Source organism: Tetrao urogallus (assembly GCF_951394365.1).
Source record: "Tetrao urogallus genome assembly, chromosome: 2".
NCBI classification, from domain to species: domain Eukaryota; kingdom Metazoa; phylum Chordata; class Aves; order Galliformes; family Phasianidae; genus Tetrao; species Tetrao urogallus.
This window is the reverse complement of record NC_136814.1, coordinates 78,246,309-78,308,498: the sequence shown is the minus strand read 5'-3', so window position 1 is coordinate 78,308,498 and position 62,190 is coordinate 78,246,309. Positions and strand designations below refer to the sequence as shown.

At 42.1% G+C, this 62,190-nt stretch overlaps 1 protein-coding gene across 1 annotated transcript; it reads right to left on the bottom strand.

Moving 5' to 3' along the window:
- Positions 1-1,566: 1,566 nt before the first annotated feature.
- Positions 1,567-25,028, bottom strand: HMGN3 (high mobility group nucleosomal binding domain 3; the record flags this gene model as incomplete). Its single annotated transcript, XM_079532428.1, has 6 exons — positions 1,567-1,698; positions 1,816-1,929; positions 4,379-4,426; positions 5,047-5,076; positions 10,575-10,625; positions 25,014-25,028. The coding sequence occupies 6 exons, from the start codon at positions 25,026-25,028 to the stop codon at positions 1,567-1,569; spliced, it is 390 nt and encodes a 129-aa protein (XP_079388554.1).
- Positions 25,029-62,190: the final 37,162 nt, after the last annotated feature.

Genomic DNA, 62,190 nt, shown 5'->3' with positions numbered 1-62,190 from the left:
GACATAATGGCCACCACTTGAGCAATACAAATCAATATCACTGGAGAACAGGGAACATCTTTTCTCTCACCCCGCCCATCCCAGAAGTAACAATAGAAATACCAGGGCCCCTAGAGAAAAGAGAAGGAGAAAAATTATAAAAGGCGCTTAGAATGAGCTGCAGAGTTGAAAGATAGATACAAAAAAAAAAAAAAAAAACCCCACAAAAAAACATCTACTCTACAGCTACTCCACTGTATCACACCACAACCACCTCAAAAATAACGTTCATTGTTCCATTTCTACCAGGTACCAAGTGTACAGCGCTGTTTAACAGCGATTTCAATGTATTATCAACTGTCCTCAGCTGAAGCAGAACAGCAACTTTGTATGAAGATTTGAGGCTGCAGGTAGAAAGAAGGGTTTCCACAGAATATGATGCAAGTCTTCTCTGGTTAGCAGAAAGGGCATGGAGCACAAACAAAGCTCCCTTTAACAGCTTCTGTACGTCTGCAGCAAGGCATTCACTCCGTGTTGATGCTTCATTATAGCCACAAAATCCTGATGGAGTACGTCAGCACTACTCACCCTATGACAGCTTCTGAAGAACGTATAACTGCAAGTCATTTAAGCTGTGGGCCACTGAGAATCCCAACCTGCTATTCCTGCATGGGTATTTTTTATTTCCAATCAGACATGAGCGGAAAAAAAAGAGAAATCAAACAGATTGCATGCAAAACTATCATTGCTCTACCATTGAGTCTTCCTTCTAATGGCTGAAAATATGAGTAAGGCATTCCTCAGATTTAGAGAAAACATTAGGAAGCTGTAGTTTTGCAGGCAAAGAGACCTTTTATTTTAATCCATTAAAAGAACCCAAAATAGTCAGCAGGTGGCCACATCTATCCATGTTTCATTAAAATCACATAAACCCTAAGTACAAAAGCACCACTGATTATTGCTCTAGAAAAACTGCATGAAAAATTCAAATACGCACAGTAAAAACATCACCATATGCACAAGACTTAATTTCTTAAAGCAAGTGTATGGAATGCCGATCCAATTTTACACATACCTTGCAATATTAAGTTGATATTTATATTACTTGGCAACAACGGGAATTTCTAAAAGCACTGTTATGAGAAGGGAAATGTTCATATACAGTTTAATATGTCAACTATCATAGTCCTAAAAAAATTAGCATTTACAAAATACTTGATAAAAATATCTTTTAAAAGTTGTCCAAGAGGTACATAAAATCAACCCCAAATTTTCATGATATTTCATTCATTCTTGTCACCTACAGATTCAGTTTTCTGAGCCTGCAGAGAAGAGAGAAAGGAATTAATTACTACGGTAAATCGCCATTATGTCTATAAACACCCACGCTATCTTTACTCCTTCCATTTCTTACTTGTAACAGCTCGGTTTCAAACCTACTTCAACATTACATTTACACAAACAAAACAGGTACATTCACACACTCTTCTTAATTCGTTGGACCCAGCTTTTCAAAAGCAATGTGAGCCTTACCTGCCAGCTTCCATGGTTCATACTGAAAAGCACCACACTACTATCTGTTCCTATTCACTGCACACAAGTAGAATGCTCTACCGTACCCTTAACTTTCACTGTTTCAATCTGCCCTTTTACTGACAGTGTGCAGGGTGGGGCACCTCTGGATGTTGAAACACTAACAGTTGAGCGAGAGATGCGAATCTGCAGTAACATTATGGGCAATAAAAAGAAACATTATGAACACGCTATCAATGTCTGAAAGGCTGAATAATTAAAAAAGCACTGATTCAATCAGCAGGAGGTATGTGTGGAAAGTACCTCTTCAGCTTTATTTTCACCATTTTCAGATGGTGTAGTACCTTCCTTTGCAGCTTCTTGCTTTTCATCCTTCTTCCCTTTAGCACCTTTGTTGGCCTTTGTTCCAGGTTCCTTCTGACAGAAGATTACAAATATGGGCACAGACACTGCATGAGTAGACAGCTCACCTACATCATTCTTACCAACTAAGAAACAAGTTTTAGCAACCTGCATGTGCTGGACTGAAACAAAACCAGATGAAAGCTACCTGGAATATTTATACCACCAAAGTTATACAGATTCCTGAATTTTTTTTTGGAAAAAAATGTGCTGATGCATGCTTCCTTACTGCTTCTGATAACTCACAGGGTCACAAAAAACCCTCATACTACTTTGGTTTGAGCTATATATACAGAGCTATGTATACTGATATATACTCTGTATGTATAGCTATAAGCAAATCCAAGGATGGTATACGGAACTATACCACTGTTATTCAGTCAAGCACAAACACCATGCTGTACGCGTAACAACATTATGCTTTTGATTCACATGAAATAATAAATTGGATTTAAAAAAAAAACAAGCATTTTCGTTGGTTGTCCTTTTGTTAGTCTGATAACATCTGTGATATTCATTTCATGTCCATGTGAGAACCAACCGACACATTAGGAAGGCAAGCACTGATAAAATTCTATCTGCCAGAACACAAAGCAGAGAATTTACTGAAAGGAACTATCTACGGTTTCACAGAATCACAGCACAGAATCATTAAGGTTGGAAAAGACCTTAATGATCATTTACTCCAACCATCAACCCATCCCCACCGTGCCACTGAACCACGTCCCCCACTGCCTCTTCTATGTAACACTTCAACACCTCCAGGGATGGTGACTGCTATTTTCATTTGGAGATATGCTTTTAGTAAACCATTCTACCATAGAACTCTTTCTTTTTATTTTTTAATTCCTTGCTCTAGGTATGCATTTACATTTGCGATCTGAGAACATAAAGATACACATTAAGGATTTTAAGCGCAATGAGATAAAAATTTAAATGCTAGTTTGTTTAATACTTCACATTGGGATTTGAAGTAGTTGGATAAAAGCTGTGGAAGTTTTCCATGGCACCATTTTCTTCAGATTACCCATGCAAAATGGCAGCAGTAGCTGGGAGCAGGGATATTTTTTGAATCAAACACTGACTATCTTTGAGGACAAAGATCCCTGTAGAAGAGTGGGGCAGGCAAGAAGGGATGTTCTTAATCCTAGTTACTGAGCAGCCTGAACCACTATGTTCTCTCTTGAGCTTCAATGACACACAGCAGCTGTAATGCTTGTCTGAGATGCTTACCGGTGCTGTGAGCATAGTTCTAAATCTTCAGCTATGAAGGAACGAGCTGAGGACTTAGTAAATTCATAATATTCAACCTTTGAGCAATAAAAGGAATCCTGAATCTTTATTATGTTTGGTTGCTTATTAGCAGGCTCAGAGTACAAATCTGCTGCTTTTTTTGTTAAGGAGACTAAGATTAATAGATTCCTTAAAACGGGATCCAGTTTCAACTTAGAAAAATTCAGACTACCGTATTAAAACCTTACCCAGAATTATGTCAGAAAGGACTCCATTCACCTGAAATATATCTCAGATTTCTCTAATGCAGCCTCATCAGACTCCGTACCACCATGCTCAGCGCACACACAACATGCACTGGAAGATACAGAACCTATGCATTCCCTTCTTTATTAATACTCTATTAATAAAGAGAGAAGAGGGAAGCTCAAGAGACTTTCAGGTGATAAATTATAATGCGCTCAGAGTTGTGGAGTTTTACTTCTACACATTCACTTCGTATTCTGATACTTCCCCAGTTGAGATACCAATGCAGGGACTTGAAAAATGTGAGTATGAGGAGAGCCAGATTGAGTTTCCAGCAGTATGCTTCTTTATGATAAAGCAATTGTTCTTACTTAGCATTCCTCTCGGGCGCAAATAGATCTACAGTTTCTGAAGCACATGATTTACATGCAGAATCTTGAAAAGGTATTCCAGACGCTAATAAGATTTTAATTTGACTGTAACTGGCCTAGAAAACCCAAGCCATTCAATTTAAATGTATTTAATTTCACCTTTAATTATAATTGTGCATTCTCAGCAATAGTCAGGCTTCAAGAAGAGATAACAGCGTCTCACTATGAAATGAAGTACTGCCCCTCTTGACAGCAAAACAGAACAGTACAGAGTAATCTCAAATCCTATTGTAGAAACCAAACCTGTAAATTTCAGGAAAGGTATAGGAAAGGTGAAGATTTTTCTTAAACTAAGAATTCACTACAAACTAACATAGTCTGCATATCAAACAGGCAAGACGTTTTGTTGAGGCCAGTAATGAGGCCAGGAAGGGGTGGAACCAAAAGAAAAGAATGATCTAATTTGTTTTTTTCTTTTTTGAGGGGAGAACTGGGAGGAGGACGGGCGAGTTGATGCCTCTTGCAAATGCTCTGTGAATTGTTTGCATGCAAAGAGGGAGTGTGCTTGCTTATTATTGGCTACAATGATGGTAGTTAAAAAGAAGAGTATTTACCTTAGTGGTTTTCCTTGGCTTGGGTTCAGGTTTTGGTGGAGCAGGTTTCTAAAAAACATTTTTAGTTGCACAATGCGTCAGATATATCACAAGGAGGCAACCACCCAACCTCCGCTCAGCAGCTTCCCCACACCTCACCTTTCCCCCTTATGTCCCACTCCTTACCATGCACCAAAAAAAGATGAAAAAAATTAATGTACCTCATCATTGTACACACATCTATTTTCATTAGCTCACTCATCGAGGAGGCAATTTGAGGGTCATTCTAAGTCAAACTTGAATGTGGAGATTACAAATAACTATTTTTAAGAAGCCCATCAGATACATTGCAACAGAGAAAAGGAACTAAACCCAAACACCAGTGGCAGCATCAAACTAAACCCTGAAAGGACTGTCCTTCCCCTTTCACAGAGAAGTTCCACTTCTACAGCTAACATCAGCCTGCAAAATTGTACTAAGTCAACATCACATGCAACAGATAGCATTGCACTGAGCCAGGGAAGAATAACCTCCTGAAATTAAGAAAATAAATTATATTGAGCTCTAGAGTTCTTAAATACCCCTCAGCAAGAATAAAAATGGAATCAAGCAAAATATAACAAACCTGTTTTGTCTGAGAAAACACGTGCCTAGAAAAGCATACACCAAGGGCTGTTACACATACTTACAGCTGACAATCTTGCTGATCGTCTCGTGGGCTACAGAAAGGAAAAAAAGGAGAAGGCATCTTTATAGACTTACACAGCAAATGGTGTTCAAAGCAACACCGTTATCAGTTGTTTCTTGATGACAGTGTAAAATAAGTCCCTACCAAAATAGGTATCTATTGCTAACTGCAACTCAGGGTTTCCTCATCTTGGAGGGACATTTTTAAGGGTTGAGTGATGCGGAAACTGTAATTTGTGAAAAAAAAATTCATTACTGATGTCAAAGTCTACTCTCAATATGGTAAAACACTACTTTCTCCCTGTTTTACGAGTACTTCCGAGTCCACTGCTGCTCTAGGAAATGTTCAAAAAATACAGCAAGCTTGACTACCTGCACACTGAACCTTTCTCAAAAAATACTTCTATTTCTTAAATATTTAGAATGATGGTCCTTTAATCTGTTTATTTGTAATAGCCAGTAAGAAGCGCTATCTGATAAACAGCGCGATAAAGATAACATCCTTCCCTAAAGGAAGTGAGAAAATTCCAAAACATGAAACTGAGGGGCCCCTCATTTCCACAGCTGCCCCCCACACTCAATTCAAGAGTCAGGCATACCAGGGCAGCTCCACAGACATGATTTCCTTTACTGAAATATAATTTCAAAAAGGAAAGAAGTCAGTCAAATACATTACTTTTCTTCTACCTTTCATCATCACCTTCCTTGCTAAACTTTACTTCCTTCTGAACTTTCTCATAAGTTTATTGAATATTAGATAGGTCTTAGAAATGCTTGTAAGCTAAGTAGTCTGCTAACAGTATTTTTTGTATTCACTAAAACAGATGAAGAACCCACAATCCAATTACATGGCATGATTAGCAAACACCATTAAGGTCTGGCCTATGTCATAAACTGGAATCTCATTTGTAATGAAAATAGAGACAATTCCCTTGTAACAAATACCCAGCATAACACAGCTGAAAAAAGTAAATCAAAAACACTTTTTTAATCACATGCTAAGCATTTAAGTTGAGCTGAAAACAGAACAAAAAAAAAAAAAAAAAAAGCCACAGTACCACATAACTCAGAAAAGAAAAAAAGCTGTTGTTAATATCCAAAGAATGCAGTAACTTGTATTCATTGAAGCCATTTAATTATCCTTCATGGAAAGTAGTAGTGAAAAGTTCAGATCTGAGTTCAAGAAAATAGAATTCTTATCAAAGAACACCTAGAAATATTTTCAGCCATCAAATATGTAGGCAACATTAACAAAAAAAATGCAATCCTCTCTTTTCCTGGCAATTTAGAATATTGACTGCTGGTTAAGCAAACTAACACTATTCTAAGAACAAGTTAAAGCATTTCAATTGGTCTGGTAATCAAAGAACTCCCAGCTCGAGGTACCTTCTTCTACAGATAAGTTTTCATAATCAACTATTTCTATCCCTCAATGTTTAGGCATTGAATTGTGATGTTAGCATTTAATCTTTCAAGGGTAATATATTGCTTCAGATGAATTATAACACTTTGCATAACCCCAACTGTTTCAGTTTCATGATTGGCTTTATATGTGATTTGTATCATCATAAAGAACTCAGCACAAACCCCCCCCCCAGTTCCTTAAAAATGCCTGACCAGTAAGTCATTTTAATTCCTATTCAGTTGGTACATATGTTATTCTTTCTGACTACAAGGAAGTAACTGCAGTCAGGTCAGCAAAGGCAACATTGCAATGTGCTTCTGGAATTTCCCCCTTCAAACAGTCCTACCAGGACAGAAACAACCAGCACGCTCTATATGACACCAGCAAACATCCATGGAAATTGTCTATGAAATGGAGCAGACACAAAACAACACTTTGCACTTTCCTGTTGCTTCAGCTTCTGGCAATCCACCTTGCAGACTTTCCAACCTGGATATTTTATACACATTATGTATTTAACAGCCCCCAAGGGACTTTTTTTTTTCCTCATACATTTGTCTAATAACCTAGTGAACTCATTTACACTCTCAATTTCCATAACATTCTGTGGTAATGTGTTCCATAAGGCAAGTATATGCTGTGTGGAAAAGAAAAACCTCCTCCCCTCATTGCCTTTCTCTTAAGCTTGCTGCCACTCAGCTTCACTATATTCCTCTTGCTCCTGGGTTATTCCCTGCCTTTCTCCGCGTGACTGATGACTTTATCACATGGCATATGCTAAGTCAAGAATCTGGAGTCTGCTGGATTCCATTGGAAGGCTTTTTCTACACCCCCCTCTACGTGCCACTATCCTTCATATGATTTTCCTTCTATCCTTTTTAAAGAAGAGCCAAGAGAACTTCATTTGGTAGTTCCCCTTTGGATGCCCACTGTGATACGTTTCCTACTCTGTCCTCTATTACTGTCCCCACATTCCATTTACCTTTTGACTAGAAAAATGGGCATTTTCTAATAACTATTAAGAGTGACTCTACAATCTCTCCAATAGCTGATTTGGTGACACTCACTAAATAGCTTTCCCTGTTTTAATTTGCATTTCTCCACATTGAATTTGACTCATATTTTATCCCATGTTATCAGTGAGATAACATAATTCTCAGACTTCCTCACTTCTGACTACCCTGATAATTTTTCATAAGCTTCAGCAAACTTTGTCATTTCTCCATCACCTGTTCTCCTAGAATCACATAATGAATATACTCAGCAACACAAGCCCAAATACAAACGTCCTCAATACCCCACCAATAATTCTCCTCCATTACGAAAATTATCTACTACTTCCCTATCTCTTCTACCTTCATCCGCTATCAGTTGTTTAGGGCTTCCATCTAATCCACGCAAGCTCATTTCCTTTAAGAACCTGTTTGGGGAGCCTTATCCAAACGTGCTCTTTGCATGCAAGTAAGATGGCACATTGACTAACAGAGCATTCATACACCTGTTGTCTTTTACATACAACTCAGCTACATGAAGTAGCACTTCTCTCTGCAAAACCTGTGTTGACTCTCCCATTATACATTCACCCACATGTACTCATTCTACTTTTTTATTTACCAGTTTCCCAATTCAGATTTACAGTCTTTGTTTTCCAGAATCCCTTATCTAAAGTACTGGGAGCATTTCATCACTTCCAGTTACCCCGGTATTGGGGCCAATGCAAGCACTAAATTATGTCTTGCACGTAACAGTTTGGCAACACCATAGCTGGGCTGCTGGTGAATACAGCTGGCCTGCCTACATCTCCCTCTCCTTAACAACATCCTCCAAATATTATGTGGGAAGCGGCTCCACTGCAAGAACCTCTGTAAGAACCTTCCACAGTCAGAACTTCATTACCGTATTTCAGCTTCTGACTGGCCTGCTGGAGAGTTAGTTCATGATTTTCCATCTCTACAAAAACACCTTTAAAAAAAAAAAAAAAACAAAACACATTCCCTTTATTTTGCCATTCAGTCATTTCAATGAGTGGGACAGTTTTTGAAAAATGGCATACGTTTCTCTGAGCCTTTAGTATGGTATATCATGTAGCTCCTCTGCCACCTGGAACCATTCAACATTTTAGCTGCTTTTAACAGGTTACCAATTTTAATAAAATTCCTTTTCTTGATGAATTTGTAGAGTTTACTTGGATTTACATTCCTGCCAGGTTAAAGAACAATTACTGGTTAGTTTTCTGACAACTAATTCCTACAACCCCACAGAAGGCATTGGAAAGAGCTGATCACCCTTTCATCAGCCCTTAGTTTTGTTCCTCCAGGCAGCAAGCACTTACAGTTTTAACTTTTTCTTTGTTACGGGTTGTTGTTGTTGCTTTGTTTTGTTTGTTTGTTTTTGCAATACCACCCTATGCCTGTTACCAAATATCTGAGGGGTAAACAAAACCTCCTGTTACAGTCAGACAGACTAGCACAGTGGAAAGGCAATACAGGAGTGGAATGGCAAAAGAACAAACAGGAAAGGAAAGCTCACCCATCTCCAAAGATCTAGGCTCACAAAGGAAAACTCCACAAGGGAGGGATCTCTAAGCAGAGATCCTTCCACCGTGGCACTCAGCCCTTAAATGAGGCCTAAGAGAGGTGCAGCCAGGCTTCACCCCTTCTAGTCTCACAGCTGAATTGCTTTCACCTGTGCTCCCAGGGCTGACCAAGTCCTTTCTCCAGGTGCTCCATCAGTAGATCAAGCTGTGACTCAACAGTTACCATACGCCTCCATTAACACCAATTCTGTCTTCAAAGCCTCTCTGGTCTTCCTGAACAACCCACTGCCACTTTTATTACTGTGGTCAGATACCTAGCACAATTTTTATACTACATACTTCCCATTTATGCATGGCTCAGCAGTCTATAAGGAATTTAGCTGTAGTTACTGATACTATTGATCTAGAAAAATATTAAGGACAAGTACAGCACGTAGCAATGTCAATCTATAACCAAGTTTCATCCTACATGTTTAACTTTTCTGTCTCTTGAAGAAATTATATTTAAAACTGTACAGAGAAAAACACTAATTTGGTGCAAAAGGGATTATATTTTTATCATGATTTGGTTGGCCTTCCCATGTTTTGCAAAAAAAAAAAAAACAAAAAACAAAAAACCACCACACAAAGCAAAAACCAACTAACTGGTTCCATAAGAAATTCTGAAGGAAGATACTGGGATACCAAAAATCAGCTCCTCCCAGGCCTCCTTTTGTCTCAACTATTTTTTTTCCTCAGGAGCTCATTTAAAGTGCTGCCATCTTTTGAAATATTTTGACATCTTCTGGCACCATCTTTTCCTGCTAACTGACCGACTACCAATTTTGCAAACCACACAAAGTAAACTTTCATCAGTCTTTCTTTCCTGTATTAGTATGCCCAAATATTTACAAGAACTGATTCATTTGAATATTCACCCATTCTTCTCAAGGTCTTGATTTAACTTGGTCTGCTACAAAAGATGACAACCCAGGAAAACAAATCCTCATTCCCCTCTGCCTCTCTTTTTACATTCCCATGGCAGACAAGCTCCAGCACAGCTTACTGTAGTGGTCAATATACCACCTGCTGTCTCCTTTCCTTTCCTGACAGAAGTTACTGTGCCCTTAAGAGAAATTCAGACAAAGAAAGCACATAAATGCATCAGCTGCTCCTGTTCAGGGCACGGTATCTTAACTCAAGACACCCTTTTATCAGTCACTCAAGTCTGGAAGTAGTGTGGCTGAGGTGTGTGCATTAACCCCACTTGCCAGATTGCTGGAGAGAGTGACACACAGTTCCATGCAGTGACATCCTATGCTGCTGCCTTACCAAAGCTTGCCTAGAAAAGATCTAAATTTATTTTGTGCATCACTAAGCTGAAAGAATCCTCAGCACACCAAAACCAATTCACACTATATAAGCTACAAATGCGGCTGACTTCTAGTTTTAAGCAAACTGCCTTTACTCCCACTGAAATCACCTTGCTAGAGTGGCAGAGCAACATGCAGTCTTCTGATATGCAAGGCTGCAGATCTCCAGTTAAATAAACACATGCCTTAATGAATTAAAACAAACAAACAAACAAACAGAAAAGGAAATATACTTGCCTCTTGTTTAGTTACTTTTGCTGCATCCTTGCCTTCAGCACCCTCTGGAGACTGAAAGAAAATATTAAGTCAGTGCTTTTACTACAGAATTAAAAACATCCAAGCAACAGCAAACAAAGATTATGGTGAAGATTCTTCTTTCCATACATTGCAGCAACTTAAGGAGGGCTGGTGCAAGCAGCATCGTACCAATGTCATTTCTAGAATATGAGGATAGAATACCTTCATTCAGGAATACGAGGACTGAGCAGCAGGATTGTAGGCATCAGATCATGCATCGTACCATCATCCCTCAATAATCCCTCCAGCCAATTAACTACAACATCTGCAGGCTGCAATGGGAGTCCCACCTCATCAGTGCCTGAAAGCACAGCAAGTGTGGACTAGAAACCTGAGGTTTGCTCTACTAGGGCTTTAGAAGTCCCCAAGAAACTTGACATGTTCCTTTCCAAATACCAACTTTAGTAGTAATGAGATGAGGTGAACCAGAAAACCCCAGCATTACTGGAATGAGTGATTTATTTATCTCCTTTACTCTTTTTGTGCCTCGGGCGCGCTCAGCTGGAAGCTGTAACAGTATCTTCCCCTCATCTCATCTCTCCCATCAAAACGGTAAAAATCAGTAAACCACCAAGACCTCAGCAGGAAAGCCAGGGACAAGCTTTTTTCACAGGAGCAAAGCCTCAGCCTGATCGATCTAATGTTTGTCTGCCAAAGGTACCAGAGAAACATTGCTAAAAATCCAGCTTATGTTATTTTATTTACAACTCAAGCTACATTATTTTACATTTTGCAAACAACATGGTTTCCACCTAGATGCAAGCAATTCATGGGAATACAGCAAACAGCAGCAGCTGGAGAACTACAATGAAGGCATGTGGTTAAAGGCATTTAACAGGCAGCAGAGAAGGCACTGTGGTGGCTGTTCTGTGTTCCAATCAGTAAAGAAGCAGTTCAGTTATCTTCTCCATCCTCCTTTGAAACCAAACCTGCCCCAAGCTGCCCTCAGGTTTTGACATGGAATTCCTCAGCCACACACACGGGATTTGCAGCAGCTGACCACGGCCTTCTGTCACTGGGTGCTAACATCCTTACAGAACGATATTTTCAGCTCCCCACCAGAAAACAGAACGTGGCTTTGTTGCTGAGCACTCCTGACAGAAACGAAGCGTGCCACAAAAACAGCTGGTTTAAAAAAAGCCTAGGAGCAACCATCTAAGTAGCTGGAACACAGCGGGAAGTTAAGCTGCGTGAGCAGGGCAGCACAACTCAGAATAGCAACAGCCCGGCATCCAAAATGGAGCCTGGCTGGCTGCTCCCTGCGCCATGCAGCCTCGCCAGCCTCCTGCAGGGCTGCTCCGGGGCTGCATTCCTCAAAGCGTCTCCGTTCAGTCATGAAAGAGCTGCTGCCGCCTGACAGTGTGGGGCTGGGAGTACAAAAGACAAAACCGAGCAGCTCCACGATCAGCGAGCCTCGTTCCTACAACTTCCCTCTTCAGCACACAATATGGTGCAGGCTTTGAGCACAGCCTTTCTCTAGCTCATGGATTCAGAACACCTGCTTCTCCCATATGAATTTTGTCAAGTCTAACAAACTTACTCTGCATCCTTTCCATTAGAGGGAATTCAAATAGCATCGTTCCTGTGCTAAGCACTTATTTGTATAGAAACTCTCACAAGTTTTATAATCCCCTCACAGTGGCCAAGAGGCTCACAGTTTATAGGGGTAGGGACAGCAAGACAGCACAATTCATTTATCTTGGAAGCCAGGCTAAAATCTCACTGTAAATTGAACCAACTCCCACTCCACCACCAGGCTGGCTTACACTGTTTCACTTTAGGAACCTCAGAGCTTTGAAACAAGGATAAATCTTCACATACAGCCTGCCACATGCCAGCAGCCTTGCAGTGATGGCCAGGAACAAATCCTGACCCTGAACACTGTATAGTTAGCACACTGTAGTTTACTCAATTGTTTCAGTGCTAATGAAAGCCATAGATTCACAGAATCATCTGAGTTGGAAGGAATTTTAAAGGTCACCTAGTCCAACTCCTCTACAATGAACAGGGACCCCCTCAGCTCCATCAGGATCTCAGAACCCCATCCAGCCTGACCTTGAATGTTTCCAGGGATGGGGCATCTACCACCTCTCATTGCAACCTGTGCCAGTGCCTCACACCCTTACTGTAGAAAACTTCTTTCTTCTATCCACTGTAAATCTGCCCTCTTTTAGTTTGAAACCATGCCTATGCTTCTGACAGACAGAGCAGTCTGTCTTTAGATGTCAGTATTACTGCTTGACAACAGATTTTAAAACCGTTCACAAAGCTAACCACAGAACAAATTTGAAGTTTTATTAAAATACTGTTAATGGAACCACAACCACCGTATACTACTATGATACATTACCTAACCTAGCCCAATTAGGTTAGTTAATTACTTCTTCCTGAGCAAGAAAATCCGAGAGTAGTTCATAGAATGGAATCATAGAATCACAGAATGGCTTAGATTGGAAGGGACCTCAAAGCCCAACCAGTTCCAACCCCCTGCTGTGGGCAGGGCTGCCCCCCCCATCAGCTTGGCTGCCCAGGGCATCACCCTGCCCTTGAGCACCTCCAGCGATGGGGCACCCACAGCTCTCTGGACAGCTGTGCCTCACCACTCCCTAAGTGAAAAATTTCTCCCTGATATCTAACCTAGATTTTAGCTTAAAACCATTCCCCTTGTCCTAGCACTATCTACCCATGCAGAAAGTTGATTGCCTTCCTGCTTACAAGCTCCCTTTAGGTATAGGAAGGCCATTACCAGGTGTCCCCCGAGCCTTCAGTTATGAAGGCCTAACATTTATCTCCCCAGCGGGATGTGCCCTGTGACCATCTCCAAGGTGTGGCAGGCAGACAGGAGCTGTACCACACTCTCATTTCATCCCACAGCTGGTCTCTTCCCACTGCAATCACTACAAGCCAGGCGTCGTAGGCCATGTGTGCTCCATGCCTTGGTTCCCCAGCAGGCCACAGAGCTGCAAGGGAGACCATGTCGCAAGGAGGGCAACTGATCCCGTTGAAAAACAGCCTGCTGCTGTTAAACAAGTGTATAAATCTTATAAATCCATTTGCAGATTATAGATCTATAGCCTTCCCTGGCTCCAGCAGAACCATCTGACTGCACAGCTGCACAAACAATTGAGCCAGCACAGCAGGCAGGAATGAAGCGGCATGGGGCAATTGCGGCCAGGGACTCTTCATGTAGACAGAGCACCAAAAACTTGTCAGGCTACGATATATTAGTTAAAGGAGGAAAAGGAATTTGTTTTCCCTTCTGTGAGTTCTATTAAGAGGCTCCAGCAAATCTTGGCTGACGTGGATTTCCATGCAGGTTTCTGCAGCACTTTCTCCTCTTCCCAGGGATCAGAGATTTGCACACGCACGTATCTGGGCCAGGCATGGCTCCCAGAGAACATGGCATGCCAGAGGCAGCAGCAGCCTGCACACCTATTTGGAACTCTCAGGACTTTTATGTAGAAACCATCAAAACCTTCAAGTCTTCATCCTCAGCTCTTCCACGGAAACACTTCCTCGTCCTCTGCTTTGGTGACAAATTACTGGAGGAACTCTGGGCTCAAAGCAGTCAGACTTACTATGGAACCCACCTTCTTGGCAGGTTGTCCCACATGAGGTAACGCCACGGCTCACAATGTCCCACGTGACACCTGCTCACATTAAGCACACCCTGGTTCCGTGCCTTGCACTGTAAGCCAGCTGGGGCAGGACTGTGCACACTGCAAGTCTGGTGCTGCAAAATGAAGGACCAGTGCTGGCACTGCACCACAGGGAAGGGCACAACATGCCTGTGCTATACTGGAAGCAGCCTCTATAGGCCTGCCATGCCTGATGCTGCATGGCTGCCTACAAGAGACGAGACAGACAGACAGAAAAAGAAACTACAGATAAGGATACAGATAATAGTGCTGGTTGTTATTGTTTTTTCTTTTTCTTTTTTTTTTTTTTTTTCCAGGCACAGTTACACAGAAGGCACAGCAAAGGAGCTGACTGGAGAACTATAAATATGCTTCTGACATTTAATCCAACAGCAAGTTTTAAGTTCAGATGACCACACATTGTGTCATGCCTCCATTTGCACTACACACTGGCAATACGATTGCAAATTGAGCTGCAGCTAAGCTTCAACAGATCTGTCAGATCTGCATAACTTCTATACCACACAGCTAACATGAAGGGCTGCAGGCCAGATTTCCCCTGCCTATTAGCAATCAGTTGTTTCAATCAGTTGTTACAGGGCTTTTTTTTTTCCCCTCCTTTTCTTTTTCTGGGACAATCTAGAAAACGATATTGAGAGGACTCAATATTAATAGATTAACACAGCATTAAAAAAAGGGAATATTGATTTTGAGATTGTTTCCACACACAGTTCTTGTATTTATTTCAACAGCTGTGAGGTGAACCCAAGATCTGGTGTCTCCACGCAGCAGGACAATGCTGTGGTAACTGCAGTCCCAGCACCATTACAGAACTGTTGAGAACAGGAAACTAGATAACCTTTTTGAGAAAACACTTTGTAGAACAAGCAAGCAAGTTTCCTTCTCATTTTGTTCTGAAGGCCAGATTACCTGGTAGAGATGTACGACAAAGGAAAAAAAACAAACAAGCAAACAAACAAAAAAAGTGTCAATTGCTATATCAAAGCCCTGCAATATAAGCGTGATTTAACGTAACCAAAGGATTAAAATTAATCAAACCTATTTGAGAGATACAAAGGCGCAGGTCTGAACCTGCAGTGACCAGCTTCAGGATAAATATTCTGCAGACAGTGGATTGCACTATCATAAGGGAGCATACTAAAAGCATGAAGAGCACAAGTACATGAGAAGTAACAGTTGGTGCAGCAGGTTGCTTGTAAAATGAAATAGATCACTCATTCTCTGAAGGATCGTATTACTAGCCGACACTTAACACTTTGGCTCTGGTGGGACAGGAATTAGTTCTCTCATATCCTTGCAAAAAGTAGATACCAATTTCATAACAACCACCACATTAAGAAGTTAGGACGGCAGCAAGCCCTAACTGTCCTAGCAGATGAGCATTCTCCACAGCAGTTCCTCCCCTCCTCGCGATCTGTTCTGCTTAGCCACACCGCAATACGCCGCCCGCGATGGGACTGCCTGGAGATACTTTCCTGGCTCACCATCCCAGCTGCGATTTCCATGACGTAATGCTTTGGTTGTTCCTCCAACAACTCTTTTCATCCACCAAAACAAGATAAAAGCTTGCAGCAAAATGACAGCAGCAGGAAAAGGCAACATACCGAGTCCTAAGTCTTTGTCAGGTTTTACAGTACTGTTATTCTAACATTTCCCTTCCCTTCCTTCCCTGTGAATAGAGCTCCGCATTAGACTAAATTCAATTCAATGAACCCTTTACCCATACATGCAAGATCTTCTAATTATTTCCATCTTCGCAGCAGTTCTAAATTTTATGCCATTTCACAAATGTAATTAAAATGCAGTTTATTTCTTGGTTTAGATTAAGGAATGCTCTGCGTGTTGACTAATTCAACGCCAACCAACTCCCACACCACCCTTCTAACCATTGTTTCCTCATTCAGCTCCTGCAGCATCTTATCACTGACCTTTGTTTATAGCTGGTTCTTTGATTTGTTTTCAGCTGATAGAACTGTGCTTGCTGCCAAGGCAATAAGAATGAACTCCGCAAGTGGAATTATCTCACCCTATTAAATGCCCGAAGACATCAAGTAGTACACTCCTAACACTTTTGTTTTTCCCTACAAAAAGCCTGGCCATGGTTTATCCAGAAACCCCCCCCCAAAAAAAACCCAAAAAAAACCAACCAAACAAACAAACAACAAAAAAAAGCCACAACACACACAAAAACCCAAACACAACTATGACACTAATGTTATAATCAAGTAATTCTGACCAATCGTGTACGAAGCGTAGAATACATTTGGCTAGCAGCTGCACTTTTAAAATAATTATCAAAACTAGTATCTGATTTGTACTCTTTCAAAAATCTGAGGGTTTTTTCTGTATATTCTTTTAGTATTTTTTTAAGTTCTGCTATGCAGATTCCATTAAGGAGGTGGGGGTACACGTATGCATTTTTTATATAAGCGCACATATAAATACACATAAATATATGTACATATAAATTATACATACATGTGTCATCTGTGCAAATTTTGTATGTGCATATATATACACACATAAGTTTTATTTTGTGCAGAGAGAGGCTGGAAGCTGCAGGTTCCTAAGGTTTGTCAAGTATTTAGAAGTATTTTAAAATATGTATGACAGAGTAACTCCCTCCTGCTCCAGATACAGAACTACCGAGTCCTGTTTTGCTACCTGTACTACATCAAACACAGACTCTTGATGCAAAAAAAGAAAAAACCCCAAAACAACAAACAAATACAGTCTACATAATGTTTTATTCTTTTCTCTCAAGGAGCATTACAGCATAACCTGTACCTATTAAGAGCAGAATATTTCATTTTCTAACCCTTTGGGGGAGAACATCGAGGTCATGAAGTTCTGAAAACACAGAGTGCATTAAAAAGTTTAAATATAAAAAAAAAGGCCATTAATGTCCTCTGCTGTCAATATGCAGCTGGGGGGAAGGAGTAAAAACAAAACAAAACAAAACAAAACAAAAACCAGTTCCTGATCAAAATCTCTTTTGTTGATTAGAAATTTGAGCCAAATAGAGTAAATGTTCATCACTTTCTCACACATTCTCTGAAAGTATAGGAATATAGCCTGGTTATAATCAAAATCAGTAGGACTGGGGAAAAAAAAAACAACAATCAAACTCACATTATTACATTCCTTAATTTTTAAACAAGTAAAATCTGTGAGCTTTATGCTCCTCCACAGCAGACAGACGAGACAGACAGAAAGTCAGGCCTGGAATAGCTCTAGATACCCAAAACCACCCAGAATAATTACTTAACCTTCATTGCAGGTAGCGGTTTTGCTATTCCCACAGAAAATGGGAATAACAAAAGACTGACCAAAATAATTCAAGCCACCCTGAAATTTGATGCAACATTTTAAAGGTCTTACAACTGAGTCAGCTTTTGCTTTTTACCCCATTTACTTGCCAAAGTTGCGTGATTTGGGAAGGGACGAACGACTTAAGAAAACATAAGTAATTCCTTCTGCAATTTGCCATTTGGAGCCAGTTTTCTGAATATTACATTTTCTGCCTACACCAGAGTGAAGAAGTAACAGCAGTTTCTAGGGGTTGCAGCTCAGATTTTAACAGCAGTGCTGTAATTTACAACAGTTCCTTCCTCAGCCACTGAAGTAATTAGCCATATTTTGAAAAATGCAGATCAGCCACAGGAGCAGCAAAGAGAGCACATCTGAAGTCATTCCATTTCCCTCCAACTCCACTGCTGAGAATTCTAATAGCTAGTAAGTAAATTCACAGAATCATAGAATGGCCTGGGTTGAAAAGGACCACAATGATCATTGAGTTTCAACTCTCCTGCTGTGTGCAGGGTCACCAACCAGCAGACCAGGCTGCCCAGAGCCACATCCAGCCTGGCCTTGAATGCCTCCAGGGATGGGGCATCCACAGCCTCCTTGGGCAACCTGTTCCAGTGCATCACCACCCTCTGTGTGAAAAGCTTCCTCCTAATATCTAACCTAAACCCCCCCTGTCTCAGTTTAAAACCATCCCCCTTGTCCTATCACTAGCCACCCTCATAAACAGCCGATATTCTTGTCTCGATATTTGCTTAGCAACATTACTGGCTCCATAAAGTAAAAAGGCAGATTCAAAGAATATGATGGATGAAATTCAACCACTAATATTATTTCTGTGGTCTCTCAAAGCTGCTGCCAGTTCTGCAAGCAAGATGAAGCTGATAGACTCAAGCCCACATGCGCAGTTTTTAAAACCTTAAAGACGAGGCTTTGAAGTCCATCTAAATGAAACTGATCAAAACTGCAAAGCAAAGCACCGAGTACTTCTAAAAAATAAAATATTCCATCTGCTTAAAGACAGAGATTAATCAAACGATTTTCAGTGCAACTGATTCCTGAAAATAGCCACACCTCCAACAAAGAGAAGTACTGTGAGTGACAGGAAGGTGTACCATGCCTCCCCTCCCAGAGGATGTAACTTTGATGAAGACAGTAATGTAGAAAAGAGCCCTCATTCTTGCAGCTGCAACTAACTGGTGCCATGGACCATCCAGCCCTGAGATGAGAGCAGCAGGTCCCAGATAAAAGGCAGGCACTGAAGGTGTGATTGGTACAATGCCTTCAATCCACCAAGCTCTTCTGTCCCATTAAGAGCTCCAGTGGGGTTAGTTGCAACACGTTGCACTACTGCAACAGAAAAATAGCTCCACAGACAACCTAAAAGCAGTTATGAACGAAGATAAAACTTCCAGAGGAGGGAGACAGCTGGAATAAGAAAGGAAGGATGTGGCAGAGGCAGGGACGTTCTCCCAGTACAAAGAAAGCACTGGGAGCTCTCCTCAACTCCACTCGAGAGGAGCAAACAGCACACAAATAAATGTCACAGACACTCCATTTCCAGCCATGGAAATGCCCTCTGCTACCACTAAGTCAGCATTAGGACAAGGAAGAAGGCTAAGTGGGAAGAGCTGACACATCTAAGCAGTCCCATGAAACTGATGCTGCTGGGAAGGAACATACACCATCTTTTAGAGCAGACAGACCCTAACACTCCTGGGGAACTGCCTTTCATATTTGCAGCTTTCCCTGTTACCAAGTACACGCACTCCTTGCTATAAGAAGACAGGAGAAGTACCTCCAAGTTACAGGAGCAATTAATTGAAAATTGGTCACCAAGGGGAAAAAATAACCAAATGAGCTTGACACATCGTTTTCCACAACAGTGCAATCTGACCACTGAGCTGTTCTGACGAGTACCAACTAATGAATTAAGGAATCCTCACTGCCCTCCGAGTTAGGAACTGTGAAGACAGCCCAAGCCAGGCCGGTGTGATGAATACTGGCTGGCAGAATTTGTACTGACTGCTACTAGGGAGAGCTCTGCCTGTCCCAGCCAACCCTGCCTTCCATGAAGCCAGTTCCACTCTTGGTGCCAGAACGGCATATTGCTCCGGCCAAAAAACACACCTCAAATGCATACAATGTCTCACAGGTCTAACTTGGAATTGCTTCTTTGGTCTGTATATGCCCACCTGAGATCTATCTGTTGAACTACGGTCCGATCCATAAAGTCCCACACTGTCCATTTCACTGACAATAAAACTGATTTAAGAAGATCTTACTTCTGAGTGTGGTCAGTAGCTTGCTCCCAGCACTACTCCTTTCTAACAGGTTGTCACTACTTGATATAAAGCAGTACAGAAAGCTGAAGCTTTTCAAGATAGAACAAAAGCAGTATTGAACTACACATATATGCTGATATATGTAGCATATATCAGCTACATTCCAGTTACACACATGGGACTTTTGGTTTTTGGTTATTTTTTTTTAGAAAATCGAGCAATGCTGATATTTCCAGAACATGAAACATCCCCACTGTCAATCTGAACAAACGTCAAACTTATTTTTTATTTTCATTAAGCATTTTCCTAAAATCCCTGCATACAAAAAGATTACTTGCATCTGGTTAGTTTTGAACTGGAAGGTGATGAGTTCAAAGTAGACTGTGTTGCTGGTAGCACCTCACCAGGGATCATGCTCCAATGCACCGAGCAGCATCATGACTTTTAATCGGTAATTCAGTGAAAATCTAAAACCATTGAGGATGCTCATTCATTAACTCCAGTTGCATTTCAACAAAATTTGTATACATTGTCACCAATTGTTACTAAGTGAGTCAGATTTTTACAGAATTGCATAAAGCAATCAAACATTTTACATCTATAAAGCCTCGGTCGATGAGTTTATAAACATCATAACTCTAAAACCCAATCATAGTTAAAATTACATTAATATATCTCTTTATAAGCTATTTTAAATAAATCACTGATAAATATACGTTGCAGGTATTTATTAGCCCTGCAATATCATTTATTGCAATGTGGCACAGCAGCTTTACTCAAGCATATTTTATTTTTTTTCCAGTGCTACTCAACGCTGCTACACTGTATTCCATCTAAGTGTACCATAGGCAGACATAAACATTTCTTTTTTGCCTAATTATTTATGTGAAAGTTTAGACCCTTTGAGACAGTCAAACCTGGAGCAGGCCAATCAGCAATTTGCTCCAAATACATCAAGTTTTAAATTTTCAGTGGCTACAAATTCAGTACAAGTGCTACAACTCCTAACACTGAAAAGCTATAAAAGATCTTTTTTTCCCTTGTATTAGAAGAATCCTGCAATCCTTTAAAATACTCCGGCACCTCCATTCTGCATCTTGGTGGCGTGTAGGTGCACCTCTGACTGCACAGCAAGCACTTGGCCTGTCCCTGCACAGGAGGCCACAGGTGGGAGCTCACCCCAGGGCTCTGCTGGTGTGCAGGATTTTTTCAATTTGGGTTGCCCAAAGCCAGGGGATCAGAAAAAGGTCTCGTTCTGATGCTGTCTCACCTGTCTTCTGGCAGTTACTGGTCTAGGATTGATCTAACATGGAAATGGAAAAGAAATCACCTTTTCAGAGCTCTGACTTCTCTTAGCCCCCAGGTAGAAGAAGGAGAAAGGAAAACGCAGTCAGTCTGGAGAGAAAGGAAAATGCGGAGGTAAAGTCTGGAGTGAGAACAGGGGCAGAAGGGGAGCGGGCAGCAGCCAAGACATGAGCATCTGCTGCTGATTCCCCTTGTCCCTGCAGTCTGTAATCACTTCCAGAGCATGACACAAGCCACACATTTCCCTGTCTCTGTGTCCTGTTGGTGAATTCTAGGATGAACCAAGGGCCTCAGTTACAGACCAGGAGCTTTCCAAGTCCAGTGATGATGACAGCAAGGTGCAAATCCTTTTGTCACCACTGGAGGTTCTTCCCCACTTAGCAGCTTCAAAATGAAGACAACTTTAGCTGAAAACACATCATGTTGCATTGCAGAATGCTGGGCTTCATCAGCTGATTGATGTTCAGTCACAGACAAGTTGCTCCAACAAAATCTCAGAGAACCAGACATCAAGTGCAAGTTCCTCAGTTTTTGTGCAGGCCACAAAGCAAAAAAACAAGTTTTGAGAACAACTGCATCACCCAGAGCACGTAAGCAGTGTTTGTTAAGGAGGAAGTTGCCATTTCACTTTAGACATCTTAAACTGAGCATCTAATATGAAGGGACCATTGGTCACTTACTTTTGTGCTCCATTTCCCCATCAGCAGAAGAGGGACTACATTCCTCTTCGAAGATTTGCAACACTTCAGAAACACAAATTCTAACACCAAGAAGAATTTCACAAGGAGAACTGAGTTAAGGTCCAGAGGAAAATACACACTTTATGATTCTTACAGGTCCCTTCCAACTCGGAACATTCTATATAGGTTAGTATACGAGAACCTGCACCAAAACACAAGGATTAGAAAATACACTGAAGAGACACCTGGTTGATGAACAAACTGGTAAGGTAAGAGTCCTGCAAAAAGGGAATATAATGGGAACACGCAAATAAATGCATTATCACTGGACAAGCATGAAGTACGGCACCTTCCAACGTCTACTACAGGAACAGCATTCCAAGCACAGCATTCAGAAGTTCTAGTTTCCTTGCACAGAGACCAGCTGGGTACATGTACTGACTTTGGAGAAAACAGGTTTGCATAACAGATCTGGAACCTGCTCCAGATGTTGTCTGTTTTCATAGCATCAACTGCACTTCAGAAGCTAACATCCTTGGCTACAAGGGAGCAGATAGGTTACAAAAGTGTGAATTAGATCCCAGTACTTCTTTTTATTTGCTCTGAAGCCACAACAAACTTCAAAGATGTTATAAAAAACAAATAATGTTGGATCAAATCCTCACATCATTCAACTCTAAGAGCTTTCAGAGCAACATACGAGGCACAGGTCATGGTGCTTGCAAGCGGATTAACAAACTGGATCCTTTTGCCGTGCAGCCCCAAACCAACAGGCCCAAACCAAGAGACACATAACCACTTGGCCTACTGACATCCCATATAAACAGTGCACTTAGACGTGCAAGCACCATTCGTCTCTCTGCTAAACACATTAAAGCTTCACAAGAGTGAAGGACAGTTCCTCACTCTGGTGCATGGCAGCCCTGCCCATAGCAAAAGGTTGGAACCAGGTGGCCTTTAAGGTCCCTCCAACCCAACCATTCTGCGATTCTACGGTTCATTCTTCCCAGCTAACGCAGAGCCATCTTTACTGATACAGTTACAGTTTCAAGGTTAAGAAGGTTTCCAATATGACCCAAGAACTGATTCCAGTTGCACAGGCAACAAAATAAACCACATCCACCCATGTCAGGGTGTTCACACTACTGATACCACGACAAGAACTGTGGTTTATCCCACACTGACGTGCCATCCTTCTTGTGAAATACAACATCCCAACACACCATTACAACACACATAGAGTGCAGAAATGTGTCAGGAAGGGTCCAGAATTCAACCTTCTTCTGTCCAAGAGCAGCATTTACACCACTTGAATACAGGAAGGTTTTCCTTTCATCCATGAACTCATGGACCTGTGAAACACCCATTGCAATGCCACAGCCTCTCAGCAGGGACAATTTGCTGTCACCAGTCATCATGCTCACAGCGAGCATCACCCAGAGATGCAGCTGCTGACTGAAGTTTGCAAAGAGATAAAATATTTGGAGATGGACAGAAAAGCAAAAAGGAAGGAGTAGCCATTTAAGTCACTAAGGCATCCACAAAAACAGGAGCAGGCAGATGCATGCCCTTCTGCAGCATTATTCATTTACCGCCATAACAGATTTTCTCGTGTTTATTTTTGAGTTTTCTTCCTTAACAAAACCATTGGGATTAGCAGTCTCTTTGTGAGTTAAAAACTGTGCTTTACTAGAACTTGCTGCTAGTGGCAGCAATGGCTCTGTCCCCACATGGATACATGGCGATGCCATACCCAGCCATCACCATGCCATCTGCCCATTGCCCTGCTACTCTGAATGGAAGTGACCACTGCGGGACACTGATGGCAATTCCATTTCTCTCAAAAAGCAATAAAGTTCCACTTCCTGGAACCACTGCTTCACCCAACTCCATATTTTATATATAGCTTCACATTTACTGAACACGCTTCATCTCCATCACTCCAACCACACACATAAAATTTTTTAATAGCCTTCTAAGAATGACATATTCTCCTGGACTTGTTACTCACAGACAAAGTTTCTCTGAACAAACATTTCGCCGTGGACAATAAAACCCTACAGGAGCAGCTCACTCTGAGAAGGGCCGGCCTGCAGCCCTACCAGTGAGCTCACACACAGGCGAAGGAAACAGCGTGGGAAGGCAGCAAGGTTCTCAGAGTTGCACTGCGTCACCCTATAGGCACAGGCTCATCTTCAACTTTTTCCTACAACGAGCAGCAGTACAGAAAGCGCAGAAGGACGCAAGGCCTATGCAAAGGTGCAGTGGCAGAAAGGCAGAAGGAAAGCCCCACGTACTCCAGCTTCAGGGTGGGGTGGGGCACAGGGATCAGCCCCCCTGGCACGGCTGGGACCGGGCTGCTAACTTGGGGCTGAATAAGTCATGTGCCTGCCTCACACGTTAGCATCATCCACAACACAAGGAGAACTGAAAGGCTCTGCAGGCATCATCAACCTGTAGCTTTATTTAGAGGTGTGCTGACGGGCCGCAGGGCTATCCGTGGACCCCCATCCGCGACAAAGCTCTCGGGCTGACCCACTCGACAGGCAGGGCCGCAGTTATCTATTAACGACGCGCACGGCCGAGCCCCCGCCACGGGGAGGAGCCCTCGAGGAGAACCCCAGCGCGGCCGTCCCCCCGGGCGCCCTCCTCGCAGCCCGTGAGCCCCGGCGGGGCCCCCAGAGCGGGGGGGGGGGGGGGGGAGGCGGGCTGGCGCCGGGCCGCTCCCCCGGGAAGCGCCTCCTGCCGCCCGCCCCCGGGGCGTGGAGCCGCGACCGCGGGCGACCGGGGGACCCCGGGCGGGCGGGAACGGCCCCGCGGTGGGCGCGTACGTGGGGAGGTGCGAAGGGAGCGGCCCGTTCCGAGCGCGGCTCGCCCCCCGCCTCCCGGAGTTGGCAGCGGGAAACTCCTCCCGCAGCGCCGCGCCGCCTCCCCCGCCCCGGCCGGGAGTTGCGACCGCCGCCTCGTTCCCCCCCCCTCTGCATCCCCCCCCCTCCGCCGGGGGCGACGCCGCCCCGGGAGAGCCGAGCCGAGCCGAGCCGAGCGGGGACGGCGGCCGCGGGGGGAGGCGGGGGGCCCGCAACAGGCAGCGCCGTGCCGCGGTCGGGGCGGCCGGGGACGAGGCGAGGCGGGACCCGGCGTTACCTTTCTCTTCGGCATAATGTCCCCGCGGCGCGCTGCCAAAGTCACGCGGCGAAAGCGGCGAGCGCGGATCCGCCCGACAGCGCTGGCGGCGGCGGCGTCGCTGGTGGTGCCCGCGGCTCTGCCCGCGCCCGCTGCCCGCCGCGCCGCCCCCGGCGCCCCGGCAGCCCCCACCGCCAGCGCCCGCCTCGCCGAGGGGGCGGGCGGAGCGGGGCAGCCCCGGCCGCTGATTGGCCGCCAGGCCGCGTCGCGCCCCCCTCTCCGGCGGGAGCGGGCTAATCAGGGGCGGCCCGCGCGGGTCAGAGGCCGGGCGCGGGGCGAGGCGGGCCGCGCGGGGACCGTTGGGGCCGGCGTCGGGGCCCTGAGGGGAGCGGAGGAGGGCCGGCGGTTCCGCGCCCCGGGAGCCGGGCCGCGGCCTGGAGCCGGTGAGCCGCGGGGATAAGCGCCGCGGGCCGGCGGCGGCCGTGGGGAAGCCTGCCCGCTCGGAGGCGGCGTTCGCTCGGTAGCTGAATTATCGCAGCCCGTTTAAATTTCCCTTCACTTTCTCCTGCCCCCGGTTCCGTTTCATCTCCTCGACTGAAACCCTCCGCAGCTTTTTGACATCATAACTGTTCTCCCTTTTCTAACTGTTTATTTCTGTCTTTCTATCGCGTAAAGCCCTTCATCCTCCAGCCCTCCCAAAGCGAAGAGCAACCCTGAAAAAAACTGCTTCCTTACGTGCCCTGTTAAATCAGCAGCAGACACAGCTGTGCCGGTGGGAGAAACACCACAGCGGCAGGCTGCACAGTCAATCTTCAGCCAAGTTCAAGCACCAACAAATCTCTTTTAGAAATAAAATATATAACTGTAATGAGAAAAACCACGGTGTCTTGCCCCCTGCAGATGGCCCGGGTTCTGCCATTCCTTCAGCCCAGCACTGGCACTAGGGCACCCCTGGGACTGTGGCAGCTGCAGGCCTTATCTTGCTCTGTACCTGGGAGGGCTTGAGGCTCCCATCACTTGTAATGTTATTCTGACAGCAAACCAGAGGATCCCAAAAGACGAGAGTCTCCTGCTGGTGCTGTCGCAGGAGCTTTGTATCGATAATTTGCCGGGGCAGAAATCTGGCTGTATTGCTCCTTGTTAAGCGTGTACACTCCACACCGGTCACACCCACTAGCTTGCATGCTACCTGCATATATTTAACTAATTTATACTATGATAGGCTACACCAAAGTGATATGGTTCCGTATGGAAACACTGAAGCCCAGTGCCTAAATATTAATTGACACAGGGAGGAAATGAGTCAGGATGACAGCAGAGCTTAACCTTTCCTTATTTCTTTATTCACCTGCTCTCCAGCGTTTGTTCCACAATGTCTTTAATTATCTGTGGATAACAGTAGCAACCCCTGCAGCTTCACTATAAGCCATCTATTCCAAAAGAGAAGCCAGAGCTACACCTCCATTAGTACAGATGAAAACTGTTGAGAGGAGAACTGCTGAATTGGTGAATACAATTGCAGTATTTCCTCTTCTGAGACATTAAAAAAATTGGATTAAGCCCACTTCCAATTCACACCAAAACAACTTCGGGTGGAATAAATTACGAGTTCTGTTTAGCACTATGACTACCTTTCTTCTTGTTGAATTCTTGGTTGATCTTTTCCCTCTGCTTCTAGATGCAGAATAATTCAAGCTGGGAGGGATTTTAGGAGGTGACATCAGCTTCAGACAGAGGTTGAGGCTTCATCAAGTTTTCAAGGAGATTACACAGCCTTGCAACCTACACCAAGACTTCAGTTCTTTCCCTGCATAAGTTCAATTTTAAAACTGTCCCATCTCCTCTTCACTGTCACTTACTTAAGATCCTATAAACTTTCAGCTAGAAGACAACTGTCCTGAGAGCTGTAGGCGACTGTGAGAAGGAGGAAAGTCCCGTACACTTGAAGAGGTGTTCTAGCTTTGCAGAAAGAGGAGAAGCAATCCTACTGACATCTTACTTATAATTAGTTAACCTAGCAAGCAACATGAAAGATAGAACTTCAGCTGTAAGAAAACGAGAGAAATAACTTGTCAGCTCCTGCAGTTCTTTGCAGATGTTATTCTTGCACCACTGAACCAAGCTGAAGTTCAATGTAAACATTGTACCGGAGGAAGAAATTGCTCAGGAAAGTCGCTGCTTTGTACAGTAGTCTGGTCTCTTTCTTTACTCCCTCAGCATTCTCTGGGTCAGTATAGAATTGTTCCTAATTGTTCTCAGCAAGTCCTATCGTGCTCCTTGCACAGTGGCAGGTCATAGGATGAATTCAAAGATGTAAGAATAGCAGCAAGTTGTTGTTTCTGCTACCCATATACTCAGCCCTCTGTGTTACACTCTGTAACAGAATTTATTTTCAGAGTGGCTGGCCAGCCACTGCAGCCTTCAGTAAAACATCATCAGTATTCATTCGTAGTTTTTGGTTTTTTTTTTTTCCTTTCTGCAGCTGTCCTTTTTCTAACACACCTGACCCAATAGTGTTAAATGGCACCTCTTGATTGAAAATCCCTCCCACAAACAAGAAAAAAACACTGATGTGTATGTGTTCAATGGAATCCCAAACCCTTACAGAAGCAAAAATGCTCTCTTCCAATATGCAATGAAAACTTCTGTATTACAGGTGTAGGCCATGCTAAATATGTGTGTATATATATACTCACCATTTTTATGGTTGTTCTAGAAATTAGTTTATAATTTCATAACTGTTACTATTTATAAATAAATAGGGAATGCACCTGTAGCACAGTACCACTTTTCTCTAACAATATTTAGGAAGTACACAGACCAAAGTAATGCAGCCTTCCACACCTTTCGCATACAAGATCTGACATTTGTGATACAGAACAACCCAGATACCCTTGAAACTATCAACTGTTGTTATTGTGATCAGTTCCTTGTAAGTGAGCTTGTAGCTGTAGGCCAATAATTCAAACTCATGGAGATAAAAAGGGGAAGGAATGCAGATACAGAAAGTAAGCAGTCAACATCCTTTTAGTTAGTTCGACTTTTTCAAACATAGACATCCCAAAGTCTGGTAAACTTGTCTTTCATCCTAACCATTCATAATTTCCAATTCTGAAATAATTGAGATTTCTAGACAGCACCAGATCTTAATAATGTGTGACAGTTAGCTTGAAGAAACTTCTTCAAGGCACTTCAAATGATATGAAAGAATTTTCATAAACTACTTCAGAATGTTGAAGTTAGAACAGCATTATGGTTTGTCACTGAATAAGAGAAGCATTCAAGCACTCAGATTCACCACACTACTATCATGAAGGCTTCCATGCTATTTAGCTTTTGGAACATGTCACTGTTTCCAACAAAGCTCCTTCTACCAACGTTTCAGGGACACTTCTACTATCTTGAGGAACTACAACCACATTTTAAACCTTGCCTGTGTTACAAAAAGGCAACTTCCATTCAGACATGCTTTGTGTGAGTACTGCAAGGAATAGCAGAAAATGGAGACGCTTAGTAGAACAGAAAGCAATTCCAATCACTGCTATTCACTCTCCTGTGATTGCACTGCCAAGCCTGGACCTGACAGCTCAGCCAATTATCAGTCCATCTCACTATCTAGCCTGTACCTCAGGATGTTGTCAATAAGGGTATCATGGAAAAGCACTGAAAGCCTCTTTAAAGTCAAAACATGTAACACCCACACCCTCCACACACAGTCACCTTTTCATAGAAGGCTATCAGGTTGATCAGGAAAGAGTTTCCTTTCATAAATCCATCCTGAGTACTCTCAATCACCTTCTTGCCTTTCTTATGTTCAGAAACACATTCAAGATTATTTTCTCTGTCACATTCCCAGAGATGAAGGCAAATCTGACCAGCCTGTACTTCCTCCTTGTACACAGGTGTGATATTCACTGTCTCCCAGTCCACAGGCCTCTTCCTATGGCCTTTCAAATCAAGGGTGGCATCACAATGACATTGGGCAGTGTCCTCAGCACTTACCAGCGCTCTCTTGGAACAACTTTTGTTGCAGGAAATCAAGAACAGAAGAAGTAGTTTCATTGTCTTTCATTAAGATAATTCTTGGGGGCTTGTTGATCAGGAGAAACAGGTTGTTTTTTTTTTAATTCACGTATTAGAGATTTCTATGGAGAAAATCCTATCAATACCAACGTTCACTGATACTTATAAATGAAATAAAAAAGAGATAAAGACCGTGTAAAAAGCTGAGGAGAATCAGGGTTTCATAGCAAACAAGTATGTTCAGTCTTGATGCAGTAGTATGGTAGAAACACTCACCCTGGAGAGACAACTGTTAGTTAAAATGAGTAAAGAAGCACACCACACAGTTTTCCACCACGTTGTCAAAGTAAGGCAACAAAAGTATTCTAGCATTCTTATTCTGTTACGTACAAGCATGAGGCAACAAATGACCTATTTGTATAAGTGCACTGTTTTGCATGACCTGGTGAAGCAAGAGCGAAGGCCTTCATCTGTCTTAAGTTCAGCAACACCTTCACCCATAATGCCTTCTTAATATAAACACTGAATTGCCACAACCAGCAATATTCTTACAGTATTTTCGCTCTCTCATACCAGCTCCTTACCTTCTAATCTCCTTGCATACAAAAGCTGGACCAAGAAAGATACCACCTTATGAGATAAAGTGGTATTAAAAAGTAGTAAATCTTGAATTAATCTGCACAGCCAGCGTAAGAGCCTTTCTGATCTCCACAAGAGAATTCCAGAGGAAAAACAGTATCATCTTAAATTTTCTCCTGTGTCATTCTGCTTGCAATAGCACTGTTCTCAGGACTTTAACTTTATGCCAGCCCTTTCTAAAAACATCCACAAACATATGCCTGTATATACTCACTGCACTATTTGTTTTCTGAATATAGATTAACCCTCTACATGCTCCCTTCCTACATGTATTTACAGCACACTTAATCCTTCTAGAACAAATAAATTAGAACCAAGTATCATTCTGAAGTCCTTTCCACACTGTTGTATATATCAAGCATGTCAAAGCAGACCTGGCCTTTTTCACAGGTTTAGATGTTTTTTCTCCTTCCTCTGGACCAACTGAAGCTAGAGACTAGACTCTTCTCAGCAATGACAGTATGCCAATTTATGTGTGCACACCTCAATAGTTCATGGCTATCAAAGTTACTGAATTAAAAACACAACTGTTCAGAAGTATTTAATTAACCCAAACCATTCCATAGGGCTTGAAAAAAAGGGCAATCACACACACCAGCTCACCTCCAGCTGGTGAAGCAGGGCAGTAGTCTGTAGCTGAGGATGACAGATGTCAACTAGCTGCTGGTGGAACAGCCTGACCACAGTACAATGCATTATTTGTCCTGCCTTAAGCCTATTAACTGGAGTGATTCCTCTTTTCAAGATGCAGCTTTGCTACATGAAGGGACCTCTCCACCCCATCCAGTTTCTTATCTATGAAAACCTAAAAGCTGATGCCCCAGTTCTGTTGGCCTGCTCTTTCATACTGTCACTCTCTACCTCAGTCTGGGCAAATTAAAGTGGGCCTGCAAAGACTCATCATTGGAAGTAAATGGCACAGACTCATTTCACCACAGGTTTGGGAACCATAAGTTATGCTAGCAGAACCCAGGTGATGGAAATCTGTGATGGGGTTGATAATAAGCAGCTGGGGTGCCCTGTGTGCCCTCAGCCCAGCTGCAGCCAGAACAAGCTGCATAACCATGGGAAGCAGGCTGCCCTAGGCATTCTTTTTCCACTGATGGAGACTCTTAGGCAGGTATGGGAGGTGCTTTATCCCACTGAAGGTCTGGGTTGTCCTTTGAAATTGCAAAGACCACATAAATAGCAGGAGGAGAGGCAGTTTATAAATTCAGATTTGTATCTTCCTGATAGCGTAAAGTAACGTTTCCATCACTATCAAGTTTCTCTGAAATATTTTGGCTAATTGCCTAAAACAAGAAAGAACTTTTTTGAAGATCAATTTTAAGGGAGACTTAGGTAAGTGATAAGTCCTCTACTCACATATAATGAGAAGAAAAAAAAAAAACCAACTAAACAAGACAGGCACATCTGCATCTCCTTATTACTAGCTCTTCACAATCTTCACAAAATATTTCTGTACTGTGAAATCATCTTCCTTAGATTAGAAAGGTCACAACCATGCAAGAGAACATACACTGTAGCTGCAGTGGTCTGGTATGGAATTGCTGAGATTACACTAACGAGATTGCTCTCTTCCATCCTTTACACTGAGACTGCATCCTCTACTGGGTAAGAAACTGATGTTAGATATGAGTCAATCTTTAAGCTTACACCAGGAATATTGAGGCTGGTTTATTAGCTAGAAAGAACTGTAAATGTTAATTCCTTCCATCCTCCTTGCATATGTTTTCCTGAGCTTTTGTGTTTATTTCATGATAAATATGTCAATAAATAATTGATTGAGATGACAAGAACAAAAAAATACAGTGGAAATCTTGACAAATAAATAGCCAATGTAATTTGAATGAGAAATCCTAAATTAACTTTTATATAATGTAGTGAGTAAACATTAACTAGCCACAAAATCATAAATTATATTTGTTTATAGATCAGTCTTCTCATAGTAATGAGATGCTGAGCAGTTACTGAAACTCAGGAAATGAAGGCAATATATAATTTTATGGAGTTTATAAATTCTGACATCCAGATCTTACTTTTCCTGGATTATTCTTATTACTATTACTCTAGGAAGAGCAAATGTCAGACAGTAACATCCTTTTCTCCTACAAGTTGGTGCCTAACACCCTAAAATATGTAAAACCAACAAAACTAAAACAAATGTCACTGTTCCCCAAACCCACAAGAGTTTACATCATTCACCTTCCTGAAAACGTGGAGACATAATTGATGAGGTTTTCTAAAGACTTGCTGTCAGCCACTGAAAGCTGTGAAACCATTGCCTTTGACAAGCAAAGTTAGGCCCAAGCTAACTTTGGGCCTAATTTTGCCCTTGCAAATCCTTTCCCTGTCAACTGCAAAGATGACAAGCATTTGAAAATACACATTTAAAATATTTATAAGCATTTATGACTGACTCTGAAAGCCCTTTCTATCACAGACAGAACCAAAAATAAACCAATCTTCCTAAAATTTCATATTGCTGCTTCACTTCTCCATATGCTAAACTATTAGCTGTCCTTGAGGGGAAGCTGCACAGCTGTGTGAGCTCTGGAGGTCAGCAAATATATTAACAAGAGTTTTCAGTGGGACACCAAATGGATTCTATGGTTGTTAATTTAGGCATTTGGAATTTCAACAGTGGAGAACTTTAGTGAGAAGAAGGTTAGCCATAGCTGACTGAAAGTCTCTCTTCTATTTCGTTTTGTTTCTGTTTGCTACACGGGTATCCATAGCTGAGGCCATACTTGATATGCCTTTCTGATGTAGGAATGATAACATCACAGCATCATGAAAAATTTCAGAGGTCTACAACATCTGTGGAAATATACTGACATTTTTATGAAGTACTTTTTCTTTCCCAGTATGGTGATGATGCTTCTGGCTTGAAGTCACCTCCATGAGAATCAGCTTTATGTCTACAACTAGTGTGTCTCCTGGGTTTAATTTTCTTTATCCTAATTGCCAGCAGAAGTTACGATGATTTTTTGAGCATTCACAGTGCTATCTTCAACAAAGACATGGATGTATTAACGTAAGATGGTAAGCTGAGCCTAGATATGCTGATTAATAGTATTTCTTGTTTCCTGTGCAAAGAAATCAAAGCAGCCGAAGCACTGTATGCTAACATACTTTGAAAGTGTTTCTACACTGTACTTAGAACAAACTCCTCAGTGTTTTACTGCAGTATTGTCAACAGTTTCTCTGTACGTGGGAGATATGTCTTTAAGTGTAGAAGAGGTGAGGTTGTTTTGCTATACTGAATTCCATCAATGTTAAAATCTTTCCTTAAATTAAGAAGTAAATACAATTTCACATACATATATAAAATGCAAAATCTACAACTTGCTGTGGAACACAATATATAATAGGAAATATAATACGACAGATCTATTGTAGTATATGATTGTAACATGTTACATGTAACATTATGTTCTGTATATATAATGAGGTTATTACAAGGCTTCACTGTTGATTTAAGACTTCTCTGGCTTCTTTAATGCAAACTTGTCTTGATGTTAGAGGAGAAACAGATGAAGTCACAGCCTCAAGCCCACTTTCTTCAGCTTCATATATCTGCTGCTCATTTGCTTCTTTGTTCCCCTTTAGATATCTTATCTAAAAACTATGTAGCCAAATAATGAGAAATAAATTTGCTAGAATTGCTGTTACTTTATAATTCAGATGAAATACTCCTGTCTGGAACTATAGTGCCAGAAGAATGCTGTAGCACACAGTGTGTACTTGCTTCAGTGTAAAGCAAGCAGCTCCAGTCAGCTCTGTTTGGTAGCGCTCTGTTTAGCAGCCCTTTGTAACATCCTTCATTATGTGGTGTGGACATGCTCCCCACCACTGGCTGAAAGCATTGCCTAGTCTGACCATCATGTTGTGAGACAGAGAGAAGAGATGACTGAAGAAAGAAATCCTATCTTACTGAAACTAAGAAAAACACAAGCAAACGAACAACAACAACAAAAAAAACCTCTTACTGGATTATGGGCAGAATTGTCCTCATAGAAGACTGTTGCAATGCAGTGTTCAAGCACATTCATGGTCATGAAAATACCTGGAGTTGTTGTCCTTGAAATGAGCGTATATACATCCTCAGGATGAACATAATACAAACATCACAGCTCAGAAATCAGCATTTTGCTTGAGAGCTCTCACCTTCTAAAAGTGAACAGCACCATGTTGAAAGCTGCAGCCCCTTTGATCCCATGCAGAATTCAGCTCCTTGCACTCTGCATGGTCAGAGGAAGGTAGCATCAAGAGAGCGTTTACAGGCAGCATACACAGTGCTGACTGTGATTCCAGCCCTGCTCTGGGACTGAAGCATTCATCTTGGTGAGAGGGATCTCCTCTCCTCAGGCTACGCGTCAGCAATTTCTTTGAAAGGATAGGAGTAGAACTACAAACTTGAGAGCAGTGGTCTTTTGGCTCTCATTTCTGGACATCTGCAGCCTCTTGAAGCTGCAACTGCCAATAATTTATCAGGACCAGAAGAATTAAAAAAAGCCTTTGAGTTCTACTCAGTGGAAAAGAGGATGTGATTTTATTCTTCTCAGCTGTAGGGCCTTTACACAGGAGGGGGGAGATTCAGTTTTTTAGTTTTTGCTCCAAGAACAGTTCATGGATTTTCTTCACTGACAGTTTCTTGTAAAAGGCAGAAATCGTCAAAGCGGAGCTCAGCACCCAGATATTTCTCTAAGGCCATTCAGGTTTCCTGACTGTATTCATTCTCTCTTATCAGGGAGTTGGAGCAACCTCGTGGTTTTGCTACCACTGTTGGTGCAGATACAAGATAGGTGCTGAGGTGCTTCATGTACACTTACAGAAGAGAGCTGAGAGATTTGTAGTGACATATTTAGAGGTTTCCTCCTTGACATTTTGGACTTCAGCATCTCTTATGAATGTTTGGAACCTGAGAATATTGATCAATTTTTTTCTTTTCATTTTCTTCCATATGTATATCAGTATTTGATTTGATACGTACCAGCTGGATTTAGCTAATATCACATAATATGGATGAGATAGCAGAGAATAAAAAAATGAGTCAATCTCACAGCTGAAAGCTGAAGTCAGCTAAACTTTTGATAACTGTGAAATTGGCTCATTCATGGAGCAGGTAACTGCAGAATGTCCTCTCATTTCACAATCAAGAGCAGAAATTTTTCCAGAAACTATGTGTTGCCTACTACTGAATTACAGGACTGGGGTACAAGGACTGCAAGATGAATGCCCGTTGCTCAGTACTAATATTAAATGAGAATTATATGTTAGACTTTCATGGACAGTGCCCTTCTGCAAATCTAAGACCTATATACATTTCCAAGGAGACAGAGCTTGCTTTTTCTGCCTGTGACTGGATTTTTTTTTTTTCCTCTCTCTTTTCTCTGGATATAACTGCACAGTTTTGAGCCTGCACTGTGGATGGGCGTGAGTCAGCTCTAAACTGTAAACAGCGCAGCCATGGCTAGTAAGCCTGAACTGCTAAGCCTGTGCTGATAGCGTGGGCATGAGTTGTGTCTGCTTGGAGTACAACCAAAGCAAGCTCACATCTGCTTAAAATCGGAAAAAAAAAAAAAAAAAAAAGGCCCAAAAAACTAACCAAAAAACAAACCACCAACCAAAAGCAACATCATATATTCTCTGTTCTTTTCTTGCTCCTTCCTTCGCCTTTCCCTTCCTCTCTGCCCCACCCGCACACATCCACAAGAACACCCACGGAAGCTCCACCTCTCTAAGCCTCCACCCAGATGGTTCGCATTCCTGGGTGGGATCTCACAGGGTGCATGTTTGTTTAGAGTGGTAACAAGTAGCTGTGTTTTGGTCTGAGGCCCCTCCTGCAGCTCCTTACAATTGATTTGAACAAAGAGCAGCTGTTGCATTCATTGCTCCAATCAGGTTTCACTCAAATTCAATTCTTTTGCTCACTGCATCTGATTAAAACCAGAGAAAAGTAATATGGATGAGAGTGGGGTGGGGTACCACTACGTTGAGATCAAAACACTTTTGAGCTCCTCGTTCCAAAACAGAACAAACTTACCATAATTTGAACTACGTCCACTATGGCAGGATGTCCCTGCAGCTCACAGCAGAGGCTGTAACTGCAGCAGTGGCAGCAGCAGCCCTTCTTCATTGTTGGAAGTGACATCCAGTGAACGTGTGAACGTTGAATGACTTTTTCATCTGGCTGTGTGATCCAGGTTCTATGCCTTTTTGTTTGTGTATTTTATATCATGCACATGACAAGAAACAGGCTACTCTTTCCCTAAATTTTCTTTTCATCTGTCCTTTCTTTCACTAGCGAGGTAGTAATTATGTTGTACATCATCCTCCACCATTTTGCTGGCACAGACAGCAGCTATCACAAATCAGTGGAAACTCAACATTCATTAAGGTCAAGCTGTGTATTTCCTGTTATCTCCTTTGCCCTTTTTTCCCATTCTAAGATGATCACTTACAAGAGTGAGACTAACACTTCATTTCACAGCAGGAAGCCCTCCACGTTAGACAGCAGGCCTACATAAGCTGCATCTGGGCTGTTATGGTCCTGATGCCAGGGATTTAGGTGTTTCTAAGAGTTGAGGATTTTCACTAGTAGGTTTTGAAAAACATCAGCAAGCTTAGTCACCGGCACACTTACTCAAGGACTGTGTTCTCCAAGAAGGAATGCTTTCTGTCAGAATAGCCAGGAAAAATGCTGAGAAGGAAAAGGATCACATTTTTTGCCTTGTTAAAATGTATGATCTTTACAGGAGATTGCTGATAGGTGGTTACTAGAGCTGCTTTGCCTGCTAGCTTGAAAGCTTGTTTTTCAGGGAAAGCTCTCTTCTGGCAAGTTAAAGGAAAGTGGATCTCATTTATCCCATTTCTCCTTTTCCACAAGAAAAACTGATGGAAAAGGAAGGAAGTTCACTTATTCCTGTGAATTCTCTGTGAGTGTGTGTGTGTGTGTGATATTTTTTATCCAATGGCCAAACTTAAATATACCAGACGCAGACCCCAGTATTATCTACATCTCAAGCAAACACCAGGAAACTAGATAAATGTGGTTCTTTCTGTGTTACTTGTTTCTGCTGTCCCTTGGATGCCATAGTCTCTGTAGCTTCATCCACACGTTGTATGCCTTGGTTGAACGTGGGAGAAATATTACGTTGGCATTCTAGTTGGAAGATACTTATACAGTTCCTCCTCCTCTAGCACATTCAAAAGATCTATCTTGTGATAAGGCTGGTGTAGCTCTGCTATTCACACTGTCCAGAAAGGGAACAGGTGAAGGAAGTGTAAATGACTTGACCAATATTACATATGTCCAAGGTCACAAAAAATCACATTTGTTCCCTGTCAGAACAACACCTGATCTGTTTCACAAGCCAAAACAGTGCCTTAATTTGTGTATTAACCTTTTCATTTCCAGATCAGTGTCCTATTACTATGGAACTGAGTATGATATGGCACCTAAAACAAGTACAAATTTCTCATATCTGCCAGCTATATTTAGAGATGGAGTGCAGAACTCCTCACTTTCAAAACAGATTTCAGGCCTGGAAAGGTCAGTCAGAAAACTGCCATATGCAACCTGACCTTATTTGCTGGAGAAGGTGAGAATTCCATTCCTATGCCCTTACCAGTTCATTTCCTGTTCCTGCTCAACATCCTACACATTGCCTGTATCTAGGGCTATGCTAGTGATAATGGGGAGAGAGAGAATCCAATTATGTCCTACCTCACATTCAGCTTTCAGCAAGCAATTATTAGACAAAACCTGGTTGAGGCTCTTATTTGATTTAGGAGGCTTGTGTGTCTTGGCATTCATCAGGATTTACTGATGTTGATAAATTGCTCTTCTCTGTCATGGCTTGAAATAGATATATCAGGTTTGTCCCAGGCTCCTTGCTGAGCCTTGATTTAAATGATCTTTCATCTAGGAGTAAGGAGCAATTGTTCTTTTATCTGGAACTGCAATACGGTGGTCAGAAGTAATGAAACTGGCATTTGTCTAATTACAAATTCCATTATTGTATTCTATTTCTATTATTTTCAAGCACTTGGGGGTAAATTCACTTGAGTCCTTCTACTTTAGTGCTAGCATAGTAAGATAAATTACAAGTACCATGAACCAAGCTTCTTCTGGGCTCCCCAGTACAAAAAAGACAGGGACCTCTTGGAAAGAGTCCAGCGGAGGGCCACAAAGATGGTGAAGGGCCTGGAGCATCTCTCCTATGAAGAAAGGCTGAGTGAACTGGGTCTGTTCAGCCTTGAGAAAAGAAGACTGAGAGGGGACCTGATCCAGGTCTATAAATATCTAAGGTGTGGGGGGCAGAATGGCGAGGCCGGACTCTTTTCAGTGGTGAATGGAGACAGGACAAGGGGAAAGGGACATAAGCTGCAGCATAGGAAGTTCTGCACAAATGTGCGCAAGAACTTCTTTACAGTGAGGTGGCGGAGCACTGGAACAGGCTGCCCAGGGAGGTGGTGGAGTCTCCTTCTCTGGAGATGTTCAAGACCTGCCTGGATGCCTACCTGTGCGACCTGGTGTAGGGAACCTGCTTTGGCAGGGGGGTTGGACTCAATGATCTCTGGAGGTCCCTTCCAACCCCTACAATTCTGTGATTCTGTGATTCTTTACATGTACTAAGAGACAAATTCTGTGTAACATCTATAACAGAATCACTGCTCTTACATATTAAGTAACTTCTGAGTTTTGTTTATTAGTGCCAAATAATTCAGTCTAGGCTATTTTTGATGTAACTAAATGTAAAATCTAACCTGTTTTGATCACCTCCATCCAATGTAATATTCAAGTATGTGCACAATATATACCAAAGCTACATTAAGGGACATCTATGAAATTTCAGAGATCCTCAAACAACCACAGCTGCATTCTGTCCGTCAGCTGCATTCTTTATCTAATGGTTCTTAAAAGCTCAAAGCAATCATTAGATTGTTGTTTATGGATGAAGGTGTGTGTTCATGCAGTGACACACAGCTCCACAGTCCATGCACAACTCTCGTGCTGCAGAACTTTGTGCTATGGAAAGCGAGGCTGTCCTTTCTCCCTGTAGTGCTGCACATACCTTCCAGGGGACATTCAGTTCCACTTCCCCATGGCCTCAGCTGGAGGAATCAGGCAGTCTGGTGCCAAGTATCTGTATATCATCTTAAACTTCCTTATGTCAAAATGTCAGCAGTATGAGATACTTCCATACTGCTCAGCATCAGTATTATTGTTTTCTTATATGTCAAACTGAAGATATAGTAGCATCATAAAGTGATCTAAGTGTCAAGGTATTTCATTATTATTTGATAGTCAGTGCAGTTTTCTCTGCTGCCCTGTAGCCTTACAGTAAAAGTTGACATATTTCTTTATAAACCATTTATTACCTTATGTATCAGATTAGCATGATATCAGACAAGGACATACATTTAAAGAAAAGGTGCGTTGAGCATAGCAATTTAAATTAGCAAACAAGCCCAAATACCTAATTCTGTTATTTGCTGTTAGAATAATATGTTTGCTGACAAAAGTTTGTATGGACAACTGCAGGAAAAAAAGCATTCTTGGCTTGAAGACAGATGGTAAGTTGCTGATCTTTTATGGACTGCTGAACTAAGAATGTGGGAAAGCAAGGTTCGTCAGAAAAACGTGGCTCGAAGAAAGTAACTGACTTTGTTATGGATGTACAAATTTACCGTTTTAGGCAAGTATAAATATGTTTATTAGCACAACATTTTTGCAATGTATGATGACTGAATAGATATCTTTAGCAGATTACCTTGTGTGAATATACACAAGCTTATATGAACCATCTAGCATTGAGGTCTCCAGGAACTATAGTATTCTGTCCAAAATCTAGTGCGCAGTTTAAGGCAGACCAGCACTTCATTTTGAACTAGCATTGTCTTTTGCCCTTAAGATACAAAGCTATGAGGGATAATACTAATTATTATATTAAATATTATCCAAGAAGTGAATCTCACTACAATTAATTAACAGTAAACTAAAATTCTAAGTAACATAAAGTATGTTGATTAAGATAAGAGCACGCTACATGTATCGTATCAAAGGTCCAGCCAACGTAGCATCCTGTTTCCAGCAGAGGTAACAACCTCATTAGCACCGACATGAGTGCAGTAGTTTGTTTCAGAAACAACTGGTTAGAGCACTGCAGGAGTTTGATTCATCTCCCTTAACAGCAGCTATTTACAGTGTCTGTGCCTACATCTCAGCTAACCGTCTAGCCTCCCTACCCAAAATTAGTCACTGGAAGGACTAGAATTATTCATTTCTGATTTGCAGCCTTAAAATGTCTGCTTCTCTTCAGGGTCTGTAGGAGGAACCTGCAGTGACTATCTCAGACAGACACTTACATGACTCCCTCCGCAGGATCTTTGTGCTGCCTACCTTATGCTTTAAAATGCTCAAATATTTATACATGCAGATAGGGTGAGGAAGCCAGCGGCACTGCATCCATCTTCACTGCAAAAAAAATGCCAGGGAGATGCCTCAGGTGAGATGGCTTTATTCAGACTCATTCGTCTGGACATCTAAACCACAGCCTAAATGAACAGAACTCACACTCAGACAGAGAATACACCAAGGAGCTTGCTGGTCTCTGGCAGAGAATGGTGATGAAATGGGAGGATTAACAAAAATGATCTGTACCTACAGTAAGGATTTCAAATAGATAAACTTTGATAAGCTGGGAAAACTACACGATGAAGTGGGCTAAACTGAAGTGCTCAGGGAAAGGAAGGCTTGAGCTGGGTTTTTCTGAAATCAAAAATGTAAAAAAAAAATCTAGAACATTCATTCAGAATTGGTAGGAAAAGTTTGAGAATTGAGCTGGACCATTGGCCACTCCAGAGGAATATTAGAAATAAGAAAACGCCCATAGGGAAAAAGAAGGAGACCAAACAGTTTCCTGGAATGGTTTCCAAGGAGGCCTCATGTAGTAAAGATGAGCTTGCTAGCTTTTTTGTCAGTATGCTGGGAATAAATGGAACAAAATCTGTTTTGTGTTCAGCAGAAGTACATTATATCATAACAAAATGATTTCTTAAGGAAAAATTATTTACTCAATTTTATCATTCCCTAGAAATGCAATAGCTTTAATCAACTTGAACTTTACTTACCTTCTATTCCTTACAGAAGATCATCAGTTTATGACAAAGAAGATGCGTAGAAGAATTGAAAAGAGAGCAGTTAGTTAAAAGGCAAATGATAGAAGGTTGTGCTGAAAAGGCAGTTATCATACCAGAGAGGAGAATGCCACAGAATTTCTCCAGAAGCAGTGTTGATTGTGGTCTCTGATGTAATATTTTCATGTAGGATATATTGTCATGGGAAAATGTGCATCTCCCACTGAAATCTGGAAATGATGTGAAGTTGAGAGGCAGCATATCAACATAAAAAATATTTGAATACTGAGTGTATAAAAAAAGTTCAGAAGGTATAAAAGAGGATTGGAAAAGCATTTGAGGATGAAATGACATGTAACAATGCCAAGTACAAAGCAATAGGCTTAGGAATCTCTGCTATTATGTAGGTTGTCATCAGACAAATATAGGAGGATATCATGGTGTCAAGGCAATATGAAAAGAGGCAAATGTAACTTCAGAATATGTCAGAAAGTGTCAGTGCTGTAAGCAGATCTGTCCCCACATTCTTGCTTTAATGGACCACCATTATCTGGTTTGCTTACTGAGATCTTTGTCCTGGACTGTTTGCAGACAGAGGCAGCTTCTAATTGACAGGTTTTGCCTCCTTGCTCCTTTACATTCCTCCAACACAAGCCCAGAAGGCCTGAGGCATCTTTCAAACCCACTATATTGATGCTAGGCCCCACAGTGATCAATGCATGTTTTACCATCATGCTATAAAAACAGCCCCCTGGCAACCTCCAGCACAGTGATAGAATCATAGAACAGCTTGGTTTGGAAGATACCTTAAAGACCAGCATGGCTTCACCAAGGGCAGATCATGCCTGACCAATCTGGTGGCCTTCTATGATGGAGTGACGGCTTCAGTGGATGGGGAAAGGATGGTGGATGTCATCCACCTGGACTTCTGCAAGATCTTTGACATGGTCCCTCACCACATCCTTCCCTCTAAATTGGAGAGGTATGGATTTGAAGGATGGACTGTTGTATGGATTAAGAATTGGCTGGCTGGACGCAGCCAAAGGGTTGTGATCAATGGTTCTGTGTCAGGGTGGAGGCCGGTCACAAGCGGTGTCCCTCAGGAGTCGGTCTTGGGACCAGTGCTTTTCAACATCTTCATCAGTGACATCGACGATGGCATCGAGTGCACCCTCAGCAAGTTTGTGGATGACACCAAGCTGAGGGGTGCAGTTGATTCATTGAAAGGAAGGGAAGCCATCCAGAGGGACCTGGACAGGCTGGAGAAGTGGGCCCATGCGAACCTAATGAGGTTCAATAATGTCAAGAGCAGGGTGCTGCACTTGGGTAGGGGCAATCCCAGGTATTTATACAATCTGAGGGAAGATCTCCTGGCGAGCAGCCCTGCACAGAACGACTTGGGGGGGTCCTGGTAGATGAGAAGCTGGACATGAGACAGCAGTTTGTGCTTGCAGCTCAGAAGGCCAACTGTGTTCTGGGCTGCACTAAAAAAGGGGTGGCCAGCAGGGACGGGGAGGTGACTGTTCCCTTCTACTCAGCTCTTGTGAGGCCTCATCTGCAGTACTGCATCCAGGCTGGGGGCCCCCAGCACAGGAAGGACGTGGAGCTCTTGGAGCGGGTCCAGAGGAGGGCCACTAAGATGATCAGAGGGCTGGAGCATCTCTCCTGTGAGAAAAGGTTGAGGGAGCTGGGCTTGTTTAGGTTGGAAAAGAGAAGGGTCCAGGGGGACCTCATTGTGGCCTTCCAGTACTTGAAGGGAGCGTATAAACTGGAGGGGGAACGGCTGTTTAAGAGGGTGGATAGTGATAGGACAAGGTGGATTAGTTATAAATTGAGGCAGAAGAGGTTTAGGAGACAGTTTTTCACCCAGAGGGTGGTGATGCACTGGAACAGGTTGCCCAAGGAGGTTGTGGATGCCCCATCCCTGGAGGCATTCAAGGCCAGGCTGGATGTGGCTCTGGGCAGCCTTAGCTGGTAGTTGTTGCCTCTGTACATTGCAGGGGGTTGAAACTCAATGATCATTGTGGTCCTTTTCAACCCAGGCCATTCTATGATTCTATGATGATTCTATGACCTTAAAGTTTCAATCCCTTGCCCTGGGCAGGGTTGCAAAATGCTAGATCAGGCTGCCCAGTCCTAACACTCACTTTGAACTAAAAACCCAACCCACCACACAGACCCAAACAGTGACACACATTATTTTATGTCTCAGAGCCACAGGGTCCCTGCAGTGTCCCCAAAGAAACACAAGGTACATGGTGTGAAGCGTGTGCCGTCTGTGCTCGAGGAGGTTTTTGAGCAGTATGAATGCTGACTTCCCTGCACTCATAGGCCTGGGCTCATTTGGGGTGATGCCTTCAGAAACAGACACAAGTTCTCTGTGGATGTGCAGGACTGCCACCCGCTACCCTACTGCAGCATAGACCTCTGTCACTGGATAACACTGATTCCTGATCTTTGTGGTTACAGCTCTTAAATGAGCTCTTGCAGCTACCTTGGGGATACACTCCTTTTTCCTTTTGTTCCAGAGATCAATCCTAACAGGCTATCAGATAGAGACTATCAGGTTCAACTCCTTGTACAATCCTTCAGCAAAGTCTTTTGATATCATCTTTGTACCCTTCAGCTCCCTTGAAAAAGCAACACAAACCCCAAAGATTTGGTCCACCACAACACAGCAGTAAATAGGCTGCCACATGGTCCTGAGGTTATATAAGGAACTTCTCAATAACAAAATCAGAAAGACACAAGATAACAGTATCTTAGGATCTTGGGGGAAATACATAGGATTCAGAAGAGTACTTGGCACTCTTCAGTGTGGCCATGGTTCACTTCTAAAGCTCTAAGCAGTTGGGACCTAAGGTCATTCGTGCAGAAAGGAAAGGAAAAAGGAAAGAAAAGAGGACAGAGGGAAGAGGGAAAAAAGAGAAGGGAGAAGAAAAAGGGAAAAAGGAAAACAGAAATGGGAAAAGAAACTGAAGGAGGAGGGGAAGGAGAAGCAGAAAGAAAGGGAAGGGAAGGGAAGGGAAGGGAAGGGAAGGGAAGGGAAGGGAAGGGAAGGGAAGGGAAGGGAAGGGAAGGGAAGGGAAGGGAAGGGAAGGGAAGGGAAGGGAAGGGAAGGGAAGGGAAGGGAAGGGAAGGGAAGGGAAGGGAAGGGAAGGGAAGGGAAGGGAAGGGAAGGGAAGGGAAGGGAAGGGAAGGGAAGGGAAGGGAAGGGAAGGGAAGGGAAGGAGAAGAACAAACGCTAAGTTCCAACTTTTTCAGTGCTGTATGAATAAACTTGAAAGGAGGAAAGTAGATATTGCTGAGTGCTTCCTTCTGCTTGTTGCAGAAATAAAGTGATTTATTCTGCTCACTTCCAGGATCACTTTATGCTTTCACTGATAATTACACAGGGAGAGAAGAGAAATGAATACTGACATAAGTCTCTAAGGCCATCTATTATACTTGTGATCTGGAAGGAGCCACATGCAGCCATCACAAGACAGTCTAAAAGGAAAAAAAAACCCTATATTTCATTAATTAATTCACATTCTGAAAAAGAAAGTATGTGAAATGCAGACTAAGAGATTGAAATTCAAAAACTCTTGCTGATGTGGAGAGAGAGAGACAGAACCAGTTCACTGGGATGAATTCCTAGCTCTTGATTCTCTCTATCCCCCTTTCTGAGAAAGCTAAACTCTTGCCAACCAAAGAGTTAATGCAGTACTCTGTCACTGTGTTGACTGTCCTCTAGTAGCATGTTCACTTTGAAACTGAAAGGAGACTGATTCAGCTAGTGGACTATATAGCACTAGTGCCTGCTCTGAAATTGCAGCACTGCTAACTGTATTCTCCTTACTTTAGTGGCCAGGTCATACAGTGACATACATACTTCTTCTGCTTCCTTATATATAATTCCACCTGCTTCTGTTTACATATAATTTCTTTTTAGACTATTGATAATGTTTTCAAGTTGGTTGTGGATATAATCATGTCTCCCTTCCATGCCTAAGTTAATCAACTAGAAATGAATCTTGGTGGACAAGTTAGCTAAGATCCGAGTGATGGAGCCCCATGTCTGAAGTCTGCAGCATGTGTTTTGGGAGTATTTTTCATGCATGCAGCACTCTGCTCATATGGATTAGATTGTGCAATTGGGATTTTTTTCCTGGTCAAGTAAAAAGCATTTCTCTTTTCAAACAAAAAGAATCCTGCTGGCATGTTCAGAACAGGGCCCACCTTTCCTCTTACTTTGACTCCCACTGTGTATTTTCTTCCTAAAAAAAAATGATAATATTATTTTCCTATGGATACTTGCTTTTCAGTGGGAAGAGCAGCATTAATCACAGGAGAAACACATTGTTTGAACATTTGATATCCAAACTTCTCCCTCTAATGAACTACCACTATCTTCTACTTCTGTATTGATTTTCAATTATCTGCAAATCCTTGCTGTCACAGAGCTGACTCAGACAATCAGCATTTAACTGCAAAGCAGGTGTGCACAGTGATGCTCAAGCAGTCTATAATGCTATTCTTTGCAGAGCCATGTAAGCAAAAGAAGCATCTCTACTGTTACAGCCCTGTAATCTTGTGTGTTCTCTCATGTTGTACTGCATTATCTAATTTGGGAAAATTAAAAAAGAAAAAAACAAAAACAAAAACAAATAGAAGCAACCTATGAACAGAGCTGTTGTGAAATATGTATTTATAGTTATTTGGAAAGACAAAATGAACTCCCAGAACACAATTATATTTTTATAGCTTGTTCAGCTTGAAGAGTAATTTGGGTTCATTGAGACCTAAATTTATTCTTGAATTGTTTGTTCATTATTTGATATTAAATTGCCTAGTAATACATAGCTGTCTGCTGTTTTCAAAATAGAAAGTCACAGTTCAGTGTGTACTGAATGAAAGGGCTCTTTTTGGAGTACGTTCTCTTGTCATTACTATCAGCAAAAAAAAAAAAAAGGAGAACACCACAACACAGCTAATCGTGCCAGGCAGAAAGAGCACATTGTCTTCATGGAATCACAGAATGGCTTGTGTTGGAAGGGACCCTAAAGATGATCTACTTCCAACCCGTAATGTGGGCAGGGCTGCCCCCCACCAGCTCAGCTGCCCGGGGCCCCCTCCGACCTGACCCTGAGCGCCTTCAGGAATGGGGCACCCACAGCTCTCTGAGCAGCTGTGCCAGGAACTCACTGCCCTCTGAGTACAACATTTCTTCCTAACATCTGCTCTAAATCTCCCCTCATTTAGTTTAAAACCGTTCCCCTTTAACCTAACACTACATATAAAAAGTACTTTTCCATCTTTCTCGTGGGCCCCCTTCAAGTATTGAAAGGACACAATGAGGTCTCCCTGGAGGCTTCTCTTTTCCAAGCTGAACAAGCCCAGCTCTCTCAGCCACTTTCATTTGGAGAGGTGCTCTAGACCTTTCACCATCTTAGTGGCCCAAATACGTGTTTTGTGGCCCCTTCCTTTGCTTTTGAGAGCTTTCTGGCACCATACCTACACTTCAAATCACAGTTATTCTTTTATCACTGTTTCCTTTCAAGTTCCAGTTACAAGCTGCTTGTTCATCACTGTTTTGTACTCTTGACTTCTTGTCTTAGTGAATTCCTGAAGATGAGGCAGGAAATAGAAACACAGCATTTGAATTCGCCGATGACAGAAGCAAGCTACTACACACTCATTAATTATAATAATTAAGGGAACGATTAAGGAAACACTTGAAAGACTCTTGTCTTTGTAAATGGTGTACTACAGATTGACTGGCAAATACAGGGAGACTGTTGGAGAGGCCTCTGTCCTCTCCTCTTCACATGCCTACGTTTCAGCTGCAAACTTGGGCCAGACTCTGTCCAGCTTCTCGCCCACTTCAACTGTTCTTTATTTGTTTTACAAATAACTAACTAATAACACAGGAGCTGTACTGCTGTTTGCCAAGGAGAGCCACCCACGAGGCCCACCCAGCTGCTGCATGTCTCTCCCTGCAGCACTGCTGGTGTTGGGCAAGTAGTGGGGAATCACAGAATCGTTGATGTGGAAAGGACCTTTAAAGGTCACCTAGTCCAACTTCCCTGCAGTGAACAGGGACACCTACAGCTACATCAGGTTGCTCAGAGCCCTGTTCAGCCTGACATTGAATGTCTCCAGGGATGGGGCTTCCACCACCTCATTGGACAATCTATTCCAATGCCTCACCACCCTAATTGTAAAAAACTTCCTTATGTCCAGTCTAAATCTCCCCTCTTTTAGTTTGAAACCGCTTCCTCTTGTTTTGTCACAGCTAAAGAGTCTGTCTCCTTCTTTATTACAGCCTCCCTTTAGATACTGAAAGGCTGCTCTCCGGTCTTTTCCAGGCTGAACAGCCCCAGCTTTCTCAGCCTGTCTTCAAAGGACAGTTCTGCCACTTGTTTCCAGTATGCTTTGGGGAATAATGTGCCTCACTTGACAGGGCTTTCCTCCTGAATGAAGCTTGAAGTAAATAACGTCAGCTTGTGCTTTGTCTTTGTTAACAATCCCATGTTTTCCCTTATCATTAGCTGTGTACAAAGCTCAGTGCTGAAGATGACTGTATGTTGATTTTCCAGACTGACAAGCAGAAAATTGGCCAAATACATATTACTAAGCACGTGTTAGACAGTGTTAAGCACTGGTAGATTAAAAGACTGTAAAGATGAAGTGGCACATCCATCTTCAGACAATGGACTTCTGAAAGATTATCTACTGCTGAGTTGTCTGACTGGTGCTCATTCCCCTTAATGAAACAGTTTTGCACCATCATGCCCAGGAAGGCAGTGTTTAGGTGGGGAAGTGCTTATGGCCCCTCACTTATGTGAATGTCTACACAGTGGGTTAAGTGCACAGCCTCATCCCAAATAGAGAAGAGCAGTCCTGCGGGGACAGCTGTCTGCAGGGATTGCTTGCGAAGCCTAGATACAAGAGCCTTAGCAGCAACAACAGCTGCCACCACAGGCAAAACTCAGCCCGTGCCTCCTGCATACCCCTCTGGGGTAGGTGGTAGGTAAATTGAACTGGGTATGCAGTGAAGCCTGCAATGCTGGAACTAGGGAAATTCATTGGTTTATGGGTATATAGACAGCTACTAAAGAAAATGAGCAGGAATGTACCCTGTGACCCAGAGAGGACGGGTGATGGAGGAGTGTGAGTTCAGAAAGGGGAAAGACTCCTGCACACCTCCTGAACGGCCTCTTCTGCTACTTTGTTCATGGGCAAGACACAGGCTGGCATCACTCAGTTATTGTGTTGCTATCTGGCAGCCAATGGCAACAGAGGAACTTGAAAGTCACGCTCCGATCTTGCAAAGCACCATATGAGAGAGAAAGTTGGAAGCAATTTCCCAAACGTGCCTCATGCCACATTGTAAGCATGGCCCACTGTGGACCAGGAGCTTGGGATAACTGCTGGTGCCCACCAAGCACAGCTGCAGCTGCAACTGGAATGCAGTCTGGAAATGTGCTCACAGAGATTGGCCCAACCCTTGTCAAGATGAGGAGATGAGGTTGTCTTAGCAGCCACACAGTCAGCCACAAATTATTTTGTTTACAAGGCCTATGAAGGGGAGCTAGAGCCAAGTCCTGCTCAGACCCAACTTGGAGAATGTCTTTGCTGAATCCTTCCTTTGGCTGCAAGAAAACCATGAGTTAATGTGCCACGTTAATGTTATCTAGCTTGCTTGGAAGGTTGCTTTGAAGCAGTTCTGATTTACAGCAAGTAATCATCTAACTAATTTATATTTTTTAATTGATGAGAATGAGCATAATCTAGTTATAACAACTTTAGGAGAATGTGACCAGTTTTTACACTAAAGCCAAAGAAGATGACCCTGTAATTATGGTTCTGACAGCCTGATTTCAGTCTTGGGCAAAATGATGAGATGACTGATGCAGGATTTGATTCATCAGGAATTAAAAGAGAGGAATATAATTAGTACCAGTTAGTAGAGGTTTACTGAGAATAGATTGAATTCTATTATCTCGATATTTTTTTTTTAAATGAGATTGCATGCTTAACCCGTAAAGCTAACAGAACAAATAAAAACTACATCACAACATTTTTCCTGACAGCCCATATGATATGTAACAGATGAAGGAGACACTGTTTGAAGGACAGTGTCTGAATGTAGTTCAGAATCTGGCACCTGATGCTCTAAATGGGTGCCATAGGATTCAGCTGGGGCTGGCTTGCAGCCATATCCTGATGTTAATGATGCTTGAAGATCACACCAAAAGGTGTGAGAGCAGTGCGTAACACAGACTCAGACAGAGGCAACTTGTTCTTCACCTGTGTTGAGCATGCCCTCGGGGATGGCCTGAGGGCAACTGTAGGCCTGCGGGACAAAACAAGTGGGCCACGCAAGAGAATGGGACAATCTCTCCTCTTAGTGTCTGTGACAAGGATTGGAAGATGGGAAAGAGCAAAGGCCTGGCGATGAAATCTGACCAGGCGAGGCAGTGGTATTTGGTGTAAGGTGGATGCAGAGCTGGTGGTGACACCAGACCCCGGTGTGATGTCAGCTGCAGTATTTATTGGCTCAGTCTCTCCTTCTTATTGAGACATAGCTGCTCTGTAATTGATTTCCCTGCTCTCTTGCTGCTCTTTTCCACCCTCTGCAGTCCCTCTGGCAACGGGTCTTTCTGGAGGAACATGGCACAAGTTGCCAGGAGAGGCAGGATGAAACATCTGCTGAAGGAGGCTGTCTCTTTCCATGGAGAGCCCATGAAATCCAGAAACTGCTTAGACTCAGCCTCTTTTAGAGAGCCAAAGGAGAGTAACATCAGTTTTACCAGATAACCAGCATTATAGAGAGACTACAGCAACCAGACCAGCAACCACTGTAGGTGATTAGAAAAAAAAAAGATAAAATGACAACACTTGCTAAAAGGTTTAAAGCGGTTGTCTGTTCCCTGGAGCTGTCTATGATCCTTCAGACCAAAAGGACACCAGAACTAAGGTACCGTCACATAGCTTGAAGGGCAATATAGTGTGTTACAGAAGCTAAGATGCTGCACGTTATTTCTGAGGACTTAAGGGAGTTCAGCAGCAGAAAGAGGTAAATTAATATATTTTTAGAAATGCAGTGAAGCCATTTTACATTGAGAAGCAGGATGTTTAGACAGTATTTGGTACAACAAATGCTGGTTATCATCCAAGCTGTACACTGTAAAAGATAAATTACTGATACAACACAAAACCTGTCTCATTGAGTTTGTTGTCCTAATTGGCTAAATCCCAGCCAAATCCAAATTTCCAGTCTGGAAATGATTGATCTTTCATCACAGATACATTGTCAGCTTCACTTTACTGCACCGTGAGCAATCTTACAGCAGGGTATAGCTATTATAATTCACCAACTTAAACATCAGGTATTTCTGATGACATAAATTAGCTCTATGGTTTCAGCACTGCCTTTCCTCAGGTATACTGCAGATGCTGAGACTCTATAGTAAAAACCATCTTTCTTGCACTTTGGGTGAAATCTTGCCTCCCTGAATACATTGTCTTCAATGGAGGTGGATTTTCATCCTCTCTCCAGTATTTTTATGAACAATGAATCATTACACCAAACTCAGCAGTAATATTTGCCCATGCTTGCAGGGTGGGACCTATGCTTAGAGAAACAGAAGATCTCCTGCAAGTGGATATTTGCACAGTCTGCTCGGGTTGTTAAAACACAATCTGTGTAGGAACACTTAAAAACATTTCAGCAGGAGTAGCCTGGTTTAAAAAAAAAAAAAAAACAACAGCTTCCAATGCACTGGGAGGACATTTAATTCCATTTTTTTTTTTTCTGCTGATAATTCATTTCCTTCAGAAGAAAAGTTCATAACTTGAGATTATTGCCATAATGTTATGATATCCACACAACAGTATGACCAATAGAATGGTAAAGCATAACTTACATGCAGTGATAAATATGGTGCAGTTCCACTCATTGGGGCCTCTAGCATGACTGACACTAAACTACTAATTATCTTGGTAAATAAATGGTAAGCAAGTACAGTGACATAAATTTCAATATAAAGTAGCTGTGGCAATCTCAAATCAGATGTAAACAGTTGAAAGCCCCTAAATTTCAGCCAGCAGAATGATGTTTGTCAGATCTTTAGAAAATGTTGTAGGCACAAGTAAAACGATCCTGTCATCTTCCTCAGATACACTACACAGAACTGAGGGGGCCAGAGAATGGCAAGGACGAGCTTTTGCTTTCTAATTGGGATAGCGGAGATAACAGGCCATGCAGCATTGAGTTTTAAGTATTCCATAAATAATTACATCAGTTTGTTCACCTGTGTGGAGCCATTTTAAAGGTATGGAGGCAATGGCACTAAAAATTGTAAATGAATCCAAAGGGGATGTTAAAGCAAATATCAGGAATGTCAGCGCTGCTTATGTGTATTAAAAGCGTATTATAGGCAATCATTCAAAGTTATAGAATAGCCCATGAAAGGCTGAGATATTTTCTTGAAAATAAAGGAAAAAAGCATACATACAAAATGAAATGTATGAGCATTTTCCATATTTAGCCCTGCTGGAGAGGAAATGAGGGGGGAAGTTCAGTTTTGCTGTGCACTTCCACAAAGAGAGCTAATTGGTAAAAACTTGGTTGTAGCACAGAAGTTAACTTCCCACAACCATTCCTCCATGCTCCCATTCCTTAATGTAATTCACCACATTTAATGTAATTAATTTGGAAAGAAGGAAGAACCGTTTTCCCAAAGGAATTTCCTGACTGACAGCTGTTTTACATAATCAGTGCAGACACAGCGGTAGTGGAGCACACTCCAGCTATTACCTCCTAATGGACATTTATTTTGGTCTCCTACTGTGTTCCGCAGCAAGATAGCTGGGGAGATTCAATTTAAATTCCTTCCCCTGTAAAATTAATTCTTGAGCTAAACATGTACGCTGCAGAACCTCCTGCTCTGGGGCAGCGCCTGGTCAGGCTGCCCACCCAGGGATTCCTCAGAAATATCCACATCACAAACTGCACAACCATTCAAAAAAATCCTCCTCAGTGAGAAAAAATGTAGCATCTTAGAGATTAGGCACAAGGGGAGACTGATGTGGGTCCATAAATACCTGAAGCGAGGAGCAAAGAGGACAGAGCCAGGCTCTTTTCAGTGGTGCCCAGTGCCAGGACCAGAGGCAGCGGGCACAAACTGGAGCACAAATGGTTCCCTCTGAACACAGGTTACCCAGAGAGGCTGTGGGGTCTCCTCCTCGGAGATGTGCAGAACCCTCCTGGATGTGGGCCTGAGCCCCCCAACCCCTGCGGGAATGAGGTTGGGCCGGGTGGAGCCTCTGCCCTTCTGCGATTCTGTGAGTGATTAACGAGGGCAACTACACTCCCGTTAAGGGCCATTAAAGGCATTAAAGAGCACATGCAACTGAAATTGGGAAGTGAAACGGAAAAACACTGTGAAGAAAAAGCAAATTGTTGCTTTGTACTTTTCTGCAGTGAAGAGCAAGGGAGACTGAAGGAGGACTGCAAGTTAGTAAATATGTAGAAAGTCCAGTATCTGTTTCTTTCTAAATAACGTTTTGCTTATTTGTAGGAGGAAAATAATCACATCTTTCCCCCCCGGCTCATTAAATGTACAGGTGGGTTGTGGAATACGTCTCCAATGTTCCTTTTTTATTGCATAAATGCAAAACCGTGTTTTTCAAACCTAATTTTAACAGAACTGTAAACTTGGTATGTGTCCTCCCGTACCATATTGTACACGGACACATCCAGCAGTAGGTGGTGTTCCCGGGGTGGAGGTAAATGTAGTTTAATATGCAAATTAAAGAGGGTTTTCTGAGGAGGAGAGATCTGTGGGGTTTTTGAGATGGAAACAGAGTATTTAAAGAGGGAAGTCTCTACGATGACAGTAACTGCTTCACTAATTTTTAAATCCTGTGCAACCACTCGGAAACACGGAATATGTACATTCTTTCCCTGCTTTGTTTTCCTTTCAAATATTCATGCAACAAATCATTCATTCAAATCACATCCTGATTGTGGAATTACTGCACGTGTGCTTCATTGCCCAGATTTCCCTCGTATTTTCTGAGAATGTAAGTAGCAAGTCCAAATTCCCTACAAGGTTTTTCAGTTCTTAAACAGGTTTAATCTGTTTTATTAGAAAATATTCGCTTTAAGTATTCTTTTCAAATCATATCCCAGATTTATAGCACATGGTATGGGATTCTTAAAAGTCATAGGATCCTTTCAAAGCTATAAATAGCACTATAAGCTGACATTTTCTATTGGGTTTTATTGCTGTAAGCATTCTTCATACAATATATGCTTGCTTTTCTGTTTTGTTTCTTGATTTTTATGCTACAAATATGGTCTCACACATTCTTTATATGACCAGAGAGCATCACCCGAGGGACATAACGGAGTGTGCTCAGATTCCATCCAAAATGACCCTGGCAGAGCATCATACAAACTCTTAGTGAAATATAGAACTGAAGTGCCAATTGCAGCTGAAAACAACCCACAAAAATGAAGTGCCCTAAAGAGCTTCCAAAGAGGAGGGTGTGGGCTTTTCTTAGTGAATGGTGGACTTTCTTTGCCTGTTTACATTCCTGTATTCTTCAAGATTTGCATAATATACTATTTGTTTACGTTCACTCTGACAAATCCAGTAATTCACAAACAGTGTGTTCTGTTAATTATAGTAGGTGTATTGCCTATTTATGTAGTTGAGCAGCTTGAGCTAAATTGAGAGAATAAAACCAATGAGGCAGGAAAGTCCAATTAAATGTACATTAATCAAATGCCCCCGAATGCCTTTCCTCCCTAACACATTTTCTTGCACTTTATGTGGAGTGCCTGTTAGATGTCAGTTGTCCTTCTGTATCTGATGCTGTACCTCTGTCAGTGTGCAATAATAAATGCCATTCCCAAGCGCCTGCTTTTGGATTTCAACTTTTACTGATTTTATGGTTCATTTAAATTTTAAACCAACCTTCTTTTTAAGATTAATTATAACGCAGAAGTAAAGAAATGGGAAAATGACTATCATGGTAAGAAATGACTATATAAAACACAGTCTGCTTTTGGTTTAACGTTCTTGCAGTAGTCTATTTTCTGCTCTGCACTGGGATAAAAAGACACTGTTGGTTCTCATATAAAATTCAAAATAGAAAAGCGCTTCAACAGAATACTTAAAATCTGTTCCCATAATATCTGATAAACGTTATTAACCTGACTCAGCTTCCAGTCTAACAGCATAAAACCAGAATAGCTTTGTGGGTGCCCCTGTGAAAAGTGTATTTTGCTGTATTGATCCATCTCTCAATGTAAGAATGTTGCTCTGAAACGTGAAAATTGGGTTTGCTACACAGCAGTTGTCTGTGAGTCAGAGACAAAATTTCAGTTCTTTGCTTCACTGTAGCATTTTATGTAATAACAGGCAAGAGTTTTTTTGTACCAGAAGGCAGAATGAAGATCAGGAGCCAGCAGAGGGGCAGGAGGGTTGTGGAGAGCCAGTCACACGTTCTGGCCCTCAGCCCTGGATGTTCCTGTACCTCGCTCTGGACTAAATTAAGAACTAGAAAACAGGCAGAGGAGGCAGGAACACAACACAGCCTTGTCTCCTGCCTTTTGGTGTTCCCACCTGTATGCCACAAGTTCATGGCTCACTTCTATTTCTTCTTGTCTCCAATGGTCTTCTGTTCTAGCTCCAAGGTAAGGGATAGAGGGCATGTCTTCCTTCCAGCATTTGGGATCTTCTTGAGAGGAGTGACTGGAGTTTAAATTCTCTTAAACTGGTGATACACCTGGCACAAGACCTTGGTTTAGGCTTTTCACTGCTAGACTATTGTAAAAGGTGTCCAGTGACCTTCTTCTCTTGGGTGAGAAATAGCCAGAGATATGCTCTTCGGGTTAAAGGAGTGTAGAATCCAACTGCAGGAGGTGAGCTGGGGGTACCTGCATCTCTGTGTGATACACAGGAACCAGAGGAGGCTGGGATTGCAGCCACATATTTCCTATAAATCAGAGACTGACTTTTTACACAGGCAGATAGCGACAAGACAAGGCAAAATGGTTTTAAAGCAAAAGAGGGGAGATTTAGAGTAGATTTTAGCATGAAGTTCTACACTCCGAGAGCAGTAAAGCTTTGGCACAAGCTGCCCAGAGAGCAGTAGCCAGCCTGTAGGCATTCAAGATCAAGTTGGATGGGGCCCTGGGCATCCCGAGCTGCCCATGGCACTGGTTGGAACTGGATGGGTTTTGAGGTCCCTTCCAACCCAAGTCATTCTGCGATTCTATGATCAGTGCTACCTGATGACATTAGGTAAGTTCCTGAAAGCAGGTTCAAACAAGTCATCCCTCGTATTCTTTTCTAAGCTACCTTGCCATCGGCCCACCTGCTCCCAGTTCAGCAGAGCCAACTGGAGATGTTCCCCTCCAACTATTTCTGAATCAAACTTCTGAGGCAATGGCACCCGGGGCAAGAAGAGGAGAGTTCATAAGAGCTAATCAGAGGACAGAAGATTCAAGGCTTGATGCAGGCAGGAGGCCCTGTAGGCAATTCTGACGGAGATGAAACAGGATTTGTGCTTCTGGCCTAGTTAGCATTCCTTGTCAGTTGGATAAATTTTGGTAGGAGACTTAAAGATATTGTTTTACACGGGCATTAAACACTGAGCTCACCTATAACATTCTTCTGGCAACGATCATTTTGCTGTAGAGGAAAAAAAGGAGTCTCTTCCTCATTTCTATTCAAATGATTTATATAATTGTTTGCATTACCTGAGGATTCGATAACAGGCATTAATATTGACTACTGAATTTTCTCCAGTGAGAGGATTTTCAGGAGAGGACTTCTGAATTAAGTTAAAAAGGCTTCATCATACAATTTTACATATCTAAAAAGCAATCATCTTTGCTGGTTGCATTACCACAGGTTATTTATCATGATACCAGAGGAACAGCATCCTGTGCTAAGGTAAGGCTTCCATTGAATAAAGAAGGTTTACTGGAGTACACATTCAGTGTGCGAACTAGGGGCCATTTAACAGGATTCAAACTGTGGATGCCAGACCAGTAAATGTAAGCCTTCTGATTGCTTTTCCTGGTTACAGCGGGAGTAGTTTAAAGAACATGAATCCCTTAGACAAAGAGCGTGCAAACTGGACAACTTTTAAGAAGAATAGGCCTAAATAACAGAACTCAAATGTCATCTTCAGTTCAAGAAACCCTAAAAACAAAGACTGTAAAAAAAATCCTTGAAGAAATAACAAGAGAAGTTCATTTCCAATTTGTTTCCTTCTATTGTACGAAATTCTAAACAAAAAGACAAGTATATTTTTTTCTTAACGAGGAATAAATAAAATATACACAGGTATATGATTGTTTTTTCCATGTAACACTTTTATGGGATCTGGCACATATATTTCTTTTTAAAAAGAGAAGGCCGCTAGTACTCTGGGTTAATTTGTTTGAATTTGAAATATTGAACTGAAATAAAATTAAAACATATGCTCTGTGCATATGTTATGCAGGCATGAAGCACTTTGTGCATGAAGTATTGCAGCTAGATATTCTTCTCATAAGTAAATGAAGGTGTTCTTAAAAAATGTAGATCTGACTTCTTTCTGGGGATACCAGGCTGAGCAGGTTTGCCTTGTCTCAGCATTGTTTTAAAAGCAGACTGGCAGAGAACTTTGAATCAAATATTTGATACAATCCTCTGACATTTCACAATATATGCCATAGAGGCTTTTAAGTTTATTCTTCTATTACTGTGTCCTAAAAAAAAAAAAATAAAAAATAAAATAAAATAAAAAGTCAGGAACACTGGCAAGAATTAAATATATATGGATTAGTTCATTCTGCCTCCTAGTAAAATAATGAAGCTTGTTACATATTTATAGAGCACTCCATCCACCCCCTGGCCTTCCGGAAAGGCAGTGTGATTTGTTGTTTTGCAGAAAGGGAAGACTGAGGGACCACGGAACTGGAGGACTGCCCAAAGTCATATGGTGGATAAAGTAATAGAAGCGAAAGGAGAACAGGGAAAAAAAAAAAAAAAAAAAAAAAAAAAGCCTACACACCTCCTGTAGCAAAAGAAGAATTCTCTCCAGTACTATTATTAAATTACAACAGAAAATCTTACACTCTCTACTCTCTTCCCTCCCTCATTGTCCAGTAACGTTTTGCCGACTAAACAGCTCAGTGGTAACTGGAAACCCAAACATACTCCTCAGTCTAAAAACTGCCCTGTGCTTATGTCAACATAATTAAGAAACACTTAAACGAAGGAGAAACAAAAATTGAGATCTTTTTTCTCCAGAAAAATAAACACTCATTTCCTTCCGAATTGCTACATTAATGTACTGACTATGGAGCATAGCCCAAGGTCTTACTACAGAACAACTGAAATTACCATCTCTAAGGAAATTTTAATAGCATCTTATCCCATTGCTTGGTTCATGAACACCAGGTGACTGCAGCTCATATTTTAGTACCAAAAATGGACTCATTGTTCTCTTCATAGTTAACCAGTCTTTAAGCCTTGGCCTACACAGGGCTGTATGTCTGTGCTGGCGTCCTGGCCACATCCACCTTGTACCTGGCAGCATCCTGAGCTCAAAGCTAAGCCCCAGCACCCAGTGTCTTTTGCTGCAGGAAGGCTTAATTTTGCTAAAGCGCTAGGTGCCCACTGCTCTGGCATTTACTGAGGCAAGGAACATCACTGCTTTCTAAGGAAGGTCCCACTCTGTCTTCTCCCTGCACCTCAGGCCATGTTTTCTCTTTCCCTTCTGCACCACGGCTATTGGGAAAATTACAGAGAAAGCTATGCCTGATCCTACGGCAGAGGACTGCAAATAGGAGAGCATTAAATGCAAATGCAGCTGAGATTTCTCCTGGAAGTAATGGGCACACTGGCAGTTTCTGCAAACAACTAGTGGTTTGAACACCTACTTTAGTCCTGAGCTCATGCTTAGAACGTCTGTGCAACAGTTCCAAGAGGCAAACAGAGGTCCTTCAGTTTTGTCCACATAGAAAAGGGGATTTAAATTTGTTAAAAATCTTTATCAGGAATCCAAAGTCAAATACCTGCCCTATAAATTGATAAGAAGTGTGTTACTTCTGGTCTAGGCTGGCATTAACTCAAAACTTGAGCAGGAAATCATTCTATTGTCTTTGTTTGTTTGTTTCATTATTCAAATTAACAGATGCACTTACAATAATTTGGTATTTTTTCTGTCTACAATATACAAATCTTCTGGAAGCCTGCCAAAGATTTTCTTAGCAACCAAGCCTCTTGCCTGATACACATGATTAACTACAACAGTCTACTAAAAGCTTAAAATAAACCTGTCTTTTTTATTTAGAGTTTCATATAGTGAAATAAAATTAATTGGTAATGAACTTAGCACAGTTTAACGAGAATTTATTTATTTTTATGGAGGCTGAGCACTCAAGAGACATCATGGTAAAAGCAAATGTTGCCATAAAGGCAAATCTGCTGGGATCAGTCCAATAACTGTGAGCTCAGGTAAAGTAAAAGCACTCACCAGGGAATGGTATTGGCTGTCCTGTGATTAATATGTAAATCCCTTCGTTCCTGCTGAGCACATAACATCACCGTAGAAACCATCCTTCCCCAGCAAGCAGTTGTAAATTCCGTTCTGAAACCTTGACGAGGCATTTCTGGTTCCAAGTGAGTAAATATTTTGGAGAGAAGCATACAGACTCTGAGCACCACTTTCCAAGTATCTGGAAGGTGAAGACTAATTGTTTTCAGAAAACAGAAGTTGTAGCTGCTAAGCCTTCAAAGTCAGATAAAAGAAAACGTAATGCAGTATCACAATCTCTATCGTTTTTCTAGAGAACCCCTTTTAATCTTTGCTTAGAATGCTCTCCATTGGTTTTGAGGTCTTCGAACCAGACCCACAGAGCAGAATGATGGTATATAAAAAAGTAATGAGCCAACCATCCACGTATGCTGCAGCTACCCAAAACCTTGCAGATGTTTAGCTCTCTCTAGGTTTTAGACAGAAGTAGCATTTAAATACCCCATTTCACAAAATCACTGAATTACAGAATCATAGAATCATTTCTCCAGCAGTCTTCAAATAGATGTTTTTCTGGCACTGAGAAAAAAGAACACAACATAGCAACTATTAAGTAGGAGGAAAAAAAAAACAACAAAGGAACAACAAAATGCAGCATTAAGCATTATCAACTGAGGACCTTAAGTAGACCTTTGTTTGGGTCTTTTAAATGGTTTATGGGCAATGGCAGCTTTAGTAATCTCATAGGAAGGATGACTTCTCTAAACCTGCTTGTTGAAATTTAATGATATGCCTCCAAATGCAATCCTCCTGATTTGTTTCTGCTGTAGAAAACTACAATATGTCACCATAACTCTTCACAGGTGACCCACAAGATCTAATGAAACAGCTGCAATGAAGTGAGGTGGAGTGACCAAAATGACCAAGCTGAAGCTTTCAGCAAGTTAAATGCTCTTAAAGCTTTGCAAAGTTGTGCAATCTAGTGAAGAAAAAATAGCTTGTATTTTTATCCATTTTAACTGCAAAAAGTTATTGAAAAAATAAATACTTCATGCACATTTGAAGACAGAATATGTCAGTAACCTGGAACTGAGTGGCTTGAAATGTGCCCCACTGCAACCATTCGGTGTTCACATACCCATAATACTGGTGCAAAATATTGGGATGGAGAATCATACTTGCCTGAGCTATGGCATGCTAATAAAATTCAATGACCAATACCAAGTGCCCTGTTATTCATGTCTGCTGCCAGGGCATGGGGAAGGGCATCCATGGCCATCTAGGGAAGCACACTAGCACGCCTCAGTACACAATGCTTTTGCATGATGCCATCTCTAACCTCTCTACCTTTATCACAGAGTATAAAATGCCCTTGAATTAATGGTCTGTTTTGGGTAAGATTTGTTCTGTGTCTAAATCTCTGAATGAGTGCTGTACAAAATGGTCTCATAGGTGAGGAATCTCTTTTCTGCTCATCTCCCACAACAGAGACGTCTGTTGTTTCTCATGGACTTCATATGTCCATGGGTTCTGGATTGTGGATTAATTCTGCGAGGACCATGAGAAAAATACAGCTCCTCCATCTGGTAATTGCTGGCTGGCAGCAGAAAGACTAGTTTTCTGCAATAAGAGCATTGCTTGAGGTGGGAAGAGAGGATAACTCAAGCTGAACCACTCCACCCCTAGAGCCAACTGCTGTTAAGGATGGGGAAGGAGTCTCTTCTTTTATGTACAAGGCAATAGTTCAGTTCTCATTAATTTCAATTAGAAGTTGATGAAGTTCTTTGGTTTATTACACTGTCATTTGCACTACATTTTCAGATTGCAGTAAGACATTAAATATTCTCACAGGCGGTAACTGTTCACAGGGGATTTTACTCAGGGCAAGACACGTAATGAAACCCAGCTCATTATTATTATTAATTATTTGTATTACTTTACTGCTTAGGAGTTGTAGCGATGGATCAAGACCTCATTGCATGATGCACCAAGCCAGAACTAAAAGGCCATTACTTCCTTAATTGTTACAGATCTAAGGTCCTTCATGGCATAGCCCAGCCTGGGAGCCTGCGTTTGGACTTTCTCCTTTCCAAAAACCCAGCAATGCCCTCTGATGACCCATTCAGATTGCTCACCAGCTGCTCAGGCTACCGCACAGTGCCACCAGCGCACCCTTCCTCACCCAGCCAACCCCCGAGGAAGCCCTTGGCCTGCGGCCTAACCCTAACTCACAGCAGCCCCAGAGGACCTTGGCCCACCTCTTGAAGCCTCCTTGGGGTTGAGGAGTGATGGCCTCTCACAGAAGCACCTCCCAGCCCTGTCCACACCACAACAACGCAGTTTGAGAAGCAGAAGCTCTCCTTTGCAGAGCAAGCACTGAATTATTTTATCAGTGTTGCATGGAATGGCCTCTGGAAGAAAAGGCAGTCATGTTTGCTACCTGGCTTTGCTGTAGAGGTTCTGAAAGTCCTTCCAGTCATATCAGACGGCCTTCCGAAGGCAAACCAATGCTACTGGCTCTCCATGGTCCAAAGCTGATGCAAAGGGCTCAGGAGAGGCAGCAAGAATAATGCAGAATCTGTAGACAGCCTAAATGTAACTTTTAAATGCAGGGGGAAAAAAGTTGTGCAGAAAACAGTTGCCAAAACCTTAGCACTTTGCTGTCAGCCACCCACATCCCAAAAGAGAATGCTTCACTGGAGTCATTTTTAACATATACTGTATGTACACTAAAAACTGCTCATTCCTCTGTCAGAAACACCATGAGCTCCTAAATGTCTGATTTCTAAGGGCTGTCAGTTAATCTGACCACTGGGTGACTCGGAGCACTTGGCACCTTTTGAGTCCTGACACTGGAGGGGAGCTTGAATGAAGTTTGAATGATCTATGAAAAGATGGGGGAATTCTCCGAATGTTGCCTGCTAGTAAAACTGGAAATTCAGCAATTTAATGAGTTAAGACCTTACAAAAGTATTTCTGAAAGCGTAGACTCCAGATTTGCTGGGATATGGACATGGGAGGACAGTGGATTTATTCAAACCATCTCTATCTGGCCCGGAGGCTTCTCTCGTGTTGTGGTGTCTGATTATACAAAAGCACTTTGGAAGTCTCATCTTCTCACAGACAGAAAGAAGGCAATACAGTGGTTTATAGCAATGGAGACTCTCTTTTGACATATACTGTGAATATAATATATATATATATAATATTATATATATAAAATACATATAATATATAAATATATATATATTATATAAAATATAAAATATATACTGTGAATTTAAAAGGCCATTCAATGAGAAGAGCAGGCAGACAAAATATGTAGTTATGTACAAGAACATAAAAGGCATTCAGAGAATTACAAAATTTACCATGCCTCTGACAGCCTATGATTGGTTCTAAATAAATACAACAAAATTGCAGATATGAAATTTCATTATTAAGCAAATGAAAGAAGAGACATACAATCAATAGCAATAAGAAAATAAGAAACAATCAGAATTTTTTCTCAAATAGTTCAATACGCCTTCAGTCATGTCATGCCACAGACTTGGTTGATAAATGCAAAATTGCCAATTTAGGTTACAAAATACATGTATATACAAGGAATTTCAATAATTACCAATTATCCTTCTGCACAACTGCAACTAAAATCGTAGATGATAGAACCAGTGAACTGATGGATCTCAGGCATCAGTGTGCAGAGGGAATCATTGCCAAGGAAGTGCATTTGCAGTGTGTTGCCACATCTCTTCATGTTATTCAACTTTTATCAGTGAGCTGGAAGGAAATACAATAATGCTGACAAAGTTTGCCAATAAAGCAAAAATTGGGGAATTGCTAAATAACAAAG